This window comes from Gymnoscopelus microlampas (genome assembly GCF_963454915.1).
Source record: "Gymnoscopelus microlampas genome assembly, chromosome: 24".
NCBI lineage: Eukaryota > Metazoa > Chordata > Actinopteri > Myctophiformes > Myctophidae > Gymnoscopelus > Gymnoscopelus microlampas.
In genome coordinates this window covers 32,017,824-32,088,512 of record NC_139961.1, presented here as the reverse complement: position 1 = coordinate 32,088,512, position 70,689 = coordinate 32,017,824, and the positions used below count along the sequence as shown (strand labels likewise).

The following is a 70,689-nucleotide window of genomic DNA, read 5'->3' as shown; positions in this document are numbered from 1 at the left end:
GCCACCATATTTCCGGGGGGAATGGGCACTGGCCAATCACAGCGTGTTGACTACTGGCCAACCACAGCGCGTCTTTTCCAGGACTTGTCAGAATCTAGTTGTCCCGCCCCCACCTGCCTCTGATTGGCCTACTGAACGCCCCCTTCTGTGACGCACACGGAAATTTCCAGCTGCCCCCCTAGAATAAAAAAGAAGGATGGATTACAGGGGCGTGTCCCAGCGTAGTACCGGGGTATTGCACATGCGCAGTGTTATCAGGAAGTGCACGACGGAGTGTTCCAGCAGAGGCGCTACATAAAAACCCCCAGGATCCCTTCTCAGTCGGTCGAGGTGTGTGTTTGTTGTTCTCTCCACTCAGCACCTAAACAGCTGGAGGTTTGTAATTCTAATACACAAGTGGACTAAATGACTTACATAGTTATAAAGAACAACAACAAAGTGACATAAACCCCCATATCCAAGTTTGGGCTAATATTCATTCAGTGACATGCCACACAATTGTGCCTATTATGGCACTAAATAGGCCTACTTGTTTTGGCCATATTAACATTTAATTTCAGCAAATAAAGATCTTCAGCAGGTCTCCGTGGCTACTGAAGTGACACAAAACAAACACTACCGTTTAAGGGTCACACGCTGCCATCTACTGAGCCTTTTTGTATGTTCAGGCAGGATTTTACTGCGCATGTGCAATACCCCGGTACTACGCTGGGACACGCCCCTGTACCTGTAATCCATCCTTCTTATTTATTCTAGCTGCCAGCCATACACACGCTTCAGAGCCAAAGGAGGTGTCTACTTTTATATGTCTATGGGTCCACCCCCCTACCTTCCTTCCTACTTCCTGGGCGTGGCCAGGAATAAGGTGAATAGCCAGTTAAAGATATGAAGACTGACAGGTGTATTACCCCAATCAGACAACACCCCTCAACTACTTGTCCCGTCCGTTCTCTACCTCTGCCCCATGCTCTGCTGTGAATCCTCATTCTCACAGAACCTGCACTGAAGGAGAAATCCCCTGAGAGACTTTGAGTCACAGAGCCCAACTAAATAATAATTAGAACCTAAAATAAGCATAGAAGCCACACAAGACAGCACACACACCTTGCCCATCATCGCAGTGTTGCCAGAGGGCTGAGAGTTTTTCTGAAAACATTGGTGAGTTGCTACAAACTTTGTGTTAGCTACATTAGCAGCTAAGCAGCCAGGTGTTAGAAATGTTAGCAGCTAATTGGCTAAGCCAATGCAATGCCTTTCAAGTCAGCACAAATGTTTGGCTAATTGCTAGCATTGTTGTTCCAAGCTAACTTACCTGGTTAACTATGTGAGATAAATTTTGCACTCTAAACGGAACAGAGATATTTCATGTTTTTTATTTTGTTTTTGTACATTTTGTCATGTTTTGGACAAATGGGCTGCTAAGTCAGGATGTTTCCCACCTTTCATTCCTAGCTGAGTGTGTGCTGGGTGTAGCTGCCCTCTGGACTGCATCACCAGTCCTGGTGATTAGAGGAGCACTTTATTTGGATGCCATTGGTGAGAAAAGCACTTTAATACAATTCATCTTGTCTTTAATTTTTCATTATGAGAATGTATTTTATTTTAATACTTAAAGAAGTTTGTTGTACTAAAGAGATTGTCATTTTAATTATTTAAAGACACTTATTCTGAACTTGTGTTAATTATAGTTTTTTTTTATGTGGTCCTGTATGCATGTCATACAGGTCAGTTTTTTTGGATGAGGCCAGAGACTAGGTCTACCAAGGATGGCGAGCTACTGATCCAGAAGATTGCATGCGAAGACCTGCTTTTTGTTTGTTCCTTGGAGACTCACTCTGCATCAAGTCTGTGGGTTCTACCAGTGTGGTGGGACAGAACTGCACAAATCACAGAACTTGACACGAACTGAACATAACACAAAACACTGAACTCTGCACAATATCTATCACACAATACTACTGGAATTTCCTTGGACTCACATATATCCATCTGTGTTTTTTGTTTTTTTTAGACAATAACTACTTGTGAGATCCTAATGATTGTAAACATGGTACACAATGTGAGATACATATGACTCGGTGAGTAAATGCTCTTACTGGCGAAATGGGACGGTATACTCCTAACTTAAAGTATATCTGTGTCAATTGACTACAGCATGTTGGCAGGGTATTGCACGACCATGTGCACGTAGTCGGCCATGATGGCTCTCTCAGCAACGGTAGCGTCGCTGTTAAGGTCTGCGGAGGTCTGGGACTGCTGATAAGCCCTGATCATAGAGCCCCAATGTTATCGGACTGGGACTTGCCAGCCACGAACCCCTTGTAATCCATTCCAAGGTTTCTCTCACCTGTTGCAATGAGTAGGAGGCTGCAGGCCCAGGCCAGTCTTTTGTACTTGATGGCCCTGACTGGTCCGAGGTCATGGCAGAAGCCGTAATACGCATTGTGAGTGTGGCTGCGGTCGCATCAGCCCATTCCTGAGGGTAGAGTCGGATGAGCAAGTACCATGGGAAGTGAGGGTGGAGGTGCACCGCTCTGTTGATGGTGTCGAGGCTAGTTAACCCTGCACACTGGGCCTGCTGGATTGTTACACAAATGCGGATCAGGGCATTTCCTACAAAATACCCTCCCCAACATGTTAGAATCGCTTCCGCGTCACCGTCTTTGATGTAATTGGAGAAATTGTCTTTGAGTCGAATGATCTTGTCAGGGGCAAGATTTTCGCGAGACGCGAACGCAAGGGTCATTACTAGAACGGGGTACATGGCTCGTGCTTTTGTTTCTCCGTGAGACGTCCGACGCACATGAGAATGAAGTCCAATTTCTCTTGTAGGGAGGGACCACCATGCCAGGTTCGGTTGGTCATGCTCCAGCGATCTGCTCCCCCTGGAATTCCTATCCTATTGATGTCCAGCACGACAGGCACTGCATTCCCACCCGCTGCCGCGGTCCACGGAGCCCCACATGTGTCAGCAAATGCAAGTTTTTGCGTAGCATTTTAGTCCCGGGTGTGTATCGGTAGAGCCGTCTTGCAAACAAGCGTCCACCACGGACCCTCGCATGTCTCTCTATGTGGTCGATGACGGCATCTGCGTACTGGGACAGACAGCAGAATAAAAAAGTTTGTTTAAATATCAGCTACATAGTTTAATACTGTTCAAGCATTTTCCCTCTGCAAGTATCTGGAAATAATTACCTTGCTATGGTGTATGATAAACTTTTATGTGAATTGTGAAGGTCGACTTTGCTACGAGGTATAGCCTAATTGGTGAAGTAACTGGCAGTGCTTTTGTATGTCGCTCACCGAAGCTTGATTAAACAATGATAATCCATTTTACTAATGATTAAATATACAATAATCCACTTCCTCTCACCTCTTTTGTAGTGTTGGTCCACAGGACACTCGAAGAGTTCATGCGCTTTCAGCAGAAACTCCCTCAGGAATGGCCTAAGCACCACCTTGACCTGGAACAGTCCAGATTTCCAAAAGGGTTATGACAGGATAGAGAGGGGGTAAAGAATAAGGATGATACAGATAGCTAGAATAAGAGATAGCATAGTATACGGTAGACCAGTGGTTCTCAAACTTTTTCAAGTCAAGATCCCTCAAATTGATATGTATGTGCGATTTCTTTTTTTGGGGGGCTCAAAACCGTTTTAGGGGGTGGGAACACCACAGTTTTAAGCTATACAGTAGCCCACTAGTCTTCTGATATTAACTCATTGACTCGCTCTCTGGATTAAGAATGTCTGCTAAATGCCTAAATTGTAATTAGAGGAGCACTTTATTTAGATGCCATTGGTGAGAAAAGCAATTTAATTCAATGCATCTTGTCTTATTTAATTTTTCATTATGAGAATGTACTTTATTTTCATACTATAAGAAGTTTGTACTACTGAAAAGATTGTAATTTTATTTATTGAAAGACACTTATTCTGAACTGTGTTACACTTGCTAGGGTACATTTAAGCTGTTCTTGCAACTTGTGGAGGTCCAACGCCTCACTAAGACACTTTATGGTGTTTTTTCCTTTAATTTCTCACCTGCCAACATCAAATTGCGACGTTCATTCCATGGTCGGCTATTAAACGCCGTGACGACGGTAGGAATATTCTCTCTGGCCAGTCTATGGAGCCAGATTTCCATCTCCTTCAGCTCCACGTCCTTTCTGCTTTTGTGGGTAAAACATCTCAGTTTCATCTGGACACAAACTGGCGACGTTCATGCCATGTTTGAGCATTAAAATCCACGACGACTCTTGGATTTTTTTTCTCTGGCCAGTATGGAGTCAGGTGGCCATTTCTCTCAGCTCCACGTCTCCTTGGCTGTAAAACACAATACAATGCATCTTGTCTTTTTTTCATTTTGAGAATGTATTTTATTTTCATACTGTAAGAAGTTTGTTGTACTACTGAAGAGATTTGTTATTTTATTTTAATTATTTAAAGACACTTATTCTGAACTCCTGTTATAGTTTTTCATGTAGTCTTGTATGCATGTCATACAGGACCAGGTTTTTGGATGCGTTATACCAAGGATGGCGAGCTACTGATCCAGAAGATTGCATGCGAAGACCTGCTTTTTGTTTGTTCCTTGGAGACTCACTCTGCATCAAGTCTGTGGGTTCTACCAGTGTGGTGGGACAGAACTGCACAAATCACAGAACTTGACACGAACTGAACATAACACAAAACACTGAACTCTGCTCAATATCTATCACACAATACTACTCGAATGTCCTTGGACTCACATACATCCATCGGTGGGTTTATTGACTGGGTTTTGATGTGCATTATTGTGTATCATTGAAGGTGATTGTGAATTCATACTGTATTGGGTGATTAAGAGTTCATGGATCCATAGTTCATAATTTAAATACTTACCATACAGTTAAAAAGGATAGTTATTAAAACGATATCTACAGTTAAAAGATACTAAACTAACAAAGATACTTCTAGGGCCCAACCGTAGCGCAAGATAAAGATTAAGATAATGACCCATAGATCTTAACCTAGAGGTTAAAGGATTCAAATCCTAAACTTAAAGGGTATTTCACCCAAACATATTTAAAGGGTTTAATCTAAGGGAAATTCGCAGTGATTTCATCACTGACGTCAAGAGGTTTCCTATTTTCTAATACAAGCTTGCCTGTCTTTATTACAAGCTACATACCTGGTTGGTCTCTTTATTTACTCTTATTACACGGCTTGGTTGAATGCTCGATTCTGATTGGTCAGTCATCGGTCATTATTTCTGGATAATGACCGCTGAGCTCAATAACGGACCGCTGTCTAATCAGAGACTCAGAACACCTGCTCATATCAACCTGCGCTGCTTGATTTTATGCTTTATCCAACATGACAGCCATGTAAACAAACAACCAATGTCATTTACAACTAAACGTTGCTCTCAAGAATGTTTTTGAAAACATTTGAAGTGAGAAATAGACGATGCAATAACCGAAAAGTCATTCTATTTGATCCACTACGCTTCCTTGTTTATCGTGGCGCAACAACGGGGGAATACCAAAACGCTCGCCCCAAAACATAGTCGCCCCGGGGCAAATCCGGCGGTATTACAGGCAAATCGGCAGTAAATAGAATGGGGGGCGAGTGTGTTTTGGGGCGAGTTTTTTTCCATTTCGTCATTTGTTTTTGCGAGGCGAACTTGTCCGCCCAGCCCAATACTTATGGAATACTTTCATTGCCGTAAGCAAGGAAATACTTCGTTTTGTTGTTACTTTTGGGTAAATGTATTTATGTATTTATTAAGTAGCCGTGTAATAAGCGGGATAATGCATGGGGAGGTAGTCATTATTGAAATTTAAAGCCCTTCAGGGCGATTAACCACCTCGGCTGCGCTTAAATGCTCCCGTAGCCGAACCTTACTGATTACTAGTCCAGATCTAATACCTTATACGTTGGTTGTAGGTCATTATACACACAGGTGTTACATGGAGTTTCCGAGACGTGTACAATCTATGTTAAGGTACATTTTTAAGCTGTTCTTGCAACTTGTGGAGACCCAATGCATTACTAAGACACTTTATGGTGTTTCTTCCTTGAATATGTCACCTTTCACCGAAGCTTGATTAAACAATGATTCTCCATTTTACTAATGATTGAATATATAATAATCCACTTCCTCTCACCTCTTTTAAAGAGTGAGTCCACAGGACACACTCGAAGAGTCTGAAGGCTTTTGTCAGGAACCTCTTCAGGTATGGCTTGATCACCACCTTATTCTTCCGCTGGAACCGTCCAGATTTCCAAAAGGGTTCTGTCAGGACAGAGATGGGGTAAAGAATTTGGTGATACAGATAGCAAGAATAAGAGATGGCATAGTATACGGTAGACCAGTGGTTCTCAAACTTTCAAGTCAAGATCCCCCATATTGATATGCATGTGCAATCTTTTGGAGGGGGCTCAAAACCGTTTTGAAAGTGGGAAGTGTTAGGCTATACAGTTTCCCACTATTCTGCTGATATTGTGGACTCTCAGTGGACAGACATCTTTTCATTGAACAAATGAAAAAATCGTTTGGCGTTGGCTTGCACATGATACACCTCAATGTGAATTCCCTTGTAGGAGACAAGCTAACACAAATCAAGCAGATGTTTTATGATGGTAAGGTTGACATTTTAACTTTCTCTGAAACGAAACTTGATCATACGATAGATGATACTGATATTGAGATTGAAAACTACAAACTTTTCAGAAAAGATAGGAACAGAAACGGGGGCGGTGTATGCATGTATGTACATAAAGACAATGTCTGCATCCTTCGCGAAGACCTGAATGATGCAGACATTGAAGCTGTGTGGGTCGAGATCATTTTTGAAAATGCTAAACCTGTGCTAGTCGGTACCATATACAGACCTCCTAACCAGACTGATTTCTATGATAGACTTGATGAATGTTTAGCTAAAGTGGACAATGAGGAGACAGTACTTCTTGGTGACTTTAACACTGACATGCTCCGTAAGGAAGCGTCAGTGTTTAAGTCATTCAGGGGGTTTTGTAATCGGCACTCACTCCACCAGCTGATCACTCAGCCCACAAGGCTGTGCGTTTCCACTCAAACTATCATAGATCTCATTCTAACAACGGACAAGGACAAAATCCTCAATAGTGGTGTTTCTACCTGTGGCATATCTGATCATAACATGATCTTCTGCACCAGAAAGAAACGTAAACCTAAGACCGGTTACCACCAAACAGTCACGATCAGAGACCTCAAAAACTACAAGAGTGAGGACTTAGATCACAGACTGGAGGAACAGGATTGGTCCGACGTACTAAACAGCACACAGGTAGACGAATCTTGGCTTGGTTTCAAAACCAAATTCATTCAAATTTTGGACAGTGTGGCTCCCATGAAAACCATCAGGGTCAAAACCCGCTCGGTTCCATGGATGAATTCGGATATCCTTACCACCATGAAAGTCAGAGACAAAAAGTGTTCTGACTATCATAAAAGTAGGATCAAACTTGCCAAAAGCTTCAATAAAGGTCTCGAATCCCACGTAGCGAAACTCAAAAAAGATAAAAACATGCTAAGAAACAAGGTTAATGGCATGCTGTTGTTAGCAGAAAAAAGCTACCTCGATGGCAAAATTGAGGAAAATCAAAACAAACCACGTGAGCTCTGGAAGCTATTCAACAACCTACTAGGCTGCAGCAAGAAATTGAAAACCAGGTTTACAAACATAAACCTCAAGGTGAATGACACTCTCATTTCATCCAAACGGGAAGTGAGTAAAATCCTCAACATATTCTTCACGACCGTGGCCTCAGAGTTAGTTGAAAAACTACCCCCTCACTCTGGGAGTCATGGTGGAGAGTATGTTGATTCATTTTACGATAAACAGGGTGTACGCAAAGATGATTTTAAACTCTCCCCTGTGTCAACAGATGAGGTGTTTAAAAAATTGAGTGCACTCCAACAACACAGAGCCACAGGTCCCGACAACATCCCCGCTAAATTTCTAAAAGACTCAGCCGCCTCCATTGCCCCAATCATTACCCACATAATAAACCTCTCCATCATACAGGGACGGGTCCCTAACGACTTCAAAAAAGCAAGAGTGACCCCTCTGTACAAAAAAGGAAACCAATTAGACCCTGGCAACTACCGCCCTATTTCTATTCTTAGCTCCATCTCGAAAGTCATGGAAAAAATAGTCTATGAACAGGTTGATAAGTACCTTGCCGAAAAAAATCTAATTTACGAATTCCAATCTGGTTTCAGAACAAACCACTCCACTGACACATGCCTTCTCTATTTGAACGACTCTATCAAACAAGATGTCGACAAGGGCAAATATTGCGGCATGGTCATGCTGGACCTCCAGAAGGCTTTTGACACAGTTAATCACCCAATTATGATCAATAAGCTCAAAGCAATAGGCTTTGATGACACGTCGGTGAACTGGATGAGATCCTACCTGGAAGGGAGGGAGCAAGTGGTGGAAGTAAACGGCACCCAGTCCCCTCCCCTCCCAGTGACTTGTGGTGTTCCTCAAGGAAGCATACTAGGACCACTACTGTTCCTGATATATGTGAATGATATGTCTTCAGCTTGCGACTGCAAACTGTTCCTGTTCGCAGATGACTCGGCTCTGCTGGTCTCGGACAGGGACAGGCTGCAGGTTGAGAAAACTCTCAGCACTGAACTCAACAAGATCTGCATCTGGCTCTCCGACAACAAACTCTCATTACACCTGGGTAAAACTGAATCCATCCTCTTTGGGTCCAACCCTAACCTTAGAAAGGCTGAGAGTTTCACGATCAAAGTGGGTGAAAATGTTATCACAAGAAAGGAGGAAATTACCTACCTGGGTGCCATCTTGGAGGCAAACCTCTCAGGTGACAAAAACGCTGAAAAGACGATCAAAAAGGTCCACAAAATAACACGGAGGATGTGGAGACTTGTTCGTAAAGTCAGTAAGAATACTCTGAAGATTCTTGTAGGGGCCCTCATACAAGGTCATTATGATTATGCATGTACTTCATGGTATCACAACACCTCCAAGGCCCTAAAAACAAGGCTCCAAACATCCCAAAACAAACTTGTAAGGCTACTCCTTGGTCTCAATTACAAAACCCATCTAACCCCTGATCATTTTGATAGGCTTGGATGGCTTAGGGTTGAGGACAGAGTACAGCAACTTGCTATGGGCCTGGTCTTCAAGATACACCACAACATTGGGATCCCCCTGTATTTGTCAAAATACTTCCAAAATGTTAATCAAGTCCATGATCATAACACCAGAGGCAGCTCCACAAACCATGTTCAACCCAGATTTGGCACAACAAAGGGAATGAACTCTTTCTCATGCTATTCATCTAAAATGTGGAATGCCCTACCAAAAAGAGTAAAGGAGTGTAAAACCCTACTCACTTTCAAAAATGCCCTAAAGATACACCTTCAGGAGGCTGCAATTCAAAAATGGCCCCTGTCCAAGTCCTAACCTACCCCATGTCCTAACCTAACCTACCCCCCCCCCCCCTCTCTTTTTTTTTTTTTTTTGGTACATATTTTTCACCCTTCATACCAGTAACCTGTAAACTGATTGTATGACATTCTGTATATCTGTCTGTCTCTTATATGTCAACATGATTTGTGTGCATGGGGATCTCATCTTAAACAAGCTAAGTGCTTAATGAGCTATCCAGTTTAGTAGACCTTGTATTGCGAATTTGTACTTCCATGTACTGTTATGTACTGTCATGTACTGTTCTCATGTCTTACTAAATAAAGTACATCAATCAATCAATTGATGATATGATTGATATGTGTTTGTCAATCCTTGTCACTATAAAGCCAGACATCCATGCTGGCATATTTTTCTAAGGACAATAGCAAATAATAGACCAGAGAAACTTTGTTTTGTTTTGTTACTAAAATGTAAAAAGTGGTCTTACCCTGTTCTCTCCTGCCATATAATTATTAAGAATGCATTGCAATGCAAACAAGGGTTACCGAACTTTTCAGGCAGCGACCCCCAAAATAATATTTGAACTGGGACCCCTCACCCTGAAAAGCACTTGGAATTGTAGGCATGACATTTAGTTTGACTCGTTGCACAGATAAACATTGTTAAAATAGCCGAATTACAAGGTCATAAGTCAACGCCTTGCACTGCGAGGCGTTGTAAGCTTGCTTGTTTGCCAATTTGGTATTTAAAAGGTCTTAAAAGTCCTTAAATAGTAACTTTAGAAGAGTGCAAACATCCTGTATACACTTAAACTGCATGCTGGTTTGTTTACTGTTGAGTGAGAAAACAATGTTGCACATTAAGCTAATCATCTGGGCTGGGGACCCCCCCAAAATGAACTGATGCACTAATACACAGACTACACACACCCATTCTGATATCCTATCATGAAAACACATTTTCATTCATTGAGCGAAGCTGCAAGGCCACAAACAATAAAACAGGTTGCCAGTTCTGATACAATGGACAATTGAAGCACACATCAGTCACTCTACAGTACAGTACATCATTCAGAGGTTCGGGTGGGCGTAGCTCTGGTTCAGAGCGTTAGTGAGTTCCCTCTAACGCTCTGGAAGACCCCTCGCTCTGCGCATGTACAAGGAATTCCACTGCCCTGCCACCGTTCAAGTGTAGTGAAAATAAACTAAACCATTTCGCTACTCACCGAAGCAAAGGCTGTTTTGTGTTGTTGAAAGTCTATTCTCCAACCCCGCACGCCTAAACGCACCCCACCTACTCTGTAAAATACACTTTTTGGGCAGAAAATAAAATATGTCAGCGAGACGGACATTATTTGTATTTACTCCACAGTGCCCTCTACAGATCTGGGGGATTTGAACTTACCATTAACCAAAATGGTAAGTTTAATTTAGGATCCTTGGTGCAGCCAACATGTTATGACATCGCAATATCCAGGTATTAATTTATAAATTAATGAAAAAAATGATGATGATAAATATAGATAAATACAAGTGGATTGTGTACACTGTGCACGTGGAAAATATTTAAAAAATGTTCTACTCTCCTTACCGTAGCTCTAACCAATAGACCCCTTAACAGACGACGTCACACTGATAAGAACCAGTATGCGTGCAACCAGTATGCGTGCAATGAAACCCATTCTATCAGGTCTCGCTAGGACGCGCCTCACTAGCCAACACACAAGAGGGGGTTGGGGTGTGCTGAAACCAGCGCACCCCGAAATAACAGGTTGGGAATTGATTGTGTGAAACAATCACCTGTGCGTCCAGTCTCAATGTTAGTAAACAAATAATTGGTCTATGTGTTGTAATTTGCCTCGGTTTTCATCCGGTTCCATGTTTTTAAGACATTGCGCATTACTGATTCCCCTACTGGTCAAATGTTGAATTGCATCTTCTAATGCAAAGTATTATGGAACCGGATGAAAACCGAGGCAAATTAAATACTTTCTTCAACTTGTTGGATAGATTTTATTGCCAGCTAAAATTTAAAACATCTGAGAGAGTGGCGGAAATGCTTTACTTTTTGGATACGATGTGCAGAAAGGGGTAAGAAACATGTAAAGTGGAAAATGTGCGACAACGTCCACCGCATACGGCAGAAACTAAAGAGGGACCTCATCTCGGAGCTACATAGCGGAGGGAGAGGTTCCGTAGGGGCTAGGTTCCCCAATTAGTTTCCCCCAAGGGACAAATGTCTAGGGCAGTGGTTCTCAACCTTTTCAGGCCGTGACCCATGACCCCCCAAAATAAATTGAACTGGGGACCCCCCATTTTGTTTGACTTTGTTCCACAGATACATATTGTGAAAAAAATTGCATCTGTAGGCTATAACAGCAGCCAGTGGTACATAGGCTACTCCAATGTAGGCCTACTTACAGATGTGTTTGTTACATTCTGCTTGAACAGAAAGTGCCATTCACACTGAGCATTATAACTATAAATATAGCTTAACAAACACTATATCGTTCACCATTGTATTTATTTTTAAATTCGACGTGACTCATGTCACGTAGCCTAGGCCTTCTTGGTTTCAAATGACAGGCGGCAGGCAGCCCGCGGCGCCATTTTGAGACGTCATTTTGTTCATGAACCGCTGTTAAAAACTCTTTAGAAAAGAGTCGATGTAAAAAATAAATAAAAAGTTAAGAGCTTCGTCACAAAACAATAATACTACAGTAGTACTGTACCTCTTCGACGTCTCGCCATGTTGTATTCTCCAATAGAAGGCTTTGGTATTCTCTGTCCGACTTTTCCCTCGTGGATAATGTGCGAGCAATGGCCTAACTTCACTTCCAGATGTGACGTAGCTACTAATTACCGTACGTGGCTCGAGCGCCCGAAGAATTAGCAGCAGATCTACAAGCAATGTTTAAGTGCGCAAGAGTGAGGAGACACCAGCTCTGTGATGTGGAGATCTAGTATATGTCCAAAACGGTTACTTTTAGGGGGAAAGAAGAAGAATAAACTGCTTCAGTGGATTGTATTTATTTTCATTTCTTCAAACCCTATGCTTCAAACAAGTGGTGGAAAAAGTACTCCATTTTTTTACTTAAGTAAAAGTACTCGGTTACAAGTAGAAGTCCCATATTCAAAACGTACTTGAGTAAAAGTACAAAAGTATCGGCATCTCAAAAAAGTAGCAAAAGTAAAAGTGCTCATTGTGCAGAATTTCAAAATGTATAAATAATCTTTTTAAATTAGCCGATTTACAAGCTCACAATTTGTCGCATCATGACGCATTGTGAGCCTGTAAATCTGCTATTTTCAAAAGGCCAAAATGCTGAAGTGTTTAGTATGTTTTGTAATAATATTAAAAATCTTCAAAGTAACTAAAGCTTTCATATAATTGTAGTGGAGTAAAAGTATAATATTTTACTCTGAGATGTAGTGGAGTAAAGGTAAAAAAAAAATGTACAGTACTTGAGAGTACATAATCCGTGTATGCAGCATGTACACGGATTTACTTTGGTCCCTGGCCAACTAGTCCATGTAGGAATCCCGGAAATCGTTAAATAGGAAATATGCGGAAGGAAGCGCCACTGTTGGGTTGAAAACATGGGACCCCCTCTTTCTTTGGTGCTTCGCCCAGGTGGGCGTGGTTATATGCCTAAACCTAACCCCTAACCTCAAAAACTATGCCTCAAAACCACGCCCACCTGGTCGAAATCACAAAGAAAGAGGCTCTCCCTTGAAAACACAGATATAATAATAATATGGTTGAAAAGACAACAGTCTGTCGGGTCGCAACAAGTTTATTGACGGTTCGTAGATCATTCTGAGAAGGATCGAATCCTGTCTCTCTCTGTCACACGCGCGGGCGCACGTCTCTCTCTCTCACACACACACACACACACACACACACACACACACACACACACACACACACACACACGCGGACCATGAACGGCACTCCAGAGCCTGTGAACGGCGTCGGATTGGGAAGCAGTAGCGGTCTGGGTCACAGACGGTCATCATCATGGACCGTGGTGGTGGTTCTTCTGTCAGCCCTGGGTTCTGCTGTCGCCCTGTCAGCTGTTGGGGCTTTCTGCGCCCTCTTCTATCCCGTACTGAAAGGTATAGGTGCCTACCGCGCGCGCGTGCGTGCGTGCGTGTGTGTGTGTGTGTGTGTGTGTCAGTGGTGGAAAAAGTACTCACATATTTTACTTAAGTAAAAGTATCAATACCGAAATGTAGAAATACTCTGTGAAGTAAAAGTCCGGACTTAAAAATGTACTTGAGTAAAAGACCAAATTATTGGTATCAAAAGCACCAAAGGTAGAAAGTACTCATTATGCAGAATGTCCCATTTCACAAGTTTCAAAATGTATACAAATCTTTTGATAATAGCAGTGTCTGACACTGTGTCAGTGGTGGAAGAAGTACACATCAGCTTTTGGACATAAAAGTAGGCTATAGAAGTATTAGCATCAAAGTGGCAAAAATACTCATTATGAAGAATGCCCATTTCAGAACCATATCATGTTATTGCACTATAATTATTAATCATGAACCACTAAGCCCTATTTTAAACTTTTTCTGTTTGAAAATAGCTGATCTACAAGCTCACAACTCATCTCCTTGTTATGAGCTTGTAGATGAGCTATTTTCAAAGAATTTAGAATGTTTTTGATTAATTGATTTATTATTATAATCTCAATCTCCAAAGCTGTCAAATAATTGAATGTATAAGTATTAGAAATTAAAATAGTAAAGTAAAGTAAAAGTACCTTGAAATTATACTTAAGTGCAGTACTCAGTAACTCAACTCATCAGTAATAATAGCAAGTTGATTAATCACTGTAATAATGTCATTTCAGAGCTCCGGGTTGGAACTGTGCGAGGAGTGGATGGGACTGAAGTTAGGATACTTGGTGAAGAATACATTTTTGTCACGATTTCAGTGATGTTGTACGATTTAGAGCATTGGGATCAAAATATACTTACAGTACCAAATGCAAAAGTGGGCTACTCATTATGCAGAATGTCCCATTCCGCAATCATATCATATTGCTGGACTGTATTGACTAATTAGTAATGCATTAATGTGTTTGCCAGTTTAATGTTGCAGCGGGTGAAGGTGGGGATGATTTTGATTATGTTCTGCTGGGTAGCTTAACCTATTATATATAATACATCATTTCTCAATTAATGTTGTTTATTTTGTATTAATAGTCTAAATCTGCAAAGTAACTAGCTTACAGTATTCACTTTCTGCCTAGTTGTAACTCCCTGCATTCACCATGCAACTTCTAGCTGAAGGGCAGTGTTCAACAGGGCTCTCTGTGCAGGTTTCTGGAGTATCCTGGTGATGTCATTATTAGTTGGCTGCATCTGCTGTGTGTTCTCATTGACTATCACCTACCTGGACTCATACGAACCTGGCGTGGTCCCTCCAATGCCCCTGACACTCTCACACTTCAGGTATCACACACACATACACGTTTGCTCAACAGTGCAATTTCTACTACAGCCAGACCAATATATCGGTTATTATTTAACTTTTCTCACGACATTGGTATCAGCAATTAGGCAGCCGATGTGTCCCGAATTTTCTCCACTTTCAATCTGGCATCCCTAATTTGGAAAGATTCAAAAGTTTTCAAAAAGTATTTGAATATTTCACACAGAGCAGATCTACAAGCTCACAACATTGTGAGCTTGTACAATGGCCATTTTTGAAAATGTGTGAATACGACTTAAGTGGGTTAAATAAAATAAAGTTCAGTTTGTGTTCATTTTACATTTGCTTGTTTGCGTGTTCATCGAATAATCGGTCAAAATCTGTGATTTAGGACTCTCCAAAATCGGGATGGGTATCAGACCCAAAAATCTGGCATTGGTCAAGCTATAATTTCTACACAAAAAACCTCATGATCAGGAACTAATGTGTGTGTGTGTGTGTGTGTGTGTGTGTGTGTGTGTGTGTGTGTGTGTGTGTGTGTGTGTGTGTGTGTGTGTGTGTGTGTGTGTGTGTGCGTGTGTGTGTGTGTGTGTTTTCCCCCCAGACCTATACAGGGCCAGTCTTTCCATTTAGGCTACAGTGTTGCTGTGCTGAACGGGTTCATGGCGACACTCACCGCCATCTGGAGCTTGACCTGACATACATGCAACCAAGCTCCCCCCTACCTCTCTGACCTCCTTCACCGCCACGCCCCCTCCCGCAGGTCTGGTGATGCCATCCTCCTGGTGGTTCCCAAGACAACGCGACAAACCGGGTGACTAGGGCTTTCTGGAACTCACTCCCAGCTCACATCAAAGCTGCCCCCACCCTTGCCTCATTTAAAACCACCCTAATTAGAATCCCCCTTTTGCCTTTTGATTTGAATGATTTTGTTTGCTTTTTACCCTTTTAACTAGTTATTAACTCGTTGTTTTTGTTTGTTTTGTAAAGCTACTTTGAGTACACAGAAAAGCGCTATATAAATTGGATGTATTATTAATATACATACTGTAGAGGATGACCTCTATTAACACTTCAGTGGAAGGCCTTTATTTTGGATAATAGACTACAGTCATATTTTGGATAACCTGTTTATTGTACATGCACCTTAAATTGAACCACACAAATATGCTGATGGAAATATTATTCATATTCCCCTGGTATATAAACTAAACATGCATGCATAATGTAAAATGCTGCCTTTGTAACCTACTGTGAGATTAGCCGTCTTTAGCGTTCTAAAAATACACAGCGTAGTTTGTCAGTTGAATAAAGATTTAAATAAACCACACATTTGGATTTACTCATCTTTGATATAATGGAATATTAATCCAAAATCAAAGATAATTAAAATAGATTGAAAGTGGTTTAAAATTTAAACCACTTTTAACTATTATGGGCATGTCATTATTTGGGCATAAATATCTTTGAAAGTAAAAAGAAATGGGGCTAAAATGTTCAAGAGGGAAGGTTTAGCTCTGTCCATGTCGATTTCAAGCTCTCATCTTAGTACGAGTATACACTCCCTGTTCAGTTTTCACCTTGCTGTCCTCAGCACACCTCTCCTCCCACCTCCTTTATTCAGTTCTCCTGAGCAGACCGCAGCTCACAGAAAAGTAAGCTGAAAATCGTCAGCCCCAGGACACAAATCACCACAATCTGACAAACAGGACAAGTCAGTGAGTAGAAGAACCGGTCAGTCCGCTGTGGATTTGTAGGACAACAGAGTGAGGGACAGCATAGAGGGGACACGGTATTATCTCGTGAGGTTTGATTCTTGGCAAGTAGCACATGTGGTTCCAGAAGGAGTCACGACCAGAACACTACCTCTGAACACCAAAAGAATCCTCATGTGAATCCTCACGTACTAACAAGGTCACAGGGCTGTTTTTCTATATAATGGTTCTTCTAAATGGCATAGTAAATAGCTGTCTGTGGATCACATCACATGTCTTGGATGTTCTTCGTTCATGGGTTGCAAAAATAAACGAAAAGAAACAGAGTATGTTTGTTGTTCTATTTTGATTGTAAAAAGCCATGGGAATCTATGTACAGTAAAATCCAGAGTGTTCATTTAACTGAGTGCAAGTACTGCGTAATAGTTTACACTAAATTAACACTCCGGATTTAGCTGTGCACTATATCTGACATTCAAGTTCTACTTACGTTTGCTTAGCTGTATGAATAGGGATAAATGCTTCCGAGAACAGGAAACTTATTCTTACTCGGGTATGAATCGCTGTTCCAATTTTTGAATTATAAATGCAGGGATTACATCACTGTTAGATTAAAATGACCAAAAATGAACCAAGACGACAGTACCTGGCGGTACCTACAGTACCTGTGCTGTAATGTCATCTGCTCCCTCGTATCGGGCCCGCACTATCCTCCCTGGTCTGCCTGGATCTACAAGATCTACTTGTAGATCTGCTATTTTCGGTACACAACACCTGCTCGCAACCAAGTTAGGCTGTAGCCTGTTCTTGGCTGTTAACTTCTACAATAAGGATTTTAAGAAAAAAAAGATTTATCAGATTTCTGATCCATTTCTGCAGCCATAAACAGCTACTAGTTAACCAGAAAATTTATAAGAAACAAAAAATAAAACACAATGAACAGCGAAATGAATGACAACCAAATCTCAATATGGATTTAAGAGATACAATATTAAGATTTTATTTATAAGTCATCGACAGTTTCTCAGCTCTTTTTCAACAAAGCGCTTTCCCTGTTCCATCTAGAGTGGAAATGATTCACTGTACACAACAAGCATCAATAACAACTTAAATACAGGAGAGACAACCCGGCATACGTGTGTGCGTGTGTGTAGGGTGTGTTCTAACTTTAGGAGTATATTCACATACATGTTTATGTCAGCTGTGTGTGTACCTAATTTATGTCTCGCATGTCTATGTTTATGTTTTCATGTGTGTGTGGGGATTCAGCAAATGGATGGCTCATCGATGGAGTCTGCTCCTTCCGTAAGTGCCTTCACACATTTTGCCATCGTCTGGGAGGCCCTGCTGATGGAGTCTAGAGAGAGAGAGAGACACGGAGGACGACAGAGAGCAATAATGAAAAGAAGAGTAAAAGAGCAGGGAAGAAAATACAATGGTAGAGAGAGCGAGAGGAAAAGCTTGATTGCTTTCATACACACACACACCTGTCATGTAGAAGTCCTTGGCTGTGAGTTGAGGCGGTACTAGAGGAGCTGTTAGGAGAGACTGATTCACCGCCTGAGAGAGAGAGAGCGAGAACTTGGTTCTAGTTCCCATGTGGGTAAGGGCTTATTTATACTTTGTAGACTGACGTATAAAAAAGCATAAGGGATCAGCCTTATGGCTTTGCAAGACAGTGGGCCCTATCTTGCGCAGCGCCTTATGCCTAGGCATTTCTTTTAAAAACATTTTAAAATGTTTAAAAGATAATACAAAAATGGCTAATAAGATTAGGCATAAAGCCACGCAGGATAGGGCCCAGTGAGTCAGGACCCTCCACTCACTGACAGAGCAGTTCTGTTTCATTCGAGATTTAGAACCCATTCTTTTGTTTGTGGTCCATGTCGATGGACTAAACATGAAAAGTAAAGTACCGTGGATATGTGTATGTGTATATGTAACTGTATCTTTGTTTACCTCTGAGAGTTCGTTGGCCTGTTTGAAATAGTTAGCTTCTTCCACGTCATCGTAGCGGACGAGGTTGGGAGACACCTCTGCCAGTCTGGCCCTCACCTCGTCTAAGTTGTCATAAGGCAGAGTCACACCAGCCAGCTACACACACACACACACACACACACACACACACACACACACACACACAGATTACTATACAGTTTGGAAGACATTTCAATTGAGCATTTAAACAAGAACAAACATTTGCTGGAACACAGGTCATGAGCTAAAAGTAAAGACACGGTAACAACACTATTGCCAAACTCTTTGTTGACTGATGATGTCTCAATTAGGAGTGAAAAGATTATTTGAATAATCCATTAGTTGAATGAGAAAAGTATTAAAATAAAGTTTCTAAATTGTAAACATTAGTCTGTTTTTCTCAAAATAGGTTTTTTAATTCAACATTAAATCAATTGCAAAATGTCTGGTCATACAACGTGATGAGCATTTACCTCAATCAAATAATCGTCAAAACAATCGACAGATCAAATGATGAATTATTTATTATTAACCAAACTAATCGATTTAGGCCCAGGCTACACGTATATGGATACTTTTTTAACAGATATTTTTGTCCTCCGTAAAAAAAAAGAAAAGAAACTCCTAAGAAAACAATCTATAGTTGCAGCCCTAGCCTCAATAGTAGTTTCCATCAGTCTAATTTATATCTGCAAAGTAACTAAAGTTTTCAAATAATTGTAGTGGAGTGAAAGTACAATATTTGCCACAGATGCAGTGGAGTAGAAGTAAAAGCACTGAAAACTGGAAATACTCCAGTAAAGTAAAAATATCTCTAAATTGTACTTAAGTAAATGTACTTAGTTACTTTACGCCACTGGATGTTCTCCTCACCTCTGAAATGGCCCTAAGGATCTTCCAGTCCTCGCGGGCCATTCCTGGTGCGGTGACGGCCACGCGGGTCTGCTGGCTGCGGCCCTCCGTGTTCACGTACGTGCCGGTCTTCTCTGTGTAGGCGGAACCCGGGAGGATGATGTCAGCCATGGGCGCACCCGCGTCACCGTGGTGACCTGGAGCAAGAGGAGGAGCAAAGGAGTGTGCCGTTTCGTGATGCCAGCCATGAATATCACAAAGAGAAGGGAGTTGGATCTGAGCATGTTACATGCGCTCTTTTCCTAGCACATACCATACCGTTTGGTTAAATCAATGTTTTAGACAATAAAACAAGTCCTGGATTGCAGCTTTAACCCATTAACACATTGGCTGCCATGGACGCAGATCTGCGTTCATTTGCGCAAAAGCCCGCACGCTGCCAAGAACGCAGATCTGCGTTCTTTCCAAAAAAAAAGAAAAAATTAAAAATAAAGTTTTTTTTTTTTTTTTTTTTTTTTATTAAAAAAAACAAAACAAAGACCAAGGAGATATGATTTTCCGAAGATTTAGACTCCCAGACACTTCCTTGTAACTTAAAACTTAAAAATTCTGTATCTCGGCTCCTAAGTACTTTTTTTTCTCATTGAAAAAGTCTGGCAGTCTACTGTAGGAAAAAAAAAAAAAAGATGGCAGCCAATGTGTTAAGACCTGAGGCCGATTCTACAAATGTCTTCTAAATCCTAACAGTTTTCTGAAACACTTATGTTGCTATAACATCAGTGGTTCTCAAACCTTTCAAGGACCCCAAAAATTCTATGTATTTGGCCGCAGAACCCCATCTCAAAACATTTAGTTCCAGGGACCCCCAGAAGCAAAGATTTGAGTTACAAATGTTCACTTAAAAATATATATATATTCAATATTCACTCACTCAGTGCCGCGCTATGAGCTTGTATATCTGCTATTTTTTAATACCTAAAGTATAAAATAATGGTTAAAGTGGTTAAAACATGTCAGATACTTTTCCGGTCTTAATGGATTAATACACCGGGCCAACTACAGCACGTACCCTGGTAGATGATCAGGCTGTCTTTGGGCAGGTCAGCTCTGGTGATACATCCTGCGTCGGCTCCCAGCAAGAACAGAACTTTGGGCGGGTTCTTCCTGATAGCCTCCACGCCGGCCTTGTAGCCCAGGTCCAATGCCGCAACTTGACTGGCCACCCTGGTGACAGACACATGTCAGGAAATCAGAGCTGAAAGACCAGTGCTGTTGAAAATGCAGCACTGATGTAGAGAACATTATATTATATACATTTATCACATTCCCTGCCTTTATTTGCCCTGAGCGAGGAGAGTGATAAAATGATAGAGGGTGATGAGCTCGCACTGGATGATCAACAGACGTATATTCCCTAGGGTTTGTATGGCAGCTGAACGAAGAGCACAGCTAAAGTTCCATTGTGAACTAAACTGGCACCATGACTGGCCTCACTGCTTAAGTAACTCATCATGTGAAACATTGACAAAACTCAACAACCAAACATGTTTGCTATGGTTGATGTGACACAATTCTCAACTGAGGAGACACTGGTTTATCCAGGCGTAAAGGAACCAAAACAGTGCAGAAAACAGACGCCTTTGACAGTTCACAGAATGGCATTGTCATCATTCTTGATAACATATCTTGAGGATATGTACCTGTGTAGGACGTTGAGGACCTTCCAGCCTTCCTCCACTCCACTGCTACTCCTGGCGTTCTGGGCGATGGTGGACACAGCGCCCCAAATGGCCGCGCTGTCGTCTCTCTGCAGGGCAGAGCTTCCCACCACCACCACAGGACGCTTGGCTGAGGACAGAACCTAGACATGCATGCACACACACACACACACACAGAGGTAGTAAGCCACATTTAGAGTCTTTACAAATAACCTTTGTTTGCACCGTGTCGGTTTTGGAATATAATAATTAGGGACCGACTCCTCTGTGTGTCTGTCTGTCCATTGATTGATTGCTATTGCGATGTTAAGAGCAGGCAGCTAAAAGTGAGAGGGACCGATGTTGGATGCATGCATGTGCAAAAAGAACAGATCTACAAGCAAACAGCACGTCGCATTGTTAGCTTGTAGATGTGTTCTTTTTGACGAACGACACAGTCGTTCGATGGAGTATAAGTTAAGTTATAGAACTGCAACTCATCGAATGTGCATTCGCTGTATCACAATCTATACGATCTCTCTGAAAAGGCAGATCGTGGAGACATAGAAATCATTCACGGTTTATTATCGTCATATTGCATACCACTAGCCAGTGGTATGCTAGCCAGTGGAACTAAATGGACCCTTATGGTTCCATTTGTACGCCCTCACAGCTATGGGGGTCCTTGAAATGTAAAAGTTTGAGAACCACTGGGCTATATTATGCTAGTATTTTTTTGCGTGTGTCCATCCATTACCTCATTGAACGGGTGTGTTCCATTAGCCAGCTCCTGCAGAACGGAGGCCTCCTCTCCCAGATGGTCGTATGAGTAGCTGAGGTCCACGTCACGACCCACCAGGGCCACACGCAGATCATTGTGAAGCCAACTAATAGAGAGAGAGAGGTGCATAGATCAGCGATTCTCAACCTGTGGTTATGATGTCCCTTCTACTGACGAAAAAAGAAAGAAAGACATTTGAATACTCGTTTTATTTGTGATCTGGGCATTTCTGAAAAAGTCTACTCAAACTGGCCTCTAATTTGCTCCCCGACCGTGACATAACTGTCAGGCTTCTTGTAATAATCCCACCCATTTTTTGCAATGCAGCTGAAAAAGCCTCAGAACGTACAGAAAGAAAAACCTACCATGTTACCTTAAAACACGTTTGAAGGAATAAAGTAAAAACAAAATAGGCCCTTTAAGTCATTTAGGGAATAAAGTTGGGTGAGCGTGAAAGTACTATCTTCCCATTTGTATTTGTTATTATTTCTTGTCTCCAAGTTAAACCTATCATTGTGTGTGTGTGTGTGTGTGTGTGTGTGTGTGTGTGTGTGTGTGTGTGTGTGTGTGTGTGTGTGTGTGTGTGTGTGTGTGTGTTACCTCTTGCGGATGCGTGCATTGAACAGTGGGGCCTCGTAGCGTGGGTTGCTTCCTATCAACAGTAACAGGTCACAATCTTCTATGCCAGCGATTTTAGAGTTTAGCAGGTAGTTGGAGCGCAAGTCAGTTCTGTGAAGAGACAGGAGAATGCACTTTTAGCACATGATAATTCTCTCATTATTATCACATTATCTAGGCGACACGGTTGCTAACCAGTTCGGCAAATGCATTTTCAGTATATGAAAAGGTTCTTTAACTAGAGGGTCAGTGTAAAAGCGAAAGAAATATATTATTCCAATATGGGCGAAAACATTTGTATGCATGTATTCTTAAATTATAATTTTAGTTTTTTGTACATTTTGAAACATACGGTGTAAAGTATGTAGTATGTCGAATTATGTTTTTTTTGTATGGTTGTTGCTTCATAAGGAAGCTGCAGATTTGGGGGTGAAGCAGGCATGTTTTTCATAAATTCCTATGTACTGACACTGTTATTTCCTGAATGAAGAAAACGTTGCAAGTCAGACCCTGGCGTCTCTCTCTCTCTCACCCTGCCATGGGGAACAGCACACACCCACACGACTTCTCTCTTACCCTGCCCCGGCCATGGGGAACAGCTCCTCGGTGCACAGGTTGTCTGAGTTGAGTCTGTTGAGGAGGTCTTTGAGTGAGACCAGAGACTCTGCATCCACCATGCCTCCTGCTATGGCAGCCACCTCGCTGCCCTGCACGCCCTGCAACTGAAAACACATAAAACGACCACACGCTTGTCAGTACATTTATCCCATATGAAGATGCAAATATCAACACATATCAATTTGGGTGTCCTTGACATGGAAATGTTTGAGAACCACTGGTATAGTTCACAAACATCCCAATCCACCCATAGCGAGTAGAGGAAGAGTAGTAGAAGAACAGACTCGTAGACTCAGGTACAGACAGACAAAACAGACTTACTACTCCGGCCACACGCGTGAGGACATCCTCCCAAGTGGTGGTGGTCAGCTGACCTGAGTCGTCCTTCACCATCGGTAGGGTCAATCTCTGCCTCTTGAGCCCGTCATATGCAAACCTTAGGGGAAACACACACACAAACATGCGTGAAAAAAGGTTAAAGGCTAAATTAACGATATTTTAAAAAATCCTAAGAACAGCTGGGAGTAAATTTTGAATGTGATTAAGAGAGAGATAGATACCTGGTCTTGTCAGAGATCCATTCTTCGTTGACATCTTCATTGAGCCTGGGCATGACTCTCATGACCTCCCCTCCCCTGGTGCTCACCACGATGTTACTACCCACTGCATCCAGCACGTCTATGGACTCCGTCTTCCTGCACACACACACACGCACACCTGCTTAACACTACTTTATCCCCAAATGGCAGTGGTCTGCAACTGGTCAGTCCAGAGTCAGACCGCTGCAATTCCTTGCAACTGGTTGCAAGTTGCGACTAGCGACTAGTCGGTTACAAAAACATTGTTTAAACTACAGTGAAATTAGTCACGGACAGGTAGAGGGGAGGCAATAGGCACGTCATGGAGGGAGGAGGCCCCGAGGCATACCAAGGACCAGACGGGGGGGGGGGGGTTACATCTCCACGCTGGCCTTGGAACGCCTTGGGATCTCCCAATACGAAGTAGCTAATGTGGCCCGCAAAAGGGAAGTCTGGAACTCTCTGCCAGAACTGCCACCCCCGCGACCCGACTCCAGATAAGCGGATGAGGGACGGAGCGAGGGAGGAAGGAAGGATGGATGGATGGATGTAATTAGTCGCTGTGTTCATCCCTAGCAGGGAGACCAACTACAACCACTGCAGTTGTCTTATGTTGCATTAACATAGTCAGGGGTGCACATAACTGGTGCACAGGTGCGCATGCGCACCCAAAATAAATAATGCGCACCACATCAGACGACGCGAGGCGCTTTTGCGTACCAACAGCTGGGACAGGAATTTCCAAGCTTTCATTTTTTAGCAAAAATAAAAAATAAAAGCCTGGAGATAGGCTAGGAATTTACTTCCTGAAGCCACACTCACACACTCTCGCTAAAGCACGCGTCGGCCCCATGTACAGCCATTAGGCGCAGGGGAAGGGGACGCATGCTGCACGTGCTTGTGTGATTGTTGCTTCGCGTCGCCTCGCATCGCCTCGCTGCGTGCACGCAGCCAGCAGCGGCTGTTAGAGGCACTCTTCACCGATGATGAACACACCATAACGGTGCAAAATATGCCATGAACGTCCAAATCTGGCGGATAAAAGCAGTGCAGCACAGGGCACCAACCTTGGGGGCTTCTCCTAACGGCGTGTGAGAAAAAAAAAACGGCGAAAATCGCGTAATTTGGAAGCAGAGCGTCTGTCCGGGGCCTCAGTGCGGCTGCAGGGCTGGGCTGAAGCGGTGCTGCCCCCCCCCCCTCCCCCGTTGACAAAACTGTCCGGTGGGCGCCGTGCCGATTTATTTGGTGCGCACCAACTCACATCTCCAGGTGCTCTTCTGAGTACTAGACCTAAAAGGTTATGTGCACCCCTGAACATAGTCTACCATACAAATTGTTTAAAATAAATTGTTATCCACTACAAAATGTTATGGATTGCAGCTTAGCTTTAACCACTTAAGTCCTATATACGTACGATGAAAACGAAAATAGCTACTCTACAACGTCACAACGCTGTGCATTGCGATGTGTTGTGAGCTATTTTAGATAAACAGGAAATTTGGCTTTGGAAATTGTTTGTCATATTTTTTTTAAATGTTTGCACATTATCTCCTGTAATCACACTGAAAGTGGTTAACACAGTTATGAAGACATATACACACAAACTCCCACATGGTTACCTGGTCTCCCAGGGGCGGGCGGTGAAGGCGTAGGGCTTGGAGGTGAGCGCTCCAACAGGACACACATCAATGACGTTGCCGGACAGTTCTGACATGAACATCTTCTCCACGTATGTCCCGATCTGCAGGTTGTTCCCCCGGCCTGTCGTTCCCAGGTCTTCCACTCCCGCGATTTCGCTGGCAAAACTGTTGAAGTCGAAGTGGGATTTTAGGGATGAGGCTCTCTTACAATAAAGTTTAAAGTTGAGGGAAATTCCACTTAACCAACCCTTATTATCATTATCCACTGTCCAACATTCCTGAACATGTTTATCAGACATAATATATGTAATCTATGGTTGAATAATTGCAACAACAGAGAAGCTGAAACATTTGTAGGCTAATTTCAAATAATCGTACAACTGAGTTGATGTCTGTTTGCATTTCTTATTTCCTCCCAATGTACAGTACAGTACAGTTGTTGTCAGTCCCTTATGTACTGCAGTTCCTGTCGCTGCCAACCTCCCATGTTGGTATGTGGAGGGTGTAGACAGCCACGTACTTCCATTGATACACTGCCAATTGTGTTTCTTGGAGCGCCAAGCCTGAACTCGGGTCTCCATAGTCGTGGGGGAAAATATGCAGTTCAACATTGAAGGGAATCAAAATCTTTGGCATTCCCAAAGAGAGAGAAAATTTACTTAAGCATTTTAAAAATGTATTTCTACTTTTCTCTCTCCATCTCATTTACACTTACTGACCGGACACAGCGTGTGCACTGGATGCAACGAGTCATAATGGTTTTGATGAGCGGACCGATGTTTTTGTCCTCCACAGCCCTCTTGCTCTCTGAGAAACGACTGCGGTCTGCACCAAACTGCATTGACTGGTCCTGGGAACACAGGGGAGAAGGGCGTTATTACAGTGGCTGGTATTGCTGGTTTTCACTGTAGCCTCTTAACCAGGGGCAGATATAGGCCTGGGGTCAAAAACTATACTTTATCAGCCAAAACAATAGTCCGCAGTTGTTGTAGGTTCCGGGTGCTTCACAAAAGCGGCCGTGGTTTTTGGTAGACGAGAGGCAGTTCCTGCGTTCGTCACAGAAGCGGGCCGTGGTTATAGCACAAGCGGTATAGGCTTTGGTATGTCGCGGCACAGCGTGACTAAAAACGACAGAACATCTACAAGCTAACAACGTATCACGGTGCAATGTGTTCTTAGCTTGTAGATCTATTCTTTTTGTCACATGACATCCTGTAGTCTATATATTAGGCCGCTCGCACGCAGAGCAACACTACATTTTACCATGCTACATACGGTATTTCACGGAATGTTAGACATGTTTTCACGAACATAAATCAGTAGCAAAAAACAATATATACCCAAACATTTCCCAAATCATTTTTATTAATTCCAAACCTTTTCCAGGCCTAGAAAATAGTTTCTCATTTCAAAATATTTCCAGGAATTTCATGACCGTGGGAACCCTGTTTAGATTTATGCTGTTTACTTGTCCACAGATGCCGAGTACTGTATATTATTTAGATAGTAGTTATTTAGACAGATGCTAGGTCTGATATTTACCTGCTATCCTAGTTACTTTTTATCTCCTACTTGTTTTCACTCTATTTACTATTAAAAAGAGCAACCTTATGTTACATATACCCCACACAAGTTCCTGTGATTACCTGCAGGTCACACTCCCCTCCCTGGTCGCAAATGGGACAGTCCAGTGGATGGTTGGCCAACAGGAACTCCATCACCCCCTCTCTGACCCCACGCACGCACGCACGCACGCACACACACACACACACACACACACACACAAGTAAGGTAAAGTATACAAATCATAGAACCACATTCGACATGACAAGAGCATTTAACCACATACACTTTTTGTGTTTTTTCATAAAATTAATGCTCTATTTCATCATACTACAGCGTCACACAAAAGTATCAAAAGTAGCAGATCTACAAGCGTGAAACGACACGTTTTGAGCTTGGTTCGTGTTTTGAGAACCACAAACACACACACACTGGTTGAAAAGCAAGGATTTCAATACAGGAAATGTTATTCTTGACTGGTTTTGCCTGGTTAAGTGACATTGTTGATGCGTGTGAGTCGGTGTGTTTACCTGGCTTTGCGTGTTTTTTCTGAGTTGGTGAGGATGTTCCATCCCTTCATCACTGGCATGGCACAGGCTGCCACTGGCTGGTAGACACACATGCAAAAACACACGCACGAGCACACACACACACGCGCACAGTGAGTTAATATATTATGGTAAAAAAAACAACAACACCATTATCAGATATTTAAAAACGTCCTCGCTACGAAACACAAAGAAGACAAGGGCAATTGACTCGGAGCTTTATTTATCACTGGCTACATTTACATGGACAAAGTATACTGTCTCTATACTGTCACCCCGATTGCAGCTTATTCAGAATATGCACTTCATATGCAACTTAGAATGTCTGCTTTCCTTTGAGCCACAAAAGAATATTATGTGGACATCTGTAACTAATACAAAGTAGTTATCAATAGAAGGATGTAGGTTAATGGTGCGTTCCTTCATCTTGGGGTAAAAGTGCAAACAAATGATTTAAAAATAATACATTTTATTAAACATTGCTGGGGGGATTTTATAAATAAAACTTTAAAAAGCAAATCTACAGTATAAGCACATGTCGCGATGCAACGAGATGTGAGCTTTTAGATAGACAATTTTTCACTATTTTTGTTCGCGACACTGTTGTATGACTAAGTCTAAAAAAGGGCTTACTGTAAGTGGTTAAGCAGACAAATCGATTAGAATGTTTTCACGTCGATTCACTGATATAAAAGAAATACGCTCTCTATCGTTTTATTAATTGAAAAAGTAACCGATAATAATCACTAAAACAGTTATTGATAGTTGCAGCCCTACCTTCAACCTTTTATTCAAGAAGCTATTGGGTTGCATTTCAAGATACTAGCTAGTGAATACTGAAGCCAGGTCAGATGTGTGCAGCTACCTTTGGGGCTCTCTCGATCTCCACCAGACACATTCTGCAGTTTCCAGCTACAGAGAGTCTTTCATGATAACAGAACCTTGGGATCTGGACTCCCATCTTCTCACAGGCCTGAGGGAGCGCACACACACACACACACACCAATGATTCAAAACCAGGTTTGCCAAAATGTATCGGCTAAATGTGATAATTATTGGTTTTGATATAATGTAAATATTGATATTGGCCAGCAAAAGCACACCGTGCAGCCTTCAAAACTAGTCTTTTGAAGTGCTAAAAAAAAAACTAGTCTTAAAAAACGGTTACAAATCGTTATATGGGAAAATCCTATTAAATACAGTCTAGCTCTGTGGTTCTCAAAATGGGGTCCAGGGAGGGACACTCTGGGTTCCTTGAGCGGACCTTTACAAGTCTGTAACTCTGACAGTATACAAATGGAATCAAATGGACCTGTTAGGGTCCATTTGGTATACTGTCAAGAGTTAAAGATTTGATGACCTCCATTGAGTCTCCGCCAGTCATCAAATTATTTGCTTAGGAATGCGACAAAAACTAAAATATCTCCATGAATTCAAGGCTTCATGGGGTGTGTAATTGATAGAAAATAAGTCTTTTGGGTGAACTATTCTAGGTACTTGAAATTTAAAACTTGAGAACCACTTGTCTAGTTGTCCTGAGCAGTCTTCATAACTATAAGAAATCAACTGGTGGGAAGATGAGGCTCTTGGGTTGTCTTGTTACCTGCAATACAGTAGTTCCTGCCTCCACCTCCACTGCTTTCCCATCCACAAACACTTCCACCAGGTTACTAGCAGCGCGCACCGGGATACGCACTGCAATATAGCAAACACAGTGACACAGCCACACGTTATTATAATTTAACTTGTATGGCATTATAAAATGAGCCAGACGTGTTCGTCTTTCAAAAAAGAATCTAATCATGTAGATCCCGGAATCTATATGGGAACGGCATAGCTCCAATGTGGATCAGTCATCTATGACAACAGTTCTCTACTATGACATATCTATAACATAGGTCCAAGGTTGGGCAAGGTTTCAGCCTTTGAATTCCATTATAAATAAGTTAAAATATTTCAAAAGTATAAAACTCCTGTGGCTTACTGGCAGTGTGCACAAGAAATGTGGTGCAGATCGGTCCAGTGGTTTACGAGATTAGCCAAACACACCCAAACGCACACACACACCAAACCTCTTACGTATAGACGGCTAGCCTCCTGCAGAGCCATGCCGTAAAAATGTCAAGAGACTGGCATCTTCCACAGACATAAATAATGTAAATGAAATTACTACCACTGACAGATACTGCCGACTGATCCTCCCGGCCATAAGTTGAAACTTCTCGACAACTAAATGCAATGCATTGTTGAACCTTGATGAGATTTGTGACTTAAGATATGCAATGTCACCTTGGATGTTTGTCTGATGCATAACAAAACAAAGTGGCTCATCGCGCGCACGCGCACACACACACACACACACACACACACACACACACACAGACACACACACACACACACACACACACACACACCCCTCCCTCCCTCCCAAACAAAGTCACTTACCACTGTTCGCGGGAGCCAGGCTGCTCTTGGCTGCACCGGCCAGAGCTCGGCCGACTGTCGGGAAACGCAGCATGACGCTGTAAACAGATCACAAAGCTACGGTTAGATAGACATGGGGTAGGATCTTTTATGTTCATGTTATTTTGAATACACTGGTCCTCAACGTGGTTGATTCCTAGAACAAGCAATGGTCCACTTCAACATCCATAATTAGTACGTTCATCAACTCTCCTCCACTCAATCCTCCTCCTGAGTGCGAGCTACAGAAATGCCACAGAATGCCTGGGTCAAGTTCAACCCTTACAGACTGGACTTATCTCTGGAGTAGGGCTATCACGATTATGACATTTTACTTGACGATTAATTCATACAAATAATTGCGATTAACAATTTCATTGTGTGGCTTTTAGGCCAGATATAGCAAAAAACTTAAATACACAAAGAAATGACTGACAATGATCGATACCAATAATCTAAATAAATAATGTAGGAAAAATCAATAACACCTTGTATTATGGTCAATACAATACACCATATTAATCTCAAAATGATAAAAGAAAATTATAATGTTTTGATTATTTTGGACTGAGTTACATCACGGGTCAAATTTGTCCCGCTAACACCAAAAGTGTCAGCAGGTTTGTAACACAATGCAAGGGTTAATACAATCAGACAGGACTTTTCTGTTTGGATGTATGGGCTGTCAAGGGTTGGTATTGCAACTCTAGATTCTAGATATTAAAAATAGAATCAGATGTAAGAGTTGCTTGCGGCTAGGTGTAGATTGGGTGTCAGAGGTTTAAAATGATAATAACATAAAGAAAACGTATCAAATGGGGGACCATGGCTTAAAGCAACTATGGGTTCCTTGAAATTAAAAAGGCTGAGAATCACTGTACATCCATGGGTATGATGACATTAGCTCATTGCCTAACAGTGCTGTCAACAACAACAGAGGACTTGCTGACCCGTGGGAACCTGCAATGCAATGCATTGTCAAATGTTTCCAGTCAACACAAACGTTTTATGTTGATGTGCAGGATAGGATGACCATTTTATTAACATTAACATATTATCCTTATAGACATTTAGCTCACACAACACCAGCTGCTAACGTGCATGCTAGCATAACGCAGGCTAAGATTATTCAAGGACACTCTCCGTTACATACTCGGGTCGACTGGGTTAAACGGTCAAATGCACCCCTTTTCCTTTGTTCATTTCGAACACACGCATTCACAATGTTATTATATCATTAATAACATCTAAATAAGGTGTTGTGTGTTTCTTACCTTGTCGCTATTTGGTCTTCTGGACCAGAACAGCGCTGATATTGCTTATAGACTACTGGCTATGGCGTATACAACGGAAGTACATCCACGAACCAGCACCAGCGTTGCCAGGTTTTGTGGGAGAAATAAGGTTTAGGAAAACAAGCCCAAAAGAAGCAACTTGGTCACATGAGCACTTTTAAACCTATATGCATCGGCTATTTGAAAATAGCCGATCTACGCTATTTTCAAAAACTCTGCAATAAAATGTGGAATATTTGATTTTTTGGGGGGGGAAACATTCTAACAAAACAAATGCTCTCTGGGCACAAGATTAGCTGTAGTTTACAACCCTCGTAGACGTATTTACGATTCTGACGTCTTCAATCTACGAGAGTTGTAGGGTGCACGTCCCATGCAGGGGAGCACTTTCTGCACTTTACCCCGCGACACTCCAAACATGTACAAATTGAAAATAAAAGGTGCTTACCGCAAAGCCCCAAATGTTAACTACCTTCGCGGGGTAGTAGTGATCCCCGTCGAGGTATATCTTTCAATAAAGAAGTCTTTTAATCCAGCTTGTGTCGGAATCTTCACTGTTCTTCTTTTGTTTTAAATGAGTTTGAACTGTGCATTAGCGATTTGGCGGTCGGGAGGTGTATTGCGCACTGCTTCTTCTTTTATTTAAAATGAGTTTGAACTGCGCAACAGCGATTTGGCGGTCGGGAGGTGTATTGATACATTGTGTTTTCAATGCGCAATACACCTCCCGACCGCCAAATCGCTAATGCGCAGTTCAAACTCATTTAAAACAAAAGAAGAACAGTGAAGATTCCGACACAAGCTGGATTAAAAGACTTCTTTATTGAAAGATAAACCTCGACGGGGATCACTACTACCCCGCGAAGGTAGTTAACATTTGGGGCTTTGCGGTAAGCACCTTTTATTTTCAATTTGTACATGTTTGGAGTGTCGCGGGGTAAAGTGCAGAAAGTGCTCCCCTGCATGGGACGTGCACCCTACAACTCTCGTAGATTGAAGACGTCAGAATCGTAAATACGTCTACGAGGGTTGTAAACTACAGCTAGCACAAGATATTTATGAAAATATTTGAGAACCATTAGTTTAAATGTTTGTTTGTTTTTTGAACAACAATGTACACTTGTTTAGAAACAATCCCCAAAAAACTGCAACGCCACAACTAACAATATTTACAAGCAACTTTACAGAAAAAGAACCCCAAAGTCGCTTATAATAAGCGGACTTGGCAACCCTGAACTGCACACATACGTACTTCCGGTAAAGCTCCGATGATAATAATAAACCATAGTAATAAACCTGTTATTATTTAATCCATGTGATACACCTGTTATTATTTGATTTTTTAAATCTACTACATTACATTACATCTCAGAGGCAAATATTGTACTTTTACTCCACTACAATAATTTAAAAACGTTATTAGTTACTTTGTAGATTTGGATTATTATTACAAAACATATATTAACCACTTCATACATGATTTCGGCCATTTGAAAATAGCAGAGCTTGTAGATCTGCTATTTTCAAAAGATTGTATACATTTGGAACCTGTGAAATGGGACATTGTGCATAATGGATACAATTACTTTTGTAGCCCTAGAATGTCTGTGATCTTACATACATTTCATGTATTCCAAATGTTTGGAATACATGAAATGTATGTAAGATCACAGACATTCTAGGGCTATTACTTTTGGTACTTCTTTACGTATATTTTGATACCAATACTTTTGTTCTTTTACTCAAGTGAATTTTGAATTCTGGACTTCTACTTGTAACAGATTATTTCTACATTGCAGTATTGGTACGCTTTACTTAAGTACAAAATGTGAGTACTTTTAGTAAAAGTCTTTTACTACCACCGGGTACACGAATAATTGATCAGAGACTTCAACTCCCATGATGCCCCGCGACGATGTTACCGGAAGTTGCTACGTGTTCAGTTTATGACAGTTTCAGGAAGCGTTTTCGACACTCTCAGACGTCAACAACAAGAAGAACAACAAGCAACTGCTTAGTTTCTCCAGTGAAAGAGTTCAACCGAACAGGTATAGTAGACCTGTTATTAAATAATAATATTATTAATTATTATTAGTATTATTGGAATACAATTTGACTGCGTTCTCTCCATGTTCTGCTCAGCAACTACAAGCTAGACTGACTGGCTAGGCCTGGTAACAAAGCTACAGCATCAAGCTAATGACGTTAGCTACTAGCTAAGTGTTAGAGTGTTTATAAATCGGACATTGCATGCAACGTTATGTGATGCATTCCTCCAGTGGTGGAAGAAGTACCCAGTCCCAGATATATTACTTAAGTGAAAGTAGTAATACCACAATGTAGAAATGATCTGTTACAAGTTGAAGGCCTGTGTTCAAAATGTTACTTGAGTAAAAGTACAAAGGTATTGGCATCAAAATATACTTAAAGTACCAAAAGTAAAGGTACTAAACTATTTGAAAATAGCAGACCTATAATCTATTTTCAAATAGCCTATGTATAAAATAGGGCTGAATGCATGTTTTATGATATAATGATTTATATCTGCAACTAGTAACTCAAGTTTTCAAATAGTTGTAGTGGAGTAAAAGTACAATATTTGCCTCTGAGAGGTAGTGGAGTAAAAGTATTGAAAATTGGAAATACTCCAAAAGTAAAAATAACTCAAAATTGTACTTAAGTACTGTACTTGAGTATGTACTCAACTTGAGTATGTACTCAAGTACACCACTGTCCAAAAGCTGTATTCTTTCACTTGTTCGTGTACACTTAGGCTTGACAATAATCCCTGTCATTTGTTGTCTGTCCCAAACAGCGACAAGACAACTATGTCACTGCCTTGTCAGATTCTGATTTGACTTGGAAACAGTTTAAATAGAGTTGAAGTGGTTAATGTATGTTTTGTAATAATAATCAAAATCTTCAAAGTAACTAGTAACTAAAGTTTTCAAATAATTTTAGTGCAGTAAAAGAACAATATTTGTCTCTGAGATGTAGTTGGGTAGAAGTACAAGTATAGAAAATTGGAAATACTCCAGTAAAGTAAAAGTACCCCAAAATTGTACTTAAGTACGGTACTTGAGTACGTGTACTTTGTTACTTTCCACCACTGACTTTGTGCAATGGAAATCAGTCTCTTAGGGCACGGCCACACCAAACTATGGCTGCCCTCTGATAAACTCTTTTGCAGCCAGCGCATTCTAAAAAACAGAGTAGCTTGCAGCGCATTCTGTCCCAATAACCAGTGACGCATCTGTCACTCACTTTCAGGACCCTCCCCGTAGTCTGCACTCTGCTGTTGCTCAATTGCCAACTCCTGAGTCTTGGGAAGGTCCGCCTTCGACTCACCCAATTGGACAGAGGGGGAAAAGCAGAATTTGTCTCAAACATTTATCTGCTTCAACTAGATAAGGCATATAAAGCGCATAAACGCAAGGTGTGCGCGACACGTGGAAAGATGCGTAAGACCATCAAACCACGCCATTCACATTGAAAAGCACTGGCAGATTCCGCCCCATAGGTAGGATCAAAGTGCCCTTACAGCAGACTATTGGGGTGAAGTATTGGAAAGGAAAATCTTGTACAACAAACTATTGGGACAAAGTTTTTCCATTTTGGCAGTTTCTTACTGCAAACTATGATGAATTATGGGAATTAAAGTCATAGCAATTAAGCGATTTCAAACTCCTACAAAGAGTTGATTAGAACGCCATAGTGTAAACACATATAACCATAGCTAAATCATCTCATATGGCATGAGATAAAATACTTCAATCATTTCAGATTGCTTCAGGATGTAATGAGGATGAACATAGAACATTTCAACCTTTAGGTCAACCAGGTCAAATTCCTAGTTCTAAGTAATGTCAACAAACTACTATAACTTTCCTTCTGGAACTTCCTGTATTTCCACAGAAAATGAGGCAGCGTAGAGCAGGGGTTAAGCTAGTCTAGGATTAAGCTTACAAACAAATAAGAATGGTTTATTTGACCAGGTTTTCTTCCCCTTTCTTTCCATGTCCTCCCTTCCATCACCCCAGCACACACCAACCAGTTCTTCTCAGCTGGTTTCCGGCGCCATGTTGCCAACCACCTCAGCACAGGGCAATGGTGTCCCGGGTTCCAGGGACGCAGCGCGTCACACGGCGGGTGCCAAGCGCTACAAGTATCTCCGACGGCTGCTGCATTTTAAAGCGATGGACTTTGACTTTGCCGTGTGGCAGATGTTGTACCTATTCACCTCGCCACAGAGGGTCTACCGCAACTTCCACTACAGGAAACAGACCAAGGACCAGTGGGCCAGAGATGACCCAGCATTCCTGGTGTTGCTCAGCATCTGGCTGTGTGGTCTGTCTATGTCTATTATGCGTTCTATTTCATCAAGCCCATTAACCCATAATATATATCAAATCTTATTCTATTGCATAATGGGGATACTTTAGAGTTGTCATATGCATTTATCTTGCAGACTCCTGTAATTTAGTTCATGAATCCATCAGCCACTGTTAAGATTTTGTAAGAGGTGTATGTGGTTGTTTTTGATCGATACGCGAGGTAGACGCACTCAGACGGGTACGCACATGCATGTCTATGCATGTGCGGGCGCTCCACCTCACCCCTGGATTTATCCATTATTTTCCTTTCTCTCACCCTCTGTCTTCCTGTTGCAGTATTAGTCAAAGTCTTACATCTGCTTTTGGAGATGGCATTCATTAATCATTCTGTTTGTCCTCCTATGCAGTGTCAACAATAGGGTTTGGCCTGGTGTTAGACATGGGGTTTGTGGAGACTCTGAAGCTGTTGCTGTGGGTGGTATTTATCGACTGTATTGGAGTCGGCCTTCTCATATCAACCATCATGTGGTGAGTACACGGTACAATGACTGTTTTCCAGGTCTTCTTGACATGATGGGTGATGGCATCAGAACACTGATGATAATAATAAGTAATAACATAAGCTTTTATTTATAAAACTGTGACGTCAGTCACCACAGGTCGTGATCTTAAGTATTTAGTGTTATTGATTTATCCTCTTTCAGGTTTGTCACGAACAAGTACCTGTTGAAACATCCCACCAGAGACTATGATGTGGAGTGGGGCTATGCATTTGATGTCCACCTCAATGCCTTCTACCCTCTCCTTGTCATCCTCCACTTCCTACAGCTCTTCTTCATAAACCGTAAGTACCTCTGTGTCTCACAAATTACATCTTTGATTGTCCCATGTTATCCTATTTCCATTTATGTGTTTTAAAATGTTTGACACTCTTTTTTTGTTATTTTATGAAATCTGGTTTTAAGAGTGTACTAGTTTAATGGGTCATCAGCAGAGAAGATGTCCAAATATGGTGCTATTTGCAGTACTTATTGCCTCCTGTTCTGCCCTCTGTTTCAGATATCGTGGTGATAAACTCAGACTGGTTCCTGGGTTACTTTGTAGGGAACACCATGTGGCTGATAGCCATCGGCTATTACCTCTACATCACCTTCTTAGGGTACAATGGTGAGAACCCACCCCAATTTCTAACACTTTGGTCTCGGGTTTTGGGGTAAAAGAAAAATAAAGAACAAAGAGTACAGGCATCGAAAAATGCCAGGGAGCCAATTTGTGTTGTTGATATGAAGAATCATAGCCAAGATGGACAGTAAAATGATCTTAATCTGCTGCTGTCTCTCCTTCACCTCTTTTCTTCTTCTCCCATCCTATTCATTTTTCCTACAGCACTACCATTCCTGAATAACACAGTGGTGCTGTTGTATCCATTTGCTCTCCTGGTCCTGGTCTACATTCTGTCCATCTCACTGGGTTGGAATTTCACGCGTGGCCTTTGCTGGTTCTATAAATACAGAGTCCAGTAGGCCACCAGATCGGCAGATCGCACGCGGGACATGGCTCGGCACTCCCCAGCTGACTCTCAGACAGGTTGCCGGATGCGAAGGTTTGTTCCGACAGACCCCAATGTCAACATCTGTTCGATTAGTAGCTAACTCCTGGTCTGAGTAAACCTGGGTTGACTTTCAGTAAACGGTGGACTGATTAGACTGCTGATTGATAGTCTATTACGCGTTTGACCGGTTCACTGCACGTTGGCTCTCTGTTTACTGTTAATCGACTCATTGCTGATCCCTGGTTGACTATTCAAATTGAGCTGGAGCTCAGTGGACAATGGAGTTGGGACTGGTTGCAGAAACAAGGGATGTAAAGTATGAAGATCCAGCCACGATTATTCTTTTTTTGTACAAGTTGTAAATAGTGTTAGGCTGGTTACGGCGTTAATATATACGAAAATCACTCTGAAGTGGAAAAGCTTGCCGTTATTTCTTTTGGTTTTTATTAAAAACAAAAACACAAAAAAATCTTTGAATCCTGCTTGTTGAAGAGAGAAAGAGAACGAGGGAAGAGAAAATGGTTGACTTGCTTTGGAGCATTTCTGTCCTCTTCAAATGTACATTCCATTCACTTTCATTAAAAAAAGGTTTTAACTGAAGCCAGAGTCACCTCAAGAAATGTAACATTTTCTCTCTGTTGTCACTCCTGTAGCAGGTAAAGTGAGAACAGTGACTGATGTAACTTCAATGCGAAGTAGCCATGTGTGTGATGTTTGATACATGTGATACATTCAGTAAGACTTAAGCCTGCTGCTGAAGCAAGGGTGTAACCGGGGTATAGACAGTCCAAATGTCTGGGTTCTCGGTGTATGAATACTGGTAGCACAGTTTGGGTAACAAAAAACAGATGTCATTATTTCACCAGAGAACAATGACTGACCTTGAGGATCCTTTTCATTTGATACACACAAGATTTTGGATCAATACATATGCTTGTGGAGCGGTGCGCGTGAGCAGGGTCATTTGTCATCTCGCCCAATGCGTGAGAGTTGGCGGCTCTGCAGTTAACTGAAACTATATTGCCTTCTCAAGCTAACTTGACCTATTTAGGTATCTGGTTACTTACTGTCTGAAGAGACAGGGTTTAATAATGGCGTGACTGATGCGAAGCTCAGACTTCATGTGACCAGTCTGTGACGTCCGTCATCTATGATGTATGACTCCATATTTGGGCAAAGTTTCAAACTGATCTGACTAATATGCGATTCCATTCTTTAAATATAAAAAAAATATTTTTTTTAAAAAGGTGTGGGGGGTATGTACTTCCTTTGCCTACTGGCAGTGTGCATAAGACATGTGGCCCTGTTTCGTCCAGCGGTTTCTGAGATTAGCCCCAGACAAACAGTAGTCGGTTGTTATATAATTTATAAATTGAAGGATGTGTGCAGGATGTTTATGTGCAAGCAATTTGTAGGAATGGCACATTGCATATTGTGTGAATACTTATATCTGTTTGAGACATGAAAGAACCCCTCTGTAGGATGATTTGTCACTTCTGACTTCTCAGCAGGTTTTTTTATGGGTTCATGAAGTTAATGGATAGTGAACGAATGTAGTCCGTTCAAATCAGTGGATTATAGCCTTATAAGCCTGACTGATGTACAGTATGCTTAATAACTTGATAATACGGAGGTGAGTGGGGAAATTACCATGTGCAAAGTTAAGTGGTGTGCGTATTACACTATTGTGGTACACAAATATTTTCCCAAAGTTGGCAGGGTCTTGGAATGGTTTCATTCCTTTTCGTGGAATAAATGAATTTGTGTTGCATCCTATTTCAGTGCGTCCATCAGCATGGTTTTGAACTTGTCCAGATCCACCTTCCTCATGACGGAGGCCTTGTTTCTTCTGAAGCAGGTCAAAATAGTCCAGCACCATCATACCTCGGGTGTAGGTCCCAATCAGTTCCGCTGTTACTGCAACCTGACAGATGGGAAGGATTTCAGTTCAGTCACAAGACGTCAGCATACCCCAAGTCACAGGGCTAGAAGAGCGCTTACGCACTTGAACCTTATATACTTTGTTGACCACGGTCCCTCAGGGGTCTATACCTGGTCCCTTTTTCCCCTCTACACCAAATGTCTTTGGCGAAAATAGCCGATATACAAGCTCTGTAGATCTGCTATTTTTGCCAAATGTTTACATCAAATCTTTTGCCTGTTACCACATGCCCATAATTGAGACAGTAGAGTATAAGTGGTTAATTAACAAGTCTAAAAGCCCCACAAGCAGTCGATTGACAGTTCTAACCTTAGAACTCTAACATTTGTGTCACCAAAATGATGTACAGAAAATTCTATTACATGGCAATCCAGCCAGTTTTCAAGATCCTTTGAGGTCCGCTGCTAGCAGAGCTAAAGACCTCACTTCAGTATGAAATGTGGACATCTTGAGGCAGAGCTATCACTGTCGGCACAAGAGCAGGAGGAGGGGAAAAGTTTTAAAATGTACACAATAGAAGACATTATTGTGTACATTTTCATATCAAGGACCCCCAAATGTTTTAGCTGCAGACCCCTATCTGAAAAGATGCTAGGGACCCTCATAAGAGAAGATGTGTTGTTGAATCTTTTCTTTTTCAAATTGTATTTATTCACAGTGCAAACATTATGACAGCTCAAGTGTTGAAGCCCCATGCACACCCTTTTCCATTTTGAGTTGCCCAACAGACAAACAAAACGCAAAACATAGCATTCCACAAGTGTACAAAGCAGTGGGCTGAGGTTGAGGATGGTGGCCTCCCACCATTAGTATAGACCAGGAGCCCAATATCACAAATAAGAAAGTACGAGTTGTTAAATCTTTCAAGATTTTTCCAAATGTTTTGAAAATAGCTTGTATACAAGCTCACAACATGTCTCAATGTGACATTAGCTTGTAGATTGGCTTGTAGATTGGCTATCTTTGAATAGATAAGTATACAATAGGGTTAAAGTGGTTAAACCTTTACCCATTTTTCTGGGGACCCCCTCAAGGACCCCACTTTGAGATCAGCCCCACTCACACACACAAAGGTGATCTCACCTGTTCCTTTCTTTGTCACAAAAGTGTTGTCTATAGCCGCAGCTATGGCATAGGAGTCACGGGGTGAAACCGACTCCTGCACACATCTCCTTCTGGTAGCTCTCCGTCACCTGAAGGAACACGACAGCACACAGCCCAGCACATGTCACAAAGTGACACATACTGGACAGTACATACTGCTAAACTGCCTTCAACATCGAAGACTGGCATTGGAAATGTATACTTATTGATGATAAGGGTCAAATTTGAAAAAAAACAGCTGTTGAACTACAATGATTATCAGCTCAAAGTGAAGAAAAATGTGTACCCAGATTCATGTTGATGCATTGGGCTCTATCATCTAGCCTGGGACCAGATGAATCTGCGAGTGCAAAAAAGAATTGCACTCTGCGATTCGCAGTGATATAGTCTGGCTACGTGAGGCTATGTCACACCCATTTCCAAGATGTACCAGCACAAATAGGTACCAATACCGTCATATTACAGTTCACAGTATTATCATGCTCCTACCTTCATGGTGTGCTTGAAAATCTTCTTCATGAAATGAGCCTTTTCAGTGTCTTGAAATAAAATAAATGGTAAATGGTGCAATTATATAGGGCTTTACATAGATTGTGCATCTCACACACACACACACACACACACACACACACACACACACACACACACACACACACACACACACACACACACACACACACACACACACACACACACACACACACACACACACACACACACACACACACTTCGTTAAAAAAAAAAACATGTCAAAAAACACTGTCTGGATTTATGGAATTTGTTGTGCACCTTCATACTCCCAGGAGGATGAACAAGACGGTTTTGGTGACCCTATAGCCTTTTCTCTAGCACCACCCTGAGGCCAAAATCTCCAAGAATCCACTAGGTTTCTTTTTCACACACACTGTGGTTGATATCATTCAGAGAGACAGAAATAAATACTCAAAGGCAGATGAGTATTATAGTAATAAAGTTGAAGACATTTAGACAAGTGAAAGCACTGCAGCATCCCAGCTTAAGCTGAATTTGTAAGTCTTTGGGCACAACATTTTGTAACCACTAATAACAGACTAAAATAATATCCCTGATGTCACATTGGCACTTCCAGGAACATTCCTTTGGCAGTGTACACATCATTCAACATTCAATTCAAATAATTCAATTATTAATACTTGTATTTTCGCCCCCACAAATCTGATTTGATGTATAAGTTCACAATGCATCACATCATGATGGATTGTGAGCTTGTAGATGTAGACCTGCTTAAAAAAAATTAAATGTAATTTTTAAACTCTAACCCTGGCTGCCAGGGTTAATATGGTTAATATTCGAAAGGGTAACAGGACAGGTGGGCACCAAAACCATCTAAGCACTAGGGACAACTGGGCACCAAAACCATCTAAGCACTAGGGACAACTGGGCACCAAAACCATCTAACCACTAGGGACAACTGGGCACCAAAACCATCTAAGCACTGGGGACAACTGGGCACCAAAACCATCTAAGCACTAGGGACAACTGGGCACCAAAGCCATCTGGGCACCTGGACCAGTGGGCACTTAGGGGTGGAGATAACTAGGCACCTGGATGAGTGGGCACCTGAAGAGGTGAGCACCGCACCAAAACCATCTGGGCACTAGGGACATGTGGGCACCTGGATTAGGATTTGTGTCCACAAGTGCTTTTTTTTTTTTTTACTTTACATAGGCTTTGTTGTTGGTAAGTGATATTTAACCCACTACTCTTTAAACCCGCAACACAACAACAAGGTCAAAAGTACAATATAAGAGTTTATTTGCCAAAATAGTACTGAGGTCAAAAGTACATTATCACAGAGTTTCAAAGTACATATATATATACACATGTATAAGAGTGTATTTTCCAAAATAGAAGTACTGTTAAAAAAAATAGAACAAATTGGGAAAATGGTAAAATACCAAAAATAATTAAGGATACCAAACAATTGTCAAATGATCAATGTTAAGATAGAGGAAAACATAGCTAAACAGTACACTATAAAATGATAGAAAAACATATAGTAGCCTACTGTTAAAAAAATCACACCCTGTGTGAAGAGAGTGGTGCCTTTGATGAGCCCCGTATTGATGTTGTCATCAATGTTTGTTTATTGGACACACACCCGGACACACGGACACACAGACAAAGTCAGATATAGGAGTGGTTGGCACCACTCAAAAATAGAACAGTACACTAAAATGATAGAACAAAATAGAGATAAATAGTAGTCTACTGTTAAAAAAATCACACCCTGTGTGAAGGTAGCGGCGCCTTTGATACATTTTATCATCGATATGTGTTTATAATGTGTTTATAGCCACGTGCCACGTGAAGCTTGACCAATCACTTTGTTGACGGGTCTGACCAATCAGAACGTTGACGGGTCTGACCAATCAGCACGTTGACGGTGAACACGGACAAAGTCAGGTATAGAGCAGGATAGCGCCTCTAAAAATGACGGGTCTGACCAATCAGAACGTTGACGGGTCTGACCAATCAGAACGTTGACGGGTCTGACCAATCAGAATGTTGACGGTGAACAAGGACAAAGTCAGGTATAGAGCAGGATCCGCTCCGCCTCTAAAAATGACGGGTCTGACCAATCAGAACGTTGACGGGTCTGACCAATCAGAACGTTGACGGGTCTGACCAATCAGAACGTTGACAGTGAACACGGACAAAGTCAGGTATAGAGCAGGATCCGCTCTATACCTAAAGGTATAGAGCGGCTAGCGCCGCTAAAAATTGATACAAATGAGTAGCCTATACTGTATAATGTATAAGCCTACTGTACTTTTGACCTCAGTACTATTTTGGCAAATAAACTCTTATATTGTTCTTTTGACATCGTTGTTGTGTTGTGTTTGGGGGTTTAAAGAACAGTGGGTTAAATCTTACCAACAACAAAGCAGCATGCTATGTAACGTTAAAAAACACTTATGGACACAAATCCTAATTCAAGTGCCCAGTTATCTCCACCCCTAAGTGCTCACTCGTACAACTTGTAACTTGTACAGCGTCGATGCAACGCGTTGTGAGCTTGTAGATCTGCTATTTTCTAAAGATTTTATATTTTATACATGATATGATACCTTCTGAAACGTGACATTCTGCATAATGAGTACTTTTACTTTTGGTACTTTAAGTACATTTTGATGGCAATACTTTTGTACTTTTACTCAAGTAAATTCTGAATTGATCTGCATTGATCTGGTGGTCATCATAAAAGTAGCTCTCTGGGTAACCTTTTGTGTTGTGTGTGACGTCAGACCAGAGCACCGATCAGCCTTATATAATATGTTGAAGGACATTATATGGCACATTAGTGTTGTACAGAGAAAGAGACAGTACCGAGACAGAGGAAGCAGAGACACATAAGAGACAGAGAGGCAAGATAGAGAGAGACAGATGTTTTGCTGGACAGTGACCAAGGAGAAGTCAGGGCCAGCGGGTGTTGGTCATGCTGCTGTAGCCGTCAAACACAAGCTCTACTGCTTTGAAGTGTACGGTGACATGGAAACCTGCATGGACGACATGGTTCACATTGATGTGCACGTTTTCAACACAGTGTCTTTAAGCTGGATGCGGTTGCCTCCAGGGACACGTGGAAAAGGAGAACGTCCCTCTAGGGTTCACTACACAGCTGTGCTGATAGGAGATGTCATCTACATCTGCTATGGCTGGGTTGATCGTAATTCAAATACATGTGGCAATATTCTTTATGCATTTGATGTCAACACCCACAGATTGTTCAAACCCAAGGTTCCTGGGACTGTTCCAGAGGCGTACTTCCACTCAGCCTTTGTTTTGGGGAAGGCCATGTATATCTATGACAATGATCACACGTTGTACAAGTTGGACACCACCACAATGGTTTGGTCTTATATTAAAACCAGAGGAACCTCACCGCCTAGTAGAATGATACTTCACTCCGCCACCATCGTTGGCACAAAGATGTTTGTATTTTGGTACAATGACTGGGAAAACTACCTAATTGGTCGACAATTGTACTCAAAGAATTTTGACAGAATCGGAGTGTTAGACACAGAGACCAACCGCTGGCGGACCATGCCTTCTACACGCCTTTCTCCGGCAGGATGCAGGCTTCGTTCAGCCTTTGCCTACAATGGAGAGCTGTACATATTTGGTGGTAAGAGATGGAACGGGCCCTTAAGTGATCTGTGGAAATTCAATCAAGAGACCTGTACCTGGAAGAATGTTGAGGCCAAGGGGAATTGTGGGAAGCCTGATATGTGCTGCATGGTGGGAGATCGCATCATCCTCTTTGGAGGATCACGTCACAATTCGCTGTACATCTTAGACTTAAATCCTAGTCTGAAGGCGTTATGCAAGTTGGCAGTTATTCAGTATGGTCTGGAGCAGTCAGAACTCCCACACAACATCAGATGGGAACTGGCAGCCATAGGACAACAGAAGGGAAGAAAGAGAAGACGTGCCATGTTGTGAGCTTTTAGATTCAACATGTTTGATGTTTTCTACCCTAAATGTGTTGTGCAATGGACTTTGGACATCTATTTCAAACAGTCTGTTGTTAGGCAAGGCAAATCTGTCGCCAGTCACACCAGTGTCCAACCACGTTGCGACCCCTTCGGCCAGGTTCTCGGACCGCAACTTCGCTTTCACTATGCGAAGAAACACACTTTATGGAAAGTTTAAAGTTTTCATTGAATGAATAGAATGTAATGGAGGGAGGGAAAGAGGGTTTCGGGGAGGGTCGCCGACCCCGGAGTCTTTGGGGAGGAGGTTGTTAGCGTGGTCAGCACAGCACACGCGGACTGCCAATGGCGTTGTCAGCATGGCACTCATGGACTGATACCCCCAGCAGGGGAGAGAGAGAGAGACACAGGGAGAGAGAGAGAGAGAGACAGGGAGGGACATAGAAGGAGAAAAGATAGGAGTTGTGGAAAGCACAACCTGTGGAGGTGAAAGGGGTGGTGGAGGGATGCTGAAAACGTTATAAGCTTGAGTAAAGTTGTGTTTCTCTGCCTCCTGAACATATGTTGTTCCAACGCCATTTCACTATGCGAAGAAACACACCTTTATGGAAAGTTTTAAGTTTTTATTGAATGAATATTCTCAGCAGCCTTTTTTTATGGGTTCGAATTCAATTGAAGTTAATGGATAGTGAACTAATGTAGTCAGTTCAAATCAGTGGAATAGCCGTGTGTGTGTGGGGGGGAGTGGGGAGTGGTTTCATTCCTTTTGGTGGAATGAAATTAATTCATGCATTGCATCCTATTTTAGTGCGTCCATCAGCATGGTTTTGAACTTGTCCAGATCCACCTTCCTCATGACGGAGGCCTTGTGTTTCTTCTTAAGCAGGTCAAGATAGTCCAGCACCATCATTCCTCGGGTGTAGGTGCCATCCAGTTCCACTGTTACTGCAACCTGACAGATGGGAAGGATTTCAGTTCAGTCACGTCAGCATACCCAAAGTCACATGGCCAGAAGAGCGCTTAACCACTGTTGAACCCTGTATACTTTGCGGTCCCTCAGGGGTCTATAAGGGTGTCCCCCCCCACACACCAAATCTCTGTAGATCTGCTATTTTTGCCAAATGTTTACACCAAATGTTTGCCTATTACCACATGCCCATAATTGAGACACAAGAGTATAGTGGTTAATTAACAAGAGTCTAAAAACCCCACTAGCAGTCGCTAGAAGCAACGCTACTCTTTACACCCAAATGGACCAAAGTGATTTGAATCGATTGAAAGTTATATCCTTAGAACTATCATTTGTGTCACCAAAATGGTGACAATGGTTCTAAAACCTTTTCATATCAAGAATCCCCAAATGTGCAGACCCCTATCTGAAAAGATGCTGTGCCAGGGACCCTGAAGAGAAGATTTGTGTTGTTTTTTTTGACAGCTCGAGTGTTGAACATTCAGTTCCCAATGCACTCTTATTTCCCCCCATTTATCCCTTTTGAGCTGCCCAACAGACAAACAAAACATAGTATTCCATAAGTGTACAAAGCATTGGGCTGAGGTTGAGGACAGGGCCACAATTAGCATAGACTAGGAGCCCAATATCATAAATAACTAGAAAATGTGCTCCTCGGAGCACAGGTCTCCGCCAGTACTGTTCCTGATTAATCCTATCTTACCTCACTTCAAAAGATATAAATGATCTTTTGAAGTGACACACCTATTTATAGGTCTCGATTTCATCATGCGTCTCGCTAGCCAATCAAAGCACACCCTTTCAACATATTGTCACGTGTCACGTGAAGCTTGACCAATGTTAGCTTGGTGGACACAAGGAAGGACGAGAACGAAAACATAGTCCCCTGGCGGAGACAATAAGAAAGGACGAGTTGTTAAATCTTTCAAGATTTTTCTAAATGTTTTGAAAGTAGCTTGTATACAAGCTCACGTGTCGCAATGTGACACGTTAGCTTATAGATTGGCTATTTTCAAATAGATTAGATTGAGTATAAAATAGGGTTAAAGTGGTTAGACTTTTACCCATTTTTCTGCAGACCCCCTCAAGGACCCCTGGGGGTCCCTGGACCCCACTTTGAGAATCACTGGCCTATACTCGCAGCAGCCCCACTCACACACACAAAGGTGATCTCACCTGTTCGCTTTCTGTCACAAAAGTGTCGTCAATAGCCGCAGCTATGGCATAGGAGTCACAGGGGGTGAAACCGACTCCTGCACACATCTCCTTCTGGTAGCGCTCCGTCTCCGTCACCTGAAGGAACACGACAGCACACAGCCCAGCACATGTCACAAAGTGACACATAATGGACAGTACATACTGCTAAACTGACCTGCAACATCGAAGACTGGCATTGGAAATGTATACTTATTGATGATAAGGGTCAAATTAGAGAAAACAGTTGTTGAACTATATTATCAGCACTAAGTGAAGAAAAATGTGTACCCATGACTATATCAGCACTAAGTGAAGAAACGTGTATTGTGTACCCAGATTCATGTTAATGCATTGGGCTTAGTACCTTACAGCCTGTGGGTAGTGCGTATCAACACTCATTTCCAAGATGTAGCTTTAGACACACAAATGGGTACCAATACCATATCACAGTTCACAGTATTATCTGCACTCTCCTACCTTCATGGTGTGTTTGAAAATCTTCTTCATGAAATGAGCCTTGTCCGTGTCTTGAGCCAACCAGGTGTCACAGAATGACTGACAGAAAAAAAGTTGAAAGTTTTAAAATGGTTATATTTACAGTATATGAATGATGATTTATTTGTTTGACTGAAACCTCTAGTGGCAGTTTTGTGTAAGAATAGTTGCATTTTTAGCCCTGCTAGCAGCAGGGCACAAGGGATGGCGATATCGATCATCTGTCCCACACTTTGGGGGGGAAAAACGATCTAAAATAACTACTGGCTGGATTCCCGTGGAATTTGCTGTGCACCTTCATGCCCCCAGAAGGATGAGCACGACTGCTTTTGGTGACCCTATATCCTTTTCTCTAGCACCACTCTGAGGCCAAAATCTCCAAGAATGCACTAGGTTTCTATTTTACACACATTAATGATTGTGTGCACATTCAGGGAGCAATAACATGCATAGTCGTGGGCTGTTTTCTTGGTTTCCCATACTGTAACTCCTGCATCCAGACTTCCAGAGTCCTTTTTTATTGTCATCTGTGCTAGGCATGAGATAATTTCTGCTTCAGCTTGTTCTGTTGAAGTCATCCCAGAGGACCATGAACATGGTGAAATCTCAGACCCAAACACACACAGAATACATGCACAATCTGATGTTGGATACAGTTTGATAAGTGATATAATGATATATGAACTGATATGACAATACATGAATACATGATATATTGACATTATCAATACTTGTGTACTGATGACCATATTTGACCTATTTTCTCCCCCACAAACGCACTCTAATAAACTGTGTCTGATCTGATGTATAAGTTCACAATGCATCACATCGCGATGGATTGTGAGCTTGTAGATGTAGATCTGCTTTAAAAGAAAATACATATATATTGTAATTTTGAAACTCTGCCCAAAATAGGGACGCCAGGGCGATTGTGGTTAATAGTTTAAACAGCTGGGCGTGGTGGCAACCTCACCCATGGTAGATTGTTATGGCAGGCGAACTCCCAGCTGGCAATGTAGGTAGGACAGTAGAACCGGTTTAACAATGTATGCAGCCTCAGGGTCCGCTGCAAAGTTAAACTCCCCACACACTGTAGTGTTACCCCTGGCTTCACACACACACACACACACACACACACACACACACACACACACACACACACACACACACACACACACACACACACACACACACAAATGACTTAAGTAGGAAGAATATATTGTAGGGCACATCTAATCTGTTACACATCAAATACAAAAAACTTACAGTCAGTGTTGCCTCCCATTAAATAAAGTCCCTTCAGTTTCTCTGGGAAGGATGGGTCCAGCTTTACTGCCAGGGCCAGGTTAGTGAGAGGTGCCGTGGCTACCAGAGTCACCTATAGATAACGGATAAGTGACCTTTTATTCTCAGTTCCAAGGAAGGCATTTCAACAGTGACAATGAAAAAAGTATTTAACAGAACTTGACAAGCTTATTTTATTTTCTTCCTGGACTTACCTCACCAGGGTTGTCATTGACCATCCTGATCATGGCCCCCACAGCCCCTTCACTCTGCAGAAGCTCCAGGCCTGGTGCTTCTGGATCAGGGGCGTCTCCGAGGCCGTCCTTCCCATGGAATTCACCTGCACAGAGGACCCGGCCCAGCAGGGGCTCTGCACTGCCACGGTAAACTGGGATCTGGAGTTTCAAGAGCGGACTTGACTTAATTGCCAAGAATTGGTTAACTGACAATTATTCAATAATTATTATTAACTTAACTTTGAAAAAGTTACGATGACCTGCTTAGTTCAGTAGTGTGGTCTGTCTATGTCTATTATGCGTTCTATTTCATCAAGCATTCTAGATTACCTTTTCCCAAACAGAGTAAATATCCCCCTTTTAAAAAAAAAAAAAATATATATATATATATATATGTTATTTCAAAGGTTTGACAAAAAATATCACAACTTTTCATCAATCAAAAATAATTTAACATTTTTCAACTTTAACAGTATTTCATAAATGAAAATAAAAAACATTTAAGAAGTAGTGAAAATAGCAGATCTACAAGCTCGCGGTGCGAAGCGACGTGTTGTGAGCTTGTAGATCTGCTATTTTCACTAGTTTGGGTCCCGTGCAAAGTAATCTAATTTCTTGAGCTAAAAAGTTTGGGAACCACTGTTCTAGATTGTACAAGCAAGAAATGGATAGAAGACCATAACAGTGAAACATTTAAATGCAACACAATCCAGCATGCATGCATAACATTTATCCAGTGGTGTACTGTGGAGTTTTTAACTACTGGAGCGCTACTTCAGGGGGCTCGCGTGCACACGCTCACCCGAGCGATTGGCGATTGAAATAACCTCTTTAATATGTAGGCCTATTTATTAACCCATAATGTATATCAAATCTTATTCTATTTACTTGCATAATGGGGATACTTTAGAGTTGTCCTGTGCATTTATCTTGCAGACTCCTGTAATTTAGTTCATGAATCCATCAGCCACTGTTAAGATTTTGTAAGAGGTGTATGTGGTTGTTTTTGATCGATACGCGAGGTAGACGCACTCAGACGGGTACGCACATGCATGTCTATGCATGTGCGGGCGCTCCACCTCACCCCTGGATTTATCCATTATTTTCCTTTCTCTCACCCTCTGTCTTCCTGTTGCAGTATTAGTCAAAGTCTTACATCTGCTTTTGGAGATGGCATTCATTAATCATTCTGTTTGTCCTCCTATGCAGTGTCAACAATAGGGTTTGGCCTGGTGTTAGACATGGGGTTTGTGGAGACTCTGAAGCTGTTGCTGTGGGTGGTATTTATCGACTGTATTGGAGTCGGCCTTCTCATATCAACCATCATGTGGTGAGTACACGGTACAATGACTGTTTTCCAGGTCTTCTTGACATAATGGGTGATGGCATCAGAACACTGATGATAATAATAAGTAATAACATAAGCTTTTATTTATAAAACTGTGACGTCAGTCACCACAGGTCGTGATCTTAAGTATTTAGTGTTATTGATTTATCCTCTTTCAGGTTTGTCACGAACAAGTACCTGTTGAAACATCCCACCAGAGACTATGATGTGGAGTGGGGCTATGCATTTGATGTCCACCTCAATGCCTTCTACCCTCTCCTTGTCATCCTCCACTTCCTACAGCTCTTCTTCATAAACCGTAAGTATCTCTGTGTCTCACAAATTACATCTTTGATTGTCCCATGTTATCCTATTTCCATTTATGTGTTTTAAAATGTTTGACACTCTTTTTTTGTTATTTTATGAAATCTGGTTTTAAGAGTGTACTAGTTTAATGGGTCATCAGCAGAGAAGATGTCCAAATATGGTGCTATTTGCAGTACTTATTGCCTCCTGTTCTGCCCTCTGTTTCAGATATCGTGGTGATAAACTCAGACTGGTTCCTGGGTTACTTTGTAGGGAACACCATGTGGCTGATAGCCATCGGCTATTACCTCTACATCACCTTCTTAGGGTACAATGGTGAGAACCCACCCCAATTTCTAACACTTTGGTCTCGGGTTTTGGGGTAAAAGAAAAATAAAGAACAAAGAGTACAGGCATCGAAAAATGCCAGGGAGCCAATTTGTGTTGTTGATATGAAGAATCATAGCCAAGATGGACAGTAAAATGATCTTAATCTGCTGCTGTCTCTCCTTCACCTCTTTTCTTCTTCTCCCATCCTATTCATTTTTCCTACAGCACTACCATTCCTGAATAACACAGTGGTGCTGTTGTATCCATTTGCTCTCCTGGTCCTGGTCTACATTCCGTCCATCTCACTGGGTTGGAATTTCACGCGTGGCCTTTGCTGGTTCTATAAATACAGAGTCCAGTAGGCCACCAGATCGGCAGATCGCACGCGGGACATGGCTCGGCACTCCCCAGCTGACTCTCAGACAGGTTGCCGGATGCGAAGGTTCGTTCCGACAGACCCCAATGTCAACATCTGTTCGATTAGTAGCTAACTCCTGGTCTGAGTAACCCTGGGTTGACTTTCAGTAAACGGTGGACTGATTAGACTGCTGATTGATAGTCTATTACGTGTTTGACCGGTTCACTGCACGTTGGCTCTCTGTTTACTGTTAATAGACTCATTGCTGATCCCTGGTTGACTATTCAAATTGAGCTGGAGCTCAGTGGACAATGGAGTTGGGACTGGTTGCAGAAACAAGGGATGTAAAGTATGAAGATCCAGCCACGATTATTCTTTTTTTGTACAAGTTGTAAATAGTGTTAGGCTGGTTACGGCGTTAATATATACGAAAATCACTCTGAAGTGGAAAAGCTTGCCGTTATTTCTTTTGGTTTTTATTAAAAACAAAAACACAAAAAAATCTTTGAATCCTGCTTGTTGAAGAGAGAAAGAGAACGAGGGAAGAGAAAATGGTTGACTTGCTTTGGGGCATTTCTGTCCTCTTCAAATGTACATTCCATTCACTTTCATTAAAAAAAGGTTTTAACTGAAGAGTCACCTCAAGAAATGTAACATTTTCTCTCTGTTGTCACTCCTGTAGCAGGTAAAGTGAGAACTTAAGCCTGCTGCTGAAGCAAGGGTGTAACCGGGGTATAGACAGTCCAAATGTCTGGGTTCTCGGTGTATGAATACTGGTAGCACAGTTTGGGTAACAAAAAACAGATGTCATTATTTCACCAGAGAACAATGACTGACCTTGAGGATCCTTTTCATTTGATACACACAAGATTTTGGATCAATACATATGCTTGTGGAGCGGTGCGCGTGAGCAGGGTCATTTGTCATCTCGCCCAATGCGTGAGAGTTGGCGGCTCTGCAGTTAACTGAAACTATATTGCCTTATCAAGCTAACTTGACCTATTTAGGTATCTAGTTACTTACTGTCTGAAGAGACAGGGTTTAATAATGGCGTGACTCTGATGCGAAGCTCAGACTTCATGTGACCAGTCTGTGACGTCCGTCATCTATGATGTATGACTCCATATTTGGGCAAAGTTTCAATCTGATCTGACTAATATGCGATTCCATTCTTTAAATATAAAAGGTTAAAAAAGGTGTGGGGGGTATGTACTTCCTTTGCCTACTGGCAGTGTGCATAAGACATGTGGCCTCTGTTTCGTCCAGCAGTTTCTGAGATTAGCCCCAGACAAACAGTAGTCGGTTGTTATATAATTTATAAATTGAAGGATGTGTGCAGGATGTTTATGTGCAAGCAATTTGTAGGAATGGCACATTGCATATTGTGTGAATACTTATATCTGTTTGAGACATGAAAGAACCCCTCTGTAGGATGATTTGTCACTGCAGGTTTTTTTATGGGTTCATGAAGTTAATGGATAGTGAACGAATGTAGTCCGTTCAAATCAGTGGATTATAGCCTTATAAGCCTGACTGTCCATCAGCATGGTTTTGAACTTGTCCAGATCCACCTTCCTCATGACGGAGGCCTTGTTTCTTCTGAAGCAGGTCAAAATAGTCCAGCACCATCATACCTCGGGTGTAGGTCCCAATCAGTTCCGCTGTTACTGCAACCTGACAGATGGGAAGGTTTTCAGTTCAGTCACAAGACGTCAGCATACCCCAAGTCACAGGGCTAGAAGAGCGCTTACGCACTTGAACCTTATATACTTTGTTGACCACGGTCCCTCAGGGGTCTATACCTGGTCCCTTTTTCCCCTCTACACCAAATGTCTTTGGCGAAAATAGCCGATATACAAGCTCTGTAGATCTGCTATTTTTGCCAAATGTTTACATCAAATCTTTTGCCTGTTACCACATGCCCATAATTGAGACAGTAGAGTATTAGTGGTTAATTAACAAGTCTAAAAGCCCCACAAGCAGTCGATTGACAGTTCTAACCTTAGAACTCTAACATTTGTGTCACCAAAATGATGTACAGAAAATTCTATTACATGGCAATCCAGCCAGTTTTCAAGATCCTTTGAGGTCCGCTGCTAGCAGAGCTAAAGACCTCACTTCAGTATGAAATGTGGACATCTTGAGGCAGAGCTATCACTGTCGGCACAAGAGCAGGAGGAGGGGAAAAGTTTTAAAATGTACACAATAGAAGACATTATTGTGTACATTTTCATATCAAGGACCCCCAAATGTTTTAGCTGCAGACCCCTATCTGAAAAGATGCTAGGGACCCTCATAAGAGAAGATGTGTTGTTGAATCTTTTCTTTTTCAAATTGTATTTATTCACAGTGCAAACATTATGACAGCTCAAGTGTTGAAGCCCCATGCACACCCTTTTCCATTTTGAGTTGCCCAACAGACAAACAAAACGCAAAACATAGCATTCCACAAGTGTACAAAGCAGTGGGCTGAGGTTGAGGATGGTGGCCTCCCACCATTAGTATAGACCAGGAGCCCAATATCATAAATAAGAAAGTACGAGTTGTTAAATCTTTCAAGATTTTTCCAAATGTTTTGAAAATAGCTTGTATACAAGCTCACAACATGTCTCAATGTGACATTAGCTTGTAGATTGGCTTGTAGATTGGCTATCTTTGAATAGATAAGTATACAATAGGGTTAAAGTGGTTAAACCTTTACCCATTTTTCTGGGGACCCCCTCAAGGACCCCACTTTGAGATCAGCCCCACTCACACACACAAAGGTGATCTCACCTGTTCCTTTCTTTGTCACAAAAGTGTTGTCTATAGCCGCAGCTATGGCATAGGAGTCACGGGGTGAAACCGACTCCTGCACACATCTCCTTCTGGTAGCTCTCCGTCACCTGAAGGAACACGACAGCACACAGCCCAGCACATGTCACAAAGTGACACATACTGGACAGTACATACTGCTAAACTGCCTTCAACATCGAAGACTGGCATTGGAAATGTATACTTATTGATGATAAGGGTCAAATTTGAAAAAAAACAGCTGTTGAACTACAATGATTATCAGCTCAAAGTGAAGAAAAATGTGTACCCAGATTCATGTTGATGCATTGGGCTCTATCATCTAGCCTGGGACCAGATGAATCTGCGAGTGCAAAAAAGAATTGCACTCTGCGATTCGCAGTGATATAGTCTGGCTACGTGAGGCTATGTCTCATCAACACCCATTTCCAAGATGTACCAGCACAAATAGGTACCAATACCGTCATATTACAGTTCACAGTATTATCATGCTCCTACCTTCATGGTGTGCTTGAAAATCTTCTTCATGAAATGAGCCTTTTCAGTGTCTTGAAATAAAATAAATGGTAAATGGTGCAATTATATAGGGCTTTACATAGATTGTGCATCACACACACACACACACACACACACACACACACACACACACACACACACACACACACACACACACACACACACACACACACACACTTCGTAAAAAAAAAAAAAACATGTCAAAAAACACTGTCTGGATTTGTGGAATTTGTTGTGCACCTTCATACTCCCAGGAGGATGAACAAGACGGTTTTGGTGACCCTATAGCCTTTTCTCTAGCACCACCCTGAGGCCAAAATCTCCAAGAATCCACTAGGTTTCTTTTTCACACACACTGTGGTTGATATCATTCAGAGAGACAGAAATAAATACTCAAAGGCAGATGAGTATTATAGTAATAAAGTTGAAGACATTTAGACAAGTGAAAGCACTGCAGCATCCCAGCTTAAGCTGAATTTGTAAGTCTTTGGGCACAACATTTTGTAACCACTAATAACAGACTAAAATAATATCCCTGATGTCACATTGGCACTTCCAGGAACATTCCTTTGGCAGTGTACACATCATTCAACATTCAATTCAAATAATTCAATTATTAATACTTGTATTTTCGCCCCCACAAATCTGATTTGATGTATAAGTTCACAATGCATCACATCATGATGGATTGTGAGCTTGTAGATGTAGACCTGCTTAAAAAAAATTAAATGTAATTTTTAAACTCTAACCCTGGCTGCCAGGGTTAATATGGTTAATATTCGAAAGGGTAACAGGACAGGTGGGCACCAAAACCATCTAAGCACTAGGGACAACTGGGCACCAAAACCATCTAAGCACTAGGGACAACTGGGCACCAAAACCATCTAACCACTAGGGACAACTGGGCACCAAAACCATCTAAGCACTGGGGACAACTGGGCACCAAAACCATCTAAGCACTAGGGACAACTGGGCACCAAAGCCATCTGGGCACCTGGACCAGTGGGCACTTAGGGGTGGAGATAACTAGGCGCCTGGATGAGTGTGCACCTGAAGAGGTGAGCACCGCACCAAAACCATCTGGGCACTAGGGACATGTGGGCACCTGGATTAGGATTTGAGTCCACAAGTGTTTTTTTTTTTTTTACTTTACATAGGCTTTGTTGTTGGTAAGTGATATTTAACCCACTGCTCTTTAAACCCGCAACACAACAACAAGGTCAAAAGTACATTATCACAGAGTTTCAAAGTACATATATATATAAACATGTATAAGAGTGTATTTGCCAAAATAGAAGTACTGTTAAAAACAAGAATGACAAGTCATAATAAAGCCGCATGCGGCAGGCTTTTTTGGCCCCAATATTGTCAACAACACAACATTTAACTATAAAGAAATGAAGATGACAAAAGACAGCTAATGGTTGTCAGGTGATGGACAATTAACACGTTGCAGAATGAATGAAAGATGCAATCAGAGTGATGCACAGCGAGCCACACAGTAGCCTATAGGCAAAACAATAATAGTATTCAAATAGTAGCTTTAAGGCTACTAATCATTTATAGAGTTCTCAACGGGCCTGAAAATGAAGACTCGCCCCTAACTGGGCCCGACTGGGCCGGCCCAGGGCTCGGCCCGAACCCGACTATTGCCATCATGTTAGGCCCAAAACCCGAAAAAAAAGAAAAGAAGATTTTCGATTTTTTGTTTTATTAAATATTTTTAATATTATTATTCTGTTCTGAATATATATTTATCTATTATGAAGATGGCGCTGACGGCAGCGGACATTAACTTACACTGTGCTTACACTGTGCTGATTTAAATGAAGTTAAATCCTTATCTTGCTCACGCACCTCTGTGCAATGAGATGCATCGTCTGCATTTCTCTGCCTCTCTCGACCGAGTAATATAGGCGCGTTCGAAAATACAGCACTGAGCGCACTGGCCAATACAAACTAATAGGCGAGTGTGCTCCGGTGCGTAATTTCCGAACGCACCTGTCTCCCCCCTCCCGACTGTTTGAGACCGACTCGAGACTGTTGTTAACCTATTAGCTTAAGTTTACACGCGTTGGGTGAACACTTTTATAATACTGAACTAAACGCGGGTGGATTACATTGTATTGTGAAAATCAGAAAGCACCGTTTCTGCCACTTGTGTAACTTAACAAAACACGACGGCATAGAGCACGCCGGTCAGTTATCGTAACTCACAAAAACACATTGAACAGCCTGTTGTACCTTCAAATTAAAACCATCTGAAAACGTCAACAACGACACATGTGTAGTGTACTGCGTGTATGCACGTTCTCGCGCGTGGCTTGCTATATATGGAAAACAAGCTCCTGCGTTCTTCAATTGATTTCTGAACGAACCTGACCACTGAATGTACACTATTGTTGAAGGCTGGTGTACTGTAGACCGAAATTGCCGTGGGTTTTTGTATTAAAAGGGCCCTTGATATGGATGCATCATGCGGTAGGCAGTAGCCCTGAAACATGAATGTGAACCATGGCTACATATGCAGCAATGGATTACAAGAACGCTCGTCCCCAAACACACTCGCCCGGGTCTAATCCGGCGGCCTCTGTCCGCGAAATGAATGGGGGTGAGTGTGTTTTGGGGCGAGTGTTCTGTTTACCTCGCCCAGAATCGCTTTTTTTTTTTACTCTCTCTCACATGGTTAATACATTTGATTTTGGGATGTACAATACATGAAAATTACGGGATTAATAACGCAACTTGCGTGGAGAACTAATGGAGAGTGGACATTACCGCGTTTGGCTAAAAACAGTTAGTAACATCATACAAGCATACAAGCTAACTATTAGCCAAATTCGGCTAGCGCTCAGACGAATCCACTGAGAGAGGCGTGTCTAGTCCCATAGCTTGGGAGGACGAGGGCGCCCGTTCAGAGTATGGGAAAGTATCCCATTGGCTTAAACGACAGCCAATCACGCAAAAAAAGTGTCGCAAACATGAATACATGTCGGAAATCTGTCGGGTCAGAGTCAGACTGAATATAGAGCCGCTATGCTTTTCAGCATGCGGCTAAAAATAGAACAAATTGGGAAAATGGTAAAATACCAAAAAGAATTAAGGATACCAAACAATTGTCAAATGATCAATGTTAAGATACAGGAAAACATAGCTAAACAGTACACTATAAAATGATAGAAAAACATATAGTAGCCTACTGTTAAAAAAATCACACCCTGTGTGAAGGTAGCGGCGCCTTTGATACATTTTGTCATCGATTTGTGTTTATAATGTGTTTATAGCCACGTGTCATGTGAAGCTTGACCAATCACTTCGTTGACGCACCTGACCAATCAGAACGTTGACGTACGCACACGGACAAAGTCAGGTATAGAGCAGGCTAGCGCCGCTAAAAATCACACTCCGTGTGAAGAGAGTGGTGCCTTTGATGAGCCCCGTATTGATGTTGTCATCAATGTTTGTTTATTGGACACACACCCGGACACACACCCGGACACACGGACACACAGACAAAGTCAGATATAGGAGTGGTTGGCACCACTCAAAAATAGAACAGTACACTAAAATTATAGAACAAAATAGAGATAAATAGTAGTCTACTGTTAAAAAAATTGATACAAATGAGTAGCCTATACTGTATAATGTATAAGCCTACTCTACTTTTGACCTCAGTACTATTTTGGCAAATAAACTCTTATATTGTTCTTTTGACATCGTTGTTGTGTTGTGTTTGGGGGTTTAAAGAACAGTGGGTTAAATCTTACCAACAACAAAGCAGAATGCTATGCAACGTTAAAAAACACTTATGGACACAAATCCTAATTCCAGGTGCCCAGTTATCTCCACCCCTAAGTGCCCACTCGACGCTGTTGTGTACAGCGTCGATGCAACGCGTTGTGAGCTTGTAGATCTGCTATTTCTAAAGATTTTATATTTTAAACATGATACAGTATGATACCTTCTGAAACGTGACATTCTGCATAATGATGGCAATACTTTTGTACTTTTACTCAAGTAAATTCTGAATTGATCTGCATTGATCTGGTGGTCATCATAAAAGTAGCCCTCTGGGTAACCTTTTGTGTTGTGTGTGACGTCAGACCAGAGCACCGATCAGCCTTATATAATATGTTGAAGGACATTATATGGCACATTAGTGTTGTACAGAGAAAGAGGCAGATGTACCGAGACATAGGAAGCAGAGACACATAAGAGACAGAGAGGCAAGATAGAGAGAGACAGATGTTTTGCTGGACAGTGACCAAGGAGAAGTCAGGGCCAGCGGGTGTTGGTCATGCTGCTGTAGCCGTCGAACACAAGGTCTACTGCTTTGAAGTGTACTGTGACATGGAAACCTGCATGGACGACATGGTTCACATTGATGTGCACGTTTTCAACACAGAGTCTTTAAGCTGGATGCGGTTGCCTCCAGGGACACGTGGAAAAGGAAAACGTCCCTCTGAGGTTCACTACACAGCTGTGCTGATAGGAGATGTCATCTACATCTGCTATGGCTGGGTTGATTATTATTCAAATACATGTGGCAATATTCTTTATGCATTTGATGTCAACACCCACAGATTGTTCAAACCCAAGGTTTCTGGGACTGTTCCAGAGGCGTACTTCCACTCAGCCTTTGTTTTGGGGAAGGCCATGTATATCTATGACGATGATCACACGTTGTACAAGTTGGACACCACCACAATGGTTTGGTCTTATATTAAAACCAGAGGAACCTCACCGCCTAGTAGAATGATACTTCACTCCGCCACCATCGTTGGCACAAAGATGTTTGTATTTTGGTACAATGACTGGGAACGCTACCTAAGTGGTCGACAAATGTCAAAGAGGTTTGACAGAATCGGAGTGTTAGACACAGAGACCAACCGCTGGCGGACCATGCCTTCTACACGCCTTCCTCCAGCAGGATGCAGGCTTCATTCAGCCTTTGCCTACAATGGAGAGCTGTACATATTTGGTGGTAAGAGATGGAACAGGCCCTTAAGTGATCTGTGGAAATTCAATCAAGAGACCTGTACCTGGAAGAATGTTGAGCCCAAGGGGAATTGTGGGAAGCCTGAGATGTGCTGCATGGTGGGAGATCGCATCATCCTCTTTGGAGGATCACGTCACAATTCGCTGTACATCTTAGACTTAAATCCTAGTCTGAAGGCGTTATGCAAGTTGGCAGTTGTTCAGTATGGTCTGGAGGAGTCAGAACTCCCACACAACATCAGATGGGAACTGGGCCTGGCAGCCATAGGACAACAGAAGGGAAGAAAGAGAAGACGTGCCATGTTGTGAGCTTTTAGATTCAACATGTTTGATGTTTTCTACCCTAAATGTGTTGTGCAATGGACTTTGGACATCTATTTCAAACAGTCTGTTGTTAAACAAGGCAAATCTGTCGCCAGTCACACCAGTGTCCAACCGCGTTGCGACCCGTTCGGCCAGGTTCTCGGACCGCAACTTCGCTTTCACTATGCGAAGAAACACACTTTATGGAAAGTTTAAAGTTTTTATTGAATGAATAGAATGTAATGGAGGGAGGGAAAGAGGGTTCCGGGGAGGGTCGCCGACCCCGGAGTCTTTGGGGAGGGGGGGGTCTGGGAGTGGTTTCATTCCTTTTGGTGGAATGAAATTAATTCATGTTGCATCCTATTTTAGTGCGTCCATCAGCATGGTTTTGAACTTGTCCAGATCCACCTTCCTCATGACGGAGGCCTTGTGTTTCTTCTTAAGCAGGTCAAGATAGTCCAGCACCATCATTCCTCGGGTGTAGGTGCCATCCAGTTCCACTGTTACTGCAACCTGACAGATGGGAAGGATTTCAGTTCAGTCACGTCAGCATACCCAAAGTCACAGGGCCAGAAGAGCGCTTAACCACTGTTGAACCCTGTATACTTTGTTCATCGCGGTCCCTCAGGGGTCTATAAGGGTGTCCCCCCCACACACCAAATCTCTGTAGATCTGCTATTTTTGCCAAATGTTTACACCAAATGTTTGCCTATTACCACATGCCCATAATTGAGACACAAGAGTATATAGTGGTTAATTAACAAGAGTCTAAAAACCCCACTAGCAGTCGCTAGAAGCAACGCTACTCTTTACACCCAAACGGACCAAAGGGATTTGAATCGATTGAAAGTTATATCCTTAGAACTATCATTTGTGTCACCAAAATGGTGACAATGGTTCTAAAACCTTTTCATATCAAGAATCCCCAAATGTGCAGACCCCTATCTGAAAAGATGCTGTGCCAGGGACCCTGAAGAGAAGATTTGTGTTTTTTTGTTGTTGACAGTTTTAGTGTTGAACATTCATTTCCCAATGCACTCTTATTTTCCCCCTTTTATCCCTTTTGAGCTGCCCAACAGACAAACAAAACATAGTATTCCATAAGTGTACAAAGCATTGGGCTGAGGTTGAGGACAGGGCCACAATTAGCATAGACTAGGAGCCCAATATCATAAATAACTAGAAAATGTGCTCCTCGGAGCACAGGTCTCCGCCAGTACTGTTCCTGATTAATCCTGTCTTACCTCATTTCAAAAGACATATAAATGATCTTTTGAAGTGACACACCTATTTATAGGTCTCTATTTCATCATGCGTCTCGCTAGCCAATCAAAGCACACCCTTTCAACATATTGTCACGTGTCACGTGAAGCTTGACCAATGTTAGCTTGGTGGACACACGGAAGGACGAGAACGAAAACATAGTCTCCTGGCGGAGACAATAAGAAAGGACGAGTTGTTAAATCTTTCAGGATTTTTCTAAATGTTTTGAAAATAGCTTGTATACAAGCTCACGTGTCGCAATGTGACACTTTAGCTTATAGATTGGCTATTTTCAAATAGATTAGATTGAGTATAAAATAGGGTTAAAGTGGTCAGTCTTTTACCCATTTTTCTGCAGACCCCCTAAAGGACCCCTGGGGGTCCCTGGACCCCACTTTGAGAATCACTGGCCTATACTCGCAGCAGCCCCACTCACACACACACAAAGGTGATCTCACCTGTTCACTTTCTGTCACAAAAGTGTCGTCAATAGCCGCAGCTATGGCATAGGAGTCACAGGGGGTGAAACCGACTCCTGCACACATCTCCTTCTGGTAGCGCTCCGTCTCCGTCACCTGAAGGAACACGACAGCACACAGCCCAGCACATGTCACAAAGTGACACATACTGGACAGTACATACTGCTAAACTGACCTGCAACACCGAAGACTGGCATTGGAAATGTATACTTATTATTGATGATAAGGGTCAAATTAGAGAAAACAGTTGTTGAACTATATTATCAGCACTAAGTGAAGAAAAATGTGTACCCATGTGTATATCAGCACTAAGTGAAGAAACGTGTATTGTGTACCCAGTACCTTACAGCCTGTGGGTAGTGCGTATCTCATCAACACTCATTTCCAAGATGTAGCTTTAGACACACAAATGGGTACCAATACCATATCACAGTTCACAGTATTATCTGCACTCTCCTACCTTCATGGTGTGTTTGAAAATCTTCTTCATGAAATGAGCTTTGTCAGTGTCTTGAGCCAACCAGGTGTCACAGAATGACTGACAGAAAAAAAGTTGAAAGTTTTAAAATGGTTATATTTACAGTATATGAATGATGATTTATTTGTTTGACTGAAACCTCTAGTGGCAGTTTTGTATACGAATAGTTGCATTTTTGCTAGCAGCAGGGCACAAAGGATGGCGATATCGATCATCTGTCCCACACTTTGGGGGGGAAAAACGATCTAAAATAACTACTGGCTGGATTCCCATGGAATTTGCTGTGCACCTTCATGCTCCCAGAAGGATGAGCACGACTGCTTTTGGTGACCCTATAGCCTTTTCTCTAGCACCACCCTGAGGCCAAAATCTCCAAGAATGCACTAGGTTTATATTTTACACACATTAATGATTGTGTGCACATTCAGGGAGCAATAACACGCATAGTCGTGGGCTGTGGTTGTTATAATTAAGAGAGACAGAAATAAATACTCAAAGGCAGATGAGTATTATATTGATAAAGCTCAAGACATTTAGACAGAATTGAAAGCACTGCAGCATTCCATCTTAAGCTGTATTTGTAAGTCTTTAGGCACAACCTTTTATAACCAATAACTACTTCTATACAGACTAAAAGAATATCCCTGATGCATATTGGCTCTTCCAGGAACATTCCTTTGGTAGTGTGTACCATCTATCATTCAACATTCAATTCAAGTAATTCAATTTGGCAGTATCCCCTTTACCTTGGCACCCAACATATTGAAACATATTGGAGCCTATTGTCATGGGTACACAGCTGTTTTCTTGGTTTCCCATAATTCCTGCATCCAGAGTCCTTTTTTAATGTCATCTGTGCTAGGCATGACTTCATTTCTGCTTCAGCTTGTTCTGTTGAAGTCATCCCAGAGGACCATGAACATGGTGAAATCTCAGACCCAAGCACACACAGAATACATGCACAATCTGATGTTGGATACAGTTTGATAAGTGATATAATGATATATGAACTGATATGACCTTATCAATACTTGTGTACTGATCACCATATTTGACCTATTTTCACCCCCACAAACGCACTCTAATAAACTGTATATATGATGTATAAGTTCACAATGCATCACATCGCGATGGATTGTGAGCTTGTAGATGTAGATCTGCTTTAAAAGAAAATACATATATATTGTCATTTTGAAACTCTGCCCAAAATAGGGACGCCAGGGCTATTGTGGTTAATAGTTTAAACAGCTGGGCGTGGTGGCAACCTCACCCATGGTAGATTGTTATGGCAGGCGAACTCCCAGCTGGCAATGTAGGTAGGACAGTAGAACCGGTTTAACACAATGTATGCAGCCTCAGGGTCCGCTGCAAAGTTAAACTCCCCACACACTGTAGTGTTACCCCTGGCTTCACACACACACACACACACACACACACACACACACACACACACACACACACACACACACACACACACACACACACACACACACACACACACACACACACACACACACACACACACACACACACACACACACACACACACAAATGACTTAAGCAGGAAGACTATATTGTAGGGCACGTCTAATCTGTTACACATCAATACAAAAAACGTACAGTCAGTGTTGCCTCCCATTAAATAAAGTCCCTTCAGTTTCTCTGGGAAGGATGGGTCCAGCTTTACTGCCAGGGCCAGGTTAGTGAGAGGTGCCGTGGCTACCAGAGTCACCTATAGATAACGGATAAGTGACCTTTTATTCTCAGTTCCAAGGAAGGCAGTTCAACAGTGACAATGAAAAAAGTATTTAACAGAACTTGACAAGCTTATTTTCTTTTCTTCCTGGACTTACCTCACCAGGGTTGTCATTGACCATCCTGATCATGGCCCCCACAGCCCCTTCACTCTGCAGAAGCTCCAGGCCTGGTGCTTCTGGATCAGGGGCGTCTCCGAGGCCGTCCTTCCCATGGAATTCACCTGCACAGAGGATCCGGCCCAGCAGGGGCTCTGCACTGCCACGGTAAACTGGGATCTGGAGTTTCAAGAGCGGACTTGACTTAATTGCCAAGAATTGGTTAACTGACAATTATTCAATAATTATTATTAACTTAACTTTGAAAAAGTTACGATGACCTGCTTAGTTCAGTAGTGTAGTATATATATATATATATATATATATATATATATATATATATATATATATATATATATATATATATATATATATATATATATATAGTAAGTATATATTGTACAAGTGTGGCCGGAGGAAGGGGCCGCATAACAGAGACGAGGTGTCTTTGTCTTCACAGTATTTATATTATATCTAGACTTCTCATGTGTGTATGCACTTGCATACAATGCCTTCGTGTGTGTTGGATGTGCACGGAGCTAGGTGTGTGTGCTACAGTACATCTCTTGTGTGTGTGTGTGTGTGTGTGTGTGTGTGTGTGTGTGTGTGTGTGTGTGTGTGTGTGTGTGTGTGTGTGTGTGTGTGTGTGTGTGTGTGTGTGTGTGTGTGTGTGTGTGTGTGTGTGTGTGTGTGTGTGTGTGTGTGTGTGTGTGTGTGCGTGTGTGTGCGTGTGTGTGTGTGTGTGTGTTCTACTCTGGCTGGAATGTACTTTCTGTACATCGTGAGGCCTTCCCGCTAAAGACAGTGTGTGTGTGTGTGTGTGTGTGTGTGTGTGTGTGTGTGTGTACTAATGTGCAACAACATAATACAATGATAATGTATTGTCAGATACCACAGTAGCTCTGATTCTCTTTCTCCTTATGAATGTACGGTATGAGAAGTAAACTTACGTCCAGCCTCCTGCAGACTTGGAGAACCCGCAGCGTGTTCTTGCAAACGTTCTCCAGGGCTGTGTTGCCGTGGGAACACGTGATCCCCAGGACCTCAACATTGGGTGCGGCGAGGGCCATCATGATGGCCTGAGCGTCATCCACGCCAGTGTCCACGTCAATCACCAACTTCTTCTTCATTTCCTCTGGCACAATAAAGAAATATACTAGACATACGTAGGTCGGTGAGAGCTACTGAGAGCTTTTAACTTTCGACAGTCGAAGACATCAAACAAAGTTATGGGAGAGTTGTGTGTGGAAAAAATCAGTGTGGAAAAAATCTGTGTGAATCTTTACCTGGTAACCCGAACTCAACAGGCAGATGGCTTTTCCTGCTTTTCCTGCTTTCCTGCTTTTGTTGATAGAGCTGGCCTATTCCATGTAGCAGCACGCAATGCCTTTTAAAAGTCAGACCGAGTGCAGAGAAGAGGGAAGAAAAAGAGGGGTGGCTTATGCTAGAATGTTGTTTGGGTCCAATATGTAACTGTGCCAAAATAGCACATCTGTACAAGTTTCATCTGGAGATCTAAATAAGGAAACCAGTTTTCTTTATTGTTTTTATTTAGTCATCCGGTATCTGGGCTCCTGTTGGAAACTTTCAAACTCTTCACCCGTTTGGCATCTTTCAATCTCTTTCAATTACTTTATGTAGAAAGGCCAGTTTAACCGGCTTCTCAACAGTACATACCTGAGAGGAAACCCAGCAACTACTGTTGCTTCTAGCCTTGTGGGGCTGCATATTCTCTGTAAGACAGGGGTCAGGTATTGGTCTGAGCATGGGGAGAGGCAGGCAGACTCACCTTTGCTCAATTATCCCAACAGGTCTTTGAGAGGCAAGCCTGTATTGAGCACACAAGTATGAGTTTAGTTCTCAAAGCACTGAATCAAATGCCAAAATACTGAAGAAAGCTCAATGCTTTGCCAATAACTTTTAGAAAGCTAATCAATTCTTCAGCTAAGCAAGCACCATTCTAGAGTCTGTGGGATATCATAATGAATAAATAGCCAGGTTTGAATGTGTAAAAAGCCACTGCTTCAGTGGAATAGGGTGATAAAAATGTTTTTTATACCTACAGTACTATCGTAGTTACACAGTTGAGTCAACATGGAGCATTAGGCCTACTATTTTCCACTGTTGTGATAGGCCTATTAAAGAATAAAAGTACAACTTTAAATCATCCAACACTTACCGATTGTTCCATGGAGTTTACTTTAGCTTCTTTATTGTGAGACTGGTTACATTTTTAGTCTGCAGATCGAGAGATTTCAAAAGTCCTGTGGTGTGCAACTGGCCTTGCACTAAAATGTGTTTTAGAATCTATTGATAGCGAAACCACAGCCAAGGGAACGGGCTTGGCAGCCAGAATCTATTTTTGTTTATGTTCTTTGGTTCATCTATTCTAATCCAACCTACGAGATGAAAGGAGAGACCTGTAGAATAATCCATTATTATGATGTAACGGTGGCGTTTGTATTGGCATGTTACCTGCTCATGTGGCCTTCTAGCGCCTTCCTGTATCTTATTTTCAGAATGTTTTAGGATATTTAGCCATAATAAGTACAAATATATGCAATTCTAAGAAGCTACAGCTGTGACTACACTATTGAAACCAGGGGACTTTGTACATGTCACATGAGAGTGTTGAGAGAGTTGATTGATTAGATCAGATAAGGACAGTAGCCACTGTTAAAGAACAGTGCTGGAGCCTGAGTTGCGTCATTTAAGACAGTACCAAGTCACATGATTAATCAACAGAATGTTACACCCACATGGGTAGATCAAACCCATAATAAATTGAGTGGATGCTCACTGGTCAGTACGAAGTGTCCTGCAGGCATCAGTTTTACTAGTTGACAGGTTATTGCTGCGAGCTCTGAGAGACTGATGGTAAGAATTGAGAGTGTTAACACGACGATGACCTAGACCTTGTTATTTGTTATAACCTACAGTATTGGCCTAGAAGTGTTAGAGTATGTTTGTATTGTAATGTTAGTATAATAAAATCATCAAATGCCAAAATACTGAAGAAAGACACAGGTCTGAGTTGCTGAGAGCACAGGAGTCTAGTGGATGGTAGCCTAATGTACATACAATACAGAGTCCAACGATTCAGGTTGCTATCAGGTTGTGACCACAAACATTACAAATATTCTGTAGACCTTTGCCCATTGCCTCTGCTTGTGTCTTCTCTCTCAATGTTTCCTTGATCAGAGCTGTGATCAAAATACTTTTAATAATTTGGTTTTGGATAGGAAAAGTAATTAACTTTTTTGTTTTGCATGCACACACAGTGTTAGTTTCTTGGCAGAAAGTCTAGTTAATCTATTGGCAGCAAGGTTATTAGATTTCCTTTTCACCCCGATTTGACCCCGGTTTCATACAAACAAAGCAGTTTATTATTACAGGTAAGAATATTACATTTAAAACATTTCCATATGTTTCTGTAGGCCTAATAATATTTGGGTAGAATACTCAGCCTGTTGATGTATTTTGTAGACAGAAACCATTGAGCTGGAATTACATACTACCACCACTAGAGGGCAGCACATACTTGTATTGGCCGCATAAAGCAACAGTTCGTTTCTCTGGGTTTAGTCTCGTTGAGAGAGAGAGAGAGAGAGAGAGAGAGAGAGAGAGAGAGAGAGAGAGAGAGAGAGAGAGAGAGAGAGAGAGAGAGAGAGAGAGAGAGAGAGAGAGAGAGAGAGAGAGAGAGAGAGAGAGATGTTGATGAATGTGTCTGTCTGTCTGTCTGTCTGTCTGTCTGTCTGTCTGTCTGTCTGTCTGTCTGTCTGTCTGTAAAATGACCTGTACTTTTATTTTGAAAACAGCGGAAGTGTTGACATGTACTTTTATTTTGAAAGCAGCGGAAGTGGTAAGCAGCTGCAGCGTCAGAAGCTTCCTCCTGTCAACAACATCCACATCAAAACGAACAGGACTCTGATCGTCTCTCGTCTAAAAAAAACACCAGAAACACAACAACACGCAGCACCAACACCCTGTAAGGTAAAGAACACACTTAATAAACAACTATAGTGTAACATTATCCATTATAACCTGGATTCCATGAGTTCATTTCAGTATTAAATCCCTATGATGTACGAATCGCTCTCTAACCTCCTGCGGTATACTGTACCAGCAGGGTTGCCATGTCCGCTTATTATAAGCGACGTCGGGATTGCTAAATGTTGTTTAAGTCAGTGGTTCTTAAACATTTTCATGTCAAATTAATATGTATTTGTCCACAGACCCCCCCCCCCCTTGAGAATATTTTGTGCCAGGGACAAGATTTGTGTTGTAAAATGTTTCCAAAATTTTCCAAGATTACCATTTTCTTTTTAAAGATAATTTTCTTTTCTTTTGCTATTTTCTTTTTAAAGATTATTTTCCTTTTTTGTTGATAATAGCAGATGTACAAGCTCACAACGCTGCGCATCGTGACACGTGAGCTTGTAGATCTGCTATTTTCAAATAGTTGCTTCTTTTGGGCCTGTTTCCATAGACCTGGTTGCTTATTTCTCTCGCAAAACCTGGCAACACTAAACTGACTGCTAACATTCTATGCTATTAGTGCTTCAAACGTAGTCCTTAATTATAATCATCTATTTTTTTGTAGTAGGATTATTATTAATGTGATCAACGAATTAACACACATCATTCACATTCATAAAGGCGCATTTCACACAAAACGCTATTAATATTAATGTTGTTAGTCTTGATTCTGAGCTAACGTCCGTTTATTGTGGCATGGGCTTGTTGTGAGCAGCATAACGTTATATGAGCCTGTATGTGACTGACTTTATTAAGCATTTATGTATTTATATTTATAATTATTATTATATATTATTATTTATTTGTTATTATTTATTTATGTATGTGACTTGACTTTATTAAGCATTTATATATTTATATGTATTATTTATTGATGTATTATATTTATTCATGTATGTGACTGACTTTATTAAGCATTTATGTATTTATATTTATCATTATGTATTATTATTTATGTTTTATTTATTTATGTATGTGACTGACTATTAGGCATTTATATATGTATTATTTATGTATTTATTCATGTATGTGACTGACTTTATTAAGCATTTTTATATCCAGAATATGATTTGTTTTCGTTTCCACCTTTCCATGATCAGTTTAGTCAGTCAGTCAGTCAGTCACTGGTTGTTCACAGGTTGTATTGTAGCTGGTGGAGTTGTTGATGACTCCTCCAATGTGGAGAGAAGTCATGCAGGTCAAATACATATCAAAATGATATGTATTTGACCGCGGACCCCCATCTCAAAACATGTTACTCCAGGGACCCCCAGAAGCAACAATTTGAGTTACCCCAGTTTAATAAGATAGCCACAGGATTAATTTAACTCTGAGCGTGTACAAACCAAATGGACCATTTAAGGGTCTATTTGCTTCCATTTAGCCTACTCTGTCAGAGTTGGGCTAGTACAGACCTCTAAGGGTCCATTTGGTACCTAACAATCATTTAGCTGGGGACCCCCCCGGAACCCCCTCAAGAACCCCTGGGATAAAGTGCATGTAACATGCAGCCTAAGGGAAACCACTAGAAGTTAGAGATACACTATGTTTAAACTTCACCCGCTCTCACACACTGCTTTGTGTATCGTTGCATCTAAGGCTGGACCTGTATGTACTACTGTTCAGGAACCTAATAGACTGTGACCGAGGTGCTATGTTCATGATTGAGTCAGTACTATACTTCGTGAGTGGAAACGTACGCTAAATAAGCAGTTGATAATATTCAGCCACCGGACAGCACTGATTATGACACCTATATGGTCCCTACTCCCAGTCCCTACCTACGCTCAGTGCTGAAATAAATGACATGCGTCAGTCCAAGCAGCAGGTTGCATCATGATGCAGCATTCACGAGCTGTGGGGCAAATTGCGTGAAAGCAAAACAAATTTCACTCCTGTCATTTTTAGCGGTGCCAACCGCTCTAAGCTTGACTTTGTCCGTATGTCCGTCCGTCCGTATCAGCACGGGATGATTTGAAACAGCTATAACTCCAGTTTGCAGCATGCCACCAAGTCCACATTTGGTATGTGCACTTAGACCACCAATAGGGACGAGCATGAATTGCTGAAGTTAGCAAAGCGGGGTCCAGGGACCCCCAGCGTCTGTTATGTCCGTCCGCCCGTTTAGGGCACGGGATTTGAAACAGCTATAACTCCAGTTTGCAGCATGCCACCAAGTCCACATTTGGTATGTGCACTTAGACCACCAATAGGGACGAGCATGAATTGCTGAAGTTATCAAAGCGGGGTCCAGGGACCCCCAGCGTCTGTTATGTCCGTCCGCCCGTTTAGGGCACGGGATTTGAAACAGCTATAACTCCAGTTTGCAGCATGCCACCAAGTCCAAATTTGGTATGTGCACTTAGACCACCAATAGGGACGAGCATGAATTGCTGAAGTTATCAAAGCGGGGTCCAGGGACCCCCAGCGTCTGTTATGTCCGTCCGCCCGTTTAGGGCACGGGACTTTAAACAGCTATAACTCCAGTTTGCAGCATGCCACCAAGTCCAAATTTGGTATGTGGACTTAGACCACCAATAGGGACTAGCATGAATGGCTGCAGCCCCGCCCCCTCTGTCTTCCCATTGGCTGGCCTTTAAACAGCCATAACTCAAGTTCGCAGCATGCTACGGAGTACAAATTTTGTACATGCACTAAAACCACCAATAGGGACGAAATGTAATTACCTAAGCCCCGCCCCCTCTGTCTGCCCATTGGCTGGCCTTTAAACAGCCATCATTCCAGTTTGCAGCATGCTACCAAGTACAAATTTGGTAAGTGGACTCAGACCACCAATAGGGACGAACTGAAATGAGTTAAGCCCCGCCC

At 41.9% G+C, this 70,689-nt stretch overlaps 7 protein-coding genes and 1 pseudogene across 12 annotated transcripts in view; 5 read left to right on the top strand and 3 right to left on the bottom strand.

Moving 5' to 3' along the window:
• The first annotated feature begins 13,239 nt into the window (after positions 1-13,239).
• On the top strand, positions 13,240-16,926 carry arl6ip6 (ADP-ribosylation factor-like 6 interacting protein 6). The gene is made up of 4 exons (XM_084051030.1): positions 13,240-13,557; positions 14,301-14,354; positions 14,772-14,904; positions 15,489-16,926. The coding sequence occupies exons 1-4, from the start codon at positions 13,383-13,385 to the stop codon at positions 15,580-15,582; spliced, it is 456 nt and encodes a 151-aa protein (XP_083907156.1). The 5' UTR covers positions 13,240-13,382; the 3' UTR covers positions 15,583-16,926.
• Positions 16,927-17,570: 644 nt separating this feature from the next.
• Positions 17,571-31,310, bottom strand: ndufs1 (NADH:ubiquinone oxidoreductase core subunit S1). The gene is made up of 19 exons (XM_084050797.1): positions 31,209-31,310; positions 29,917-29,993; positions 29,075-29,166; positions 28,337-28,444; positions 27,454-27,530; positions 27,007-27,088; positions 26,080-26,210; positions 25,340-25,525; positions 23,703-23,837; positions 23,464-23,578; positions 23,101-23,246; positions 22,507-22,635; positions 21,883-22,012; positions 21,129-21,289; positions 20,498-20,652; positions 19,450-19,625; positions 18,559-18,693; positions 18,087-18,159; positions 17,571-17,956 (listed from the first exon to the last, which is right to left on the bottom strand). Exons 2-19 carry the CDS (start codon positions 29,987-29,989, stop codon positions 17,865-17,867), a joined length of 2,196 nt encoding a protein of 731 aa, XP_083906923.1. The 5' UTR covers positions 29,990-29,993; positions 31,209-31,310; the 3' UTR covers positions 17,571-17,864.
• Positions 31,311-33,171: 1,861 nt separating this feature from the next.
• unc50 (unc-50 homolog (C. elegans)) lies at positions 33,172-37,584 on the top strand. The gene is made up of 6 exons (XM_084051387.1): positions 33,172-33,277; positions 35,270-35,576; positions 35,971-36,091; positions 36,268-36,407; positions 36,623-36,730; positions 36,950-37,584. The coding sequence occupies exons 2-6, from the start codon at positions 35,309-35,311 to the stop codon at positions 37,084-37,086; spliced, it is 774 nt and encodes a 257-aa protein (XP_083907513.1). The 5' UTR covers positions 33,172-33,277; positions 35,270-35,308; the 3' UTR covers positions 37,087-37,584.
• Positions 37,585-45,389: 7,805 nt separating this feature from the next.
• Positions 45,390-49,712, bottom strand: LOC311040654 (inosine-uridine preferring nucleoside hydrolase-like; annotated as a pseudogene). The gene is made up of 7 exons (XR_014602956.1): positions 49,707-49,712; positions 48,798-49,001; positions 48,565-48,676; positions 48,272-48,406; positions 47,281-47,358; positions 46,783-46,899; positions 45,390-45,588 (listed from the first exon to the last, which is right to left on the bottom strand). The product of XR_014602956.1 is annotated as an inosine-uridine preferring nucleoside hydrolase-like (transcript).
• Positions 49,169-51,641, top strand: LOC311040783 (protein unc-50 homolog). The gene is made up of 4 exons (XM_084051141.1): positions 49,169-50,148; positions 50,325-50,464; positions 50,680-50,787; positions 51,007-51,641. The coding sequence occupies exons 1-4, from the start codon at positions 50,060-50,062 to the stop codon at positions 51,141-51,143; spliced, it is 474 nt and encodes a 157-aa protein (XP_083907267.1). The 5' UTR covers positions 49,169-50,059; the 3' UTR covers positions 51,144-51,641.
• Positions 51,642-58,693: 7,052 nt separating this feature from the next.
• On the top strand, positions 58,694-59,755 carry LOC311040653 (kelch domain-containing protein 3-like; the record flags this gene model as incomplete). The annotated part of the gene is made up of 1 exon (XM_084050983.1): positions 58,694-59,755. The coding sequence occupies one exon, from the start codon at positions 58,694-58,696 to the stop codon at positions 59,753-59,755; it is 1,062 nt and encodes a 353-aa protein (XP_083907109.1).
• Positions 59,756-59,979: 224 nt separating this feature from the next.
• Positions 59,980-66,104, bottom strand: LOC311040694 (inosine-uridine preferring nucleoside hydrolase-like). 4 transcript variants are annotated; one of them, XM_084051028.1, is made up of 10 exons: positions 66,002-66,104; positions 65,612-65,650; positions 65,109-65,209; positions 64,773-64,978; positions 63,823-64,026; positions 63,590-63,701; positions 63,240-63,376; positions 61,952-62,029; positions 61,471-61,587; positions 59,980-60,262 (listed from the first exon to the last, which is right to left on the bottom strand). In XM_084051028.1, exons 4-10 carry the CDS (start codon positions 64,950-64,952, stop codon positions 60,110-60,112), a joined length of 981 nt encoding a protein of 326 aa, XP_083907154.1. In that variant the 5' UTR covers positions 64,953-64,978; positions 65,109-65,209; positions 65,612-65,650; positions 66,002-66,104; the 3' UTR covers positions 59,980-60,109. The 4 variants fall into 4 exon arrangements, with proteins under 4 accessions (XP_083907154.1, XP_083907152.1, XP_083907153.1 ...); XM_084051026.1 differs by having other exon boundaries at positions 64,773-64,957; XM_084051029.1 differs by having other exon boundaries at positions 59,981-60,262; positions 63,823-64,002; positions 64,773-64,957.
• A 1,596-nt stretch (positions 66,105-67,700) lies between these two features.
• arhgap1 (Rho GTPase activating protein 1) overlaps positions 67,701-70,689 on the top strand; it is a 25,598-nt gene continuing 22,609 nt past the window's right edge. Inside the window, exon 1 of one of the 2 annotated variants that reach the window (XM_084051126.1) lies at positions 67,701-67,815. The gene's annotated coding sequence lies outside the window, so the exon portion shown is untranslated. The remainder of the gene's footprint in view (positions 67,816-70,689) is intronic. The other variant, XM_084051127.1, reaches the window with a different exon arrangement.

Excerpts from the sequence above, each read along its gene's own strand:
- LOC311040783 (XM_084051141.1), top strand. The coding sequence starts at position 50,060 with ATGGGGTTTGTGGAGACTCTGAAGCTGTTGCTGTGGGTGGTATTTATC. Across the intron at positions 50,465-50,679 it reads ACAGCTCTTCTTCATAAACC|ATATCGTGGTGATAAACTCA; the intron begins GTAAGTATCTCT and ends CCTCTGTTTCAG. Across the intron at positions 50,788-51,006 it reads CACCTTCTTAGGGTACAATG|CACTACCATTCCTGAATAAC; the intron begins GTGAGAACCCAC and ends TTTTTCCTACAG.
- arl6ip6 (XM_084051030.1), top strand. The coding sequence starts at position 13,383 with ATGAACGGCACTCCAGAGCCTGTGAACGGCGTCGGATTGGGAAGCAGT. Across the intron at positions 14,355-14,771 it reads GACTGAAGTTAGGATACTTG|GTTTCTGGAGTATCCTGGTG; the intron begins GTGAAGAATACA and ends CTCTCTGTGCAG. Across the intron at positions 14,905-15,488 it reads CTGACACTCTCACACTTCAG|ACCTATACAGGGCCAGTCTT; the intron begins GTATCACACACA and ends TTTTCCCCCCAG.
- unc50 (XM_084051387.1), top strand. The coding sequence starts at position 35,309 with ATGTTGCCAACCACCTCAGCACAGGGCAATGGTGTCCCGGGTTCCAGG. Across the intron at positions 35,577-35,970 it reads GCTCAGCATCTGGCTGTGTG|TGTCAACAATAGGGTTTGGC; the intron begins GTCTGTCTATGT and ends CCTCCTATGCAG. Across the intron at positions 36,408-36,622 it reads ACAGCTCTTCTTCATAAACC|ATATCGTGGTGATAAACTCA; the intron begins GTAAGTACCTCT and ends CCTCTGTTTCAG.
- ndufs1 (XM_084050797.1), bottom strand. The coding sequence starts at position 29,989 with ATGCTGCGTTTCCCGACAGTCGGCCGAGCTCTGGCCGGTGCAGCCAAG. Across the intron at positions 27,089-27,453 it reads GAAAAAACACGCAAAGCCAG|AGAGGGGGTGATGGAGTTCC; the intron begins GTAAACACACCG and ends GCGTGGGGTCAG. Across the intron at positions 18,694-19,449 it reads TCCTTAGGGCCATTTCAGAG|CTGGCTGGTGTGACTCTGCC; the intron begins GTGAGGAGAACA and ends GTGTGTGTGTAG.
- LOC311040694 (XM_084051028.1), bottom strand. The coding sequence starts at position 64,952 with ATGAAGAAGAAGTTGGTGATTGACGTGGACACTGGCGTGGATGACGCT. Across the intron at positions 64,027-64,772 it reads AAGTCTGCAGGAGGCTGGAC|TCAAGTCCGCTCTTGAAACT; the intron begins GTAAGTTTACTT and ends TTGGCAATTAAG. Across the intron at positions 60,263-61,470 it reads TTGTGACAGAAAGTGAACAG|GTTGCAGTAACAGTGGAACT; the intron begins GTGAGATCACCT and ends CCCATCTGTCAG.